Source organism: Zonotrichia leucophrys, chromosome 20, assembly GCF_028769735.1.
Source record: "Zonotrichia leucophrys gambelii isolate GWCS_2022_RI chromosome 20, RI_Zleu_2.0, whole genome shotgun sequence".
Lineage (NCBI taxonomy): Eukaryota > Metazoa > Chordata > Aves > Passeriformes > Passerellidae > Zonotrichia > Zonotrichia leucophrys.
In genome coordinates, this window is record NC_088189.1 from 6,321,774 (window position 1) to 6,392,910 (window position 71,137).

Here is a 71,137-nt window from a genome sequence, read left to right on the forward strand (position 1 = left end):
GGTCCTTTGGTTTTTTTAAATCAAGAGTCTCTTATATGATGCGGTAGAAATACAGAAAAATAAAGGTCAGGAGAAGCATGGTTGATTGGGAACATTCCTGCATAACAGACAAGATATATCCTTGTGCAAATTATTCCATGCAGCACTCACATATTTAATTGCTGCTTTTCCTCTTCCCGGGGAAGCAGAGTTGCTTTATTTACTCAAAGCAATATTTTCTCCCTCCTCCCTGGCAAAGAACAAGCTCCCATCTTGGCAAGGGCTCGCTGGTTTACTTAATGCTCATCACAGCCATGCTAAGGTGAGTGGAGCAGGTTAATTTATCACTTGTTACAATGATTAACTTGCCCAGCTGCCGGGTCCAAGAGCCCCAGAGTGCCTCAGGTTATACAGGATCACAGAAGGAAAAGCTCCATTGCATTAAGTTGCTGCCACACTGGCCCTCTCTGCCTGTCAAACACACTCAGCTGCTCTTGCACTGCCCTCTGAAAATCCCCCATAAAATACAAGTGAAAATCCCTTATCACCTATGAGAAAGCACAGCTGAGTTCTGCTCAGGGTATTTCAATCTCTGTGGGGTATTTGTGAGCTCCCCTTGCAAAGGCAGCATCTCAGGAAAACCAAAAGTTTCATTTCATGGACTCACCATACTCAGGACTCTTCCCCTAGATCAGTTTGCTCCAAGCCCCATCTAACCTGGCCTTGAACACTTCCAAGGGTGACACAACCACAGCTCCTCTGGAACCTGTTTTGCTCCTCCCAGATCTAAAATCATACCCCAACTTAGCAGCCTCAGACACAGATTTCTATTAAATATCTACATTTTTCTAGGGAAGAAATATGGCAAACCTTGTTTGCATCCAACTTTGCAAAATCAACACAAGCTCTTCAGAAATGGCTGCCGCCCACTTTTCTTATTTTTCCCCATTTGGTGGAACATTTTCATTCTGTTGTTGTTTGGAGCAATATTTTAATATATATGGCTAAGCTGCTTAAAATAGTACAGCATGATACTTGTGTGAGGGGTGGAAAACTGAGCTCTCTCACATCCAGTGTTTGTGTTGTTGGAAGTCTTCAATTCCACCTCTCTGGTGGGATGAAATAGGTGCTACTAATCCAACTTCTAAAGTATCATGCATCAAGCTGACACTATTTTAAGACTTAAAAAAACCCAGCCAATTTAAACAAACCTCTGCTCCTTTCCATTTTCTCTGTTCCACAGTTTATGACAGAAGACAGGAGAGAAAGATTGTTTTGGGAACAATGTTTTCAGCACTCTAAAAATACTATAAAAACTGCTCTGCCACACTCTCAGCTGTTACAGCCCCAAAAAGCACAGAGTGTCTTTGCTCACAGAGTCACAATTGTGGTGGGATTTCTACCTCACCAGAGGACAATCAATTTTTTGTTTTCTCCTGGAAATAACTACAGCACTTCTGGGTAGCAAGGCAAACATGAGCCTCTTTTAATGGCCCTTGAAACTGGAAATGTGAAATGAGGTACACAAAGCCAAAGGCCAGCTGAACCTGTGATCTCTGAATGTCTTCACAATCTTCCCAGGAAGATGAATGGCAATCACTGTTCTGCCAGGGAAACTGCATCTGCTGGGAATGGGGTGTAGAAAATGTGCTTTCTGCTCCTCAGAGCCAAAATTCCTACACATTTCTTGTAAGTCCCTCTTAGAAAAGGACCATGTTCAGCTGAGTGACAGTGAAGCAAAATAGCAATCCAGGAATAAATGTTCCTGCGCACAACATCCTCCATTCACATGGATACTTCCTCACTGGCACCCAGGAACAAGGGAGGAACCCAGATGCATCATTGTACATAAAGTCAGATGTGTTGAGGGATGAACAGATCTCACAGGGATATGGAAACCTCCCCTAAAAACCCAGTCCAGGGAGAGCCTGAGCTGTTTTGTGGTTCCAGGCATGAAGATGCTCAGGACCTTCCACAGATGCTCAGGATTGTGCCTGGATCTTGCTCTGGAAATGCCAGTGGCTCAGCTGAGAGCTGTGGGGATGATTTACACTGCACTGAGAGGGGCCACAGTCCTGCAAGGGTCTTTCATCAGGAGCAAACAGCAGCCTGGAGGGTGGGGAATGCTGCATCTGAACCACTGCTCATCCTTCACCTTAATGTGGAGCTGCCCCCAAAGTTGCCATGTATCACTTTTTATTTTTCTCCTGTTGGGTATATTTTGGAGCAGCTGTTTTATGTGGCTTTTTATGGTGATTCTGTGGGAAGCAGCCATTTGCCTGCTGTGATATCCTCACAACTAACACTAACTCCTTATTTCCTTTGGTTTTATTTGGGGTTTTTTATCTGTTTGATTGGTTTGCGTGGGTTTGTTTATTTGGGTTTTTGTCTGTTTTGGTTTGAACTTTTTATTTGCTTTTTTATAAATGATTGGTAAAGTTGGCATAGCCAAACTCAAGAAAATGTAAACCAGCTTGACTTTCCAGAAATTACTTTTGGCTGGGTTTAGCTGCACACCCAGGCTCAGGATCACCAGTATATTTGCAGGTCTTGCTCTGCATCATCAGCCTGCCCAGACTCTGCTTGGTGTTTCACAAATGGAGAAGACAGTGGACATTGTGCTAAGCTTCATTTCAAACAGAAAAACCATCAGCATGACAGAAAAGAAGAAAAAAAATAAAATTGACCAGTTAGAACAGAACAAGTGTCCCACCATCTTCCCCTCCACTGTTAATAATTTTGTATATTTAGAGGCAAATCTGGGTCTAAAGCTTCCATCTCTCAGTTCCTGATGCTATTTGCTACCCTTCAGCTTTGACATCCCCTGATCTGACTGACTGCTGTCCAAGTGGGGCTGGGGATGCTCAGCCTGGAAAGAGGAGACACTGGGAGGCCCCACCGTGGCTGTGCAGGACTGGGAGGGTCCCACAGGAAAGAAGGGGACAGAGTGTTCAACAGGGCCTGTGGTGACAGGACAAGGGGGATGGCTTTCAACTGCAGGAGGCTGACTGAAGCTGGATCTAAGGAAGCTGCTGTTTTACACTGAGGACAGCGAGGCACTGGCCCAGGCTGGGCACAGAGGCTGTGCATGCCCCATCCTTGGGAACAGGGCTCCCCCAAGGTCTGGGGGAAGATTGCTCAGCTTGGAACAAGATGATCTTCAGGGTCCGTTTCAAGCCCAGCCATTCAGGGTTCCCCAGTGACCACTTCTGTTGACCCTGGAATCTTGGGATCTGTTTGATGTCACATGCCACGTTCCAACTGGAACTGCCACCACCCCGCAAAGAGCACAACTCAACCACTGGCCCTTGTGTCAGCCTACTGTTCAGTCTGCTCCTGCTCGCCCTCGTGACCATTCTTGCCGCCCTTCTTGCCACCTGCCCGCTGCTACTCCCAGCAGTCCTGAGAGCTCCCTCGTGCCTGCATTTTGTCACCAATCACTTCAGGATGCTCGCGTTCATCCTTTGTCTAATTTGTCTGCTGAGGGAGGTATGGTGCCATTCCATGGAGGTGGACACCTCCAGCTGCCCGAGTGGGCTGCAGCTCTGTGGGGATGGTGTGGGACAGGGACCCCACTCTGAGGTTTTGCCACCTCTGCAGGCTGTCATGGACAGAGTGGAAGAGATGGAGGTGGATGTCCCGACTCCTACAGTGGAGGACGTGGAAATGGAGGAAGAGACTGGAGAAGAAGAGATGGAGGTGGATATAGATATGGATGAAGAGATGGAGGTGGATGTGGAAGAGGAAATAGAAGAGGAGGAGATGGAAGTAGAAGTGGAAGAACAGATTGAAGACATGGACGTCGATATAAAAGATGAGGAAGAGATTTTGGAATGAAGACCAATGCCAGCAGCAGGACAGGCACATGATCCCCACAGGCAGAGTGGGTCCCCTGCTGCCAGACTGGAGCTAGGCTGGTCCCTGCTCAGGGACATGGCACCTCGCAAACTGGAGTCTGGTGGCCACACACCGCCTGCCCTGTTACATCTTTGGGCCACTCAAGCTCCATTCCAGACCCAGCCAAGCTCAGGTCTGGTAGCAGAGTCCTGCTTTGCCCACATGTGCCAACCTGGGGACACATGGAAGAGCCCTCTGTGCCTGACTTCAGTGACCATGACACCTGCTTTTCTTCTACCACTGATGAACATTCCAGACAAGATGGCACCCTTTTGTACATAGTTCTACAGTTCTACATTGTTCTACAGTTTTTTGTCTTTAGAATAGGATTTAGGACTTAGGACTTTAAGAATTTTTTGTCTTCTACAAATAGATTTAATATATTTTAGCTAGATAGGTTCTTATGTATATATGTTCTATGGATTGTTGTTGTTGATGCAAATGTTCTTACATTCTAAAATTGTTCTGTATTGTTGTTGATAAACAATTTTGTAATAAACAATTTTTTTTTCACACCCCCGTTCTCTTACCATTTGCATTGGGCACAGGCAGCATTTGCAAAGTTGTGGTTTCCGCTTGCTCCAGGTTCTCAGGGCTGGAGGTCCCCGGGGGAGCTGGCACAGCCACCCCAAGAGTGGGGGCACCTGTGCACAGAGGTGTCCCACTGACAGAGGTCACCCCCTCCCTGCAGTTTCTCTGGACACACCTGGTAGCTGCAGGGGCAAATCCCAGCGTGCCCTGTCCCATGGGATCCCATGTTGGAGCAGGGCTGAGCCTGCCTGCTCCTGCAGAGCCTCAGCCATGGCTCTGCCCTTGGGAGCCCAGGGCTAGGGAGGGTGCACTGGGCTGTGGGAACCCCTGTTCCTGAGCACTGTGAGGGGCTGGACCAGCCTGGAGGGAGCCCCAGCCCTACATGGACCAAGATTTCCCTTGGAAAGCCCGTCTGTGCCCAGACTCTGGTACAAGCACAACAGGAATTGATCCTCCTAGTTAAAGGTGTTAATTGGCACAAATTTATCTCTTGGACTTTCTAGTACAGTAAATGTCAGCACTTGTAATCCCTGTTCTGCACTCCCTGGTCAGGCACCAAAACATCTGAACCTGACAGAACATCATTAATTAGCACCAACCTGCAGAGAGCTATGGGGGAGAACCTACCCTCAACACCCAGAGAAACACTTGGCATTGATAGTCTGGGGCAGAGCTGAAACTAAAGCATTTTAATGCCAAGAGAGAGGATTTTTTTATTGAACAATAATGAAAGCTTTTGGTCTCCTCACCTGCCACAGATGTGTATTGCCAAGGTTTGCTTCTGGGTTATGACTGATTTTTATTAATCTGACTGACTGCTGTCCAAGTGGGGCTGGGGATGCTCAGCCTGGAAAGAGGAGACACTGGGAGGCCCCACCGTGGCTGTGCAGGACTGGGAGGGTCCCACAGGAAAGAAGGGGACAGAGTGTTCAACAGGGCCTGTGGTGACAGGACAAGGGGGATGGCTTTCAACTGCAGGAGGCTGACTGAAGCTGGATCTAAGGAAGCTGCTGTTTTACACTGAGGACAGCGAGGCACTGGCCCAGGCTGGGCACAGAGGCTGTGCATGCCCCATCCTTGGGAACAGGGCTCCCCCAAGGTCTGGGGGAAGATTGCTCAGCTTGGAACAAGATGATCTTCAGGGTCCGTTTCAAGCCCAGCCATTCAGGGTTCCCCAGTGACCACTTCTGTTGACCCTGGAATCTTGGGATCTGTTTGATGTCACATGCCACGTTCCAACTGGAACTGCCACCACCCCGCAAAGAGCACAACTCAACCACTGGCCCTTGTGTCGCCTACTGTTCAGTCTGCTCCTGCTCGCCCTCGTGACCATTCTTGCCGCCCTTCTTGCCACCTGCCCGCTGCTACTCCCAGCAGTCCTGAGAGCTCCCTCGTGCCTGCATTTTGTCACCAATCACTTCAGGATGCTCGCGTTTATCCTTTGTCTAATTTGTCTGCTGAGCGAGGTATGGTGCCATTCCATGGAGGTGGACACCTCCAGCTGCCCGAGTGGGCTGCAGCTCTGTGGGGATGGTGTGGGACAGGGACCCCACTCTGAGGTTTTGCCACCTCTGCAGGCTGTCATGGACAGAGTGGAAGAGATGGAGGTGGATGTCCCGACTCCTACAGTGGAGGACGTGGAAATGGAGGAAGAGACTGGAGAAGAAGAGATGGAGGTGGATGTAGATATGGATGAAGAGATGGAGGTGGATGTGGAAGAGGAAATAGAAGAGGAGGAGATGGAAGTAGAAGTGGAAGAACAGATTGAAGACATGGACGTCGATATAAAAGATGAGGAAGAGATTTTGGAATGAAGACCAATGCCAGCAGCAGGACAGGCACATGATCCCCACAGGCAGAGTGGGTCCCCTGCTGCCAGACTGGAGCTAGGCTGGTCCCTGCTCAGGGACGTGGCACCTCGCAAACTGGAGTCTGGTGGCCACACACCGCCTGCCCTGTTACATCTTTGGGCCACTCAAGCTCCATTCCAGACCCAGCCAAGCTCAGGTCTGGTAGCAGAGTCCTGCTTTGCCCACATGTGCCAACCTGGGGACACATGGAAGAGCCCTCTGTGCCTGACTTCAGTGACCATGACACCTGCTTTTCTTCTACCACTGATGAACATTCCAGACAAGATGGCACCCTTTTGTACATAGTTCTACAGTTCTACATTGTTCTACAGTTTTTTGTCTTTAGAATAGGATTTAGGACTTAGGACTTTAAGAATTTTTTGTCTTCTACAAATAGATTTAATATATTTTAGCTAGATAGGTTCTTATGTATATATGTTCTATGGATTGTTGTTGTTGATGCAAATGTTCTTACATTCTAAAATTGTTCTGTATTGTTGTTGATAAACAATTTTGTAATAAACAATTTTTTTTTCACACCCCCGTTCTCTTACCATTTGCATTGGGCACAGGCAGCATTTGCAAAGTTGTGGTTTCCGCTTGCTCCAGGTTCTCAGGGCTGGAGGTCCCCGGGGGAGCTGGCACAGCCACCCCAAGAGTGGGGGCACCTGTGCACAGAGGTGTCCCACTGACAGAGGTCACCCCCTCCCTGCAGTTTCTCTGGACACACCTGGTAGCTGCAGGGGCAAATCCCAGCGTGCCCTGTCCCATGGGATCCCATGTTGGAGCAGGGCTGAGCCTGCCTGCTCCTGCAGAGCCTCAGCCATGGCTCTGCCCTTGGGAGCCCAGGGCTAGGGAGGGTGCACTGGGCTGTGGGGAACCCCTGTTCCTGAGCACTGTGAGGGGCTGGACCAGCCTGGAGGGAGCCCCAGCCCTACATGGACCAAGATTTCCCTTGGAAAGCCCGTCTGTGCCCAGACTCTGGTACAAGCACAACAGGAATTGATCCTCCTAGTTAAAGGTGTTAATTGGCACAAATTTATCTCTTGGACTTTCTAGTACAGTAAATGTCAGCACTTGTAATCCCTGTTCTGCACTCCCTGGTCAGGCACCAAAACATCTGAACCTGACAGAACATCATTAATTAGCACCAACCTGCAGAGAGCTATGGGGGAGAACCTACCCTCAACACCCAGAGAAACACTTGGCATTGATAGTCTGGGGCAGAGCTGAAACTAAAGCATTTTAATGCCAAGAGAGAGGATTTTTTTATTGAACAATAATGAAAGCTTTTGGTCTCCTCACCTGCCACAGATGTGTATTGCCAAGGTTTGCTTCTGGGTTATGACTGATTTTTATTAATCTGTTCAGAACTCTGCTGCTGTTCCTGGCTAAGGTGCAGAGATGATATTTCAGAGCCAGATGAGCTCAGCACAGCTTGTGCAGCACACAGTTTCCACACCCAGACATTCAGGCCATGCAAACTGATACTTTTTCATCTCTGTGCAAAGATGAGTGTTAGGACATCACTGACGTACCACACACTTCTCAGAGCTGTCCCTTCCATCCAGCTCTCCCAGTCACTTCACAGACTTCACTCCAAGCAGTTTATCTCTGATAGAGTTCAGTGGCACATGGGATTTAATCCTGGTTTTTCTTCATCTTCTCCTGAGCTGTCTCCAGACACAGTGTGTGGGCACTGTCTGACAGCAGCAGCATTAACGTGTCACCTCCCTGACACTGAGGTTCATGTCACAACTTTTCATCAAAAGCAGCAAATAAAAGATTCCCACTGTGTCCCACACAGCTCCATGGGGAGTTTGTGTGGCTGCAGTTCCAGCACCAGCCCTGGTGCACAGGAATTTCAGGAGGAGATACAAAAGGAATCAGCCATTCACAAAGAAAAATATCAGTTTGCACGGCCCAGACCCCCTCAACACTGCAGACTCTGGTAACCCAGAATCTGCATTTACACTTTGGCCTCTGTGCCTTCCTTTTCTTCTCACTAATCTCCTCCCAGTTTCCCTCTTGCTCAGGTTCCCAAGATAATTAAAAGCAGCATTAGGAGCAGAGATAGATGACGGGAACTGTCCCAAGGCTTGACAAAATTTCTCTTTTCAGAGAATTCCAGCCAAGGAGAGAGGAAAAGCCTGCGTGAAAGAGGTGTGAAATCAAAGCATATCAAATTTAGTATAATGCAGAAAACTAAAGGTTTCCAATGTTCAGAACAAGATTACAGCTCCAGTCACAGAGGGATGCAAATTTTCCCCACTGTAAACACACTGACTGTGATGCAAATCCTGCATCTCAAACCCTCCTTTCCAGCTCTGGAACCCATTCAGCTCCAAACTGAGTGCTGAATTTTTAAGCAGTGGAAACTGGTCAGAGATGTGGTTTGCAATAAAAACCACAGTACAGCTGGGAAGCACCAACCTGGAGCAGAGAGAGGTCTAGAGCCTGCCCTGGGTGCAGCACGCCTGAAACTCTAACAAATTAAGAATTACCACTTGGTTTTTCTCCCCCCAAGAGCTACAGAACTGCTTTATGGTATCCCTGCCTCCTTCACCTGCATCAGCCTGCAGGAGAGCCAGGAATTTGAAGATTACAAGCCCCTTCAGCTGCTGCTCCTCTCCTGACTCAAATCTCACCAAATCTGTCACCACTGGGCCTTTCCCAAACCCTCAATTCACTCGGGCAGTGATTTCATTCTGAGGGGGGGGCATGAGGAAGATAAGGCACTTGCAGACACCAAGAAGCAATGCGCCTGAAGTCTTTCACGCCCAGGTTAGTGCCTCTAAAACCATCAAAATCAGCCCCTTTGACAGCACCAAGCCAACAGCAGGACATGAGGGCCTGCACATGGTTGGAAATGCCATTTTTTAATATTCCTCTCCCCGTCTCTCATTTCATGGTGCCATTGCAGGAGTTAATCCCATCATTCAGCAGCAAGTCTTGGCAATCAGCTTCAGATGGATTTTTAGTGCTGAGCAAATAAGAGGCAATTTTACTTTGTCTGAATGAATGAAATTTCACCTAAATCAGACAAACTCTGTGTTCTGAGGCTGGCCAGGCACTAAGCACTGCCAGGTCCCCAACCTGGATGTCAAACTGCTCTAATATTTAAAGGTTAAATTTATTTGGCTTTGTGTATAAGATTATTCTCTCTCAAAAGAATTGGAATTCATATAATTGCATTTCCAAGCACTAAACTCAGACCAGCCACAAAGAGCATAAGAGACAAGAAAAGAAATAGAGATTTCTAAGGAGATGGAAATTGAATGCTGAGTTTTTTCCCATTATAGAAAGTTTCATAAATTATCACCTGCCAGCTCCTTGCCTTCACTTGTGTGGCCACCACTGAATACACTCACAGATAAGAAAATGTTTGTCCTACTGAAAAGTGGGACTAGAAGTAGAAAAAGGCTCAGATATCTGAATTAAAAGACAACATAATGAAAAGAGCTGCCTTATAATAGCCAGATATGATGGACAGCAGGAATGGCTGAAGCCAGCAGAGATAAGTCCACGAACTATTCATGCTACAAAGATTTCTGACAAAACCCCCAATAACCCAAATACAACGTTTTGTCTGGCAGAGCTGATAGGAACCCTGTGCATTTAATTCAGTCATTGGCAGCAAATAGAGATCAGCTTGAAGCTCCTTTGGTCCACTACTGCTTATTTTTTTTCACCCAAAAAATGTAATTACATCTACTCTTTGGGAAGAAATTACTGCTTTGAGTGGTTCAATGCAAAGAGTTTCTTCCCATACCCACTCATAATCAGTCACCAAGAAAAATATTTTCTAAAAAGATCTCTTCAAAATTTTGGAGTGACTTTCAACATAAATAACTGGGTTACTTTGCTCAAAATGATAAGGGAATTGAATTGGGCTCCCTCATCTTAAAAAGAAGTGTTTCTTCCTGGTTCTTCACAAAGAGGAACAAAACACTTTGTTGCAGCAGACTGAAGGGAGGAAGAGGTTTCTTTCCCCCTGAGCTGCACAACAGGAGACAATTTTGTTGCCAAGAGGTAACAAAACCCAGCCAATTTCCAGTTCTTTTAGTGTAAGGGAAAAGCTCTGAGGATCTCAGCTGTGGGAGACACAGAGTGGCAGAAGCAGGGGATCTGCTGGGGGGTTTGGGGTGGGGGACAGATTAAAGAAATATTCAGGCAAAACCCGTGAGAGCTCAAGACTCCATCCCTCAGAGGAGAAACCCAAATGCCATTCAAATCCAACAAACCTTGAGGCATTTCCCCAAGCTCTCTTGAGCCATCAGGTACAACCCAAATCACTCTGTGGGACCAGGGCAGCAGATCCCAGGCACGGGACGGGGATGCTCCCCTGGGAAGTCACCTCCATTGCCCATGGGACTCACAAGATCTGCTTCTAAAGACCCCAACATCCAAAAAACTCCACATTAAAAGCCTTTAATTTGGGGTTTCACTTCTCCCCCTGTCTGTTGTCACTAGGCAGCTGCTCTACTTCAACACCCCTCTGATGGGTACAGATTTTCTCCTGATTTCCAGCCTAAACAGGAAGTTATTTCCATTCTTTCTTCTGCAAGTACTGGGAGCTTGTACCTGCTTTGCTCTTCCTCTCCTGGTGTGCATTTATGCACATAAAATGCCAAAGCCAGGAGCATTTCCTTGTTTAAATCATGTCATTTGTCCTTATTATTTCTTTCCCATAAAATTGCATGGATTTGGTGCTGGCTCAACACTCAGAATGTTGACAGCATAAAGTCCAGTTCTCACACTGATCTCTCCAAGTTTTGGGCCAAGCCTGCAAAGAAGGAAATACAGCAAAGAAATTCCAAACAGGGGCCCTAATAAAGGTAATAAAATGCCACCTGTCTGTGTTTGCTGCAGGGAAGAATAGTGCTGCTTATTAAATCATTACAAACAATTAAAGCAGCAGAGGGGAGGAAGACAGCACTATCGTTTCCAGCTCCCCAGCCCTCTGCCCCTGGCAGGAATTTCATAAAGCACAAATCTCCCAGCAGAAATCCCTCAACAATTGATTTGCTGCTCGTGGAACACAGCAGGCACACACCCTGGCTTTCCTGGCCAGAAAAGGAGAATTTGCCTCGATGTTTTTCCCTCAATGTTTTGTGATGTCAAGTCCCCCCCGAAGTGACATGTTTCTGTATGGTGGCAACCCTCTTGAGAGGCACAGAGAGCTTTGTGTCAGTGTAAGGGATCCCCACAAGGGCAGATCCCTAATTCAGGCTCCATCTTTGTTCACAAGCAGTTCCTAGCAGAAAATTCATTGCATTTCCCCAGAACAGGTAATTTCAAGTGCATTTTTCTCTTGAGCTGTTCTGCCTTCCACAAAAGCAGCCTGCCAGGGATTTCTTTGGAGACCAGCATCAGGAAACATCGCAACACCTAACAGCCAAGACCATCCAAACCCACTTATCAGCTCACCCCCACATCTCCTGGACTCACTTGAATGCCCAGGAGAGTCTGAAGAGCCAAATGTTTTCTAAGAAATGATTGTGCAATCAAAAGGTAAATGACAGGGACAACCAGCCCCACACAGGTGCCCCAGGCAGGAGAAAGAGCAGGAGGGATCCAGCCCTTACTGACAGAGATGCAGCTCAAGTGATGCTCACTCACTGTTTGGGTTGTTTTTGTTACTTTTACGTTAAAAACACATCTCCACACCGCAACTGTTCTCCCTCCCTGCAGCCACATGGAAAAAATTCACTGGTCTCTCACCTTTTTCTTGCCTCTCTCTGCCTGAAATAATTTTTCCCTCATAAAACCAGCAGAACAGGGTTTATTTTCGTGCTGGAAATAAGTCCAGAAACTCTTTGACTGATTTAATATGGACAACATCACTACATCACCCATTCTCAGGTGCCCCAGGGCAGCAAGGGAGGGAAATTTGATAACAGAGGGGGGAACACCAGTCATGGGTAACAGCATCATATTCTGCCTCTCTCAAGGATGCTTTTCTTCCCAGTCCAGAAAATTCCCTGCCCTTTTTAGGGCTGTAGAATGCTGCTGTCTGCCCCATGAAATGAGGAGCAAACCAAGCAGGAATGCTGTACATCACTTCTGTTCCTATGACATTATTCTGCTGAACCCATAAATTTGCAGAAGAATGGGCACTGCCAACTCCTGATTGCAGAGGAGGGAGTTCGTCACATCCTCCCTGTAAATTAGGATTTATCAGAGATGAAGAATTGATTGCCAAGTAACCTGCAGAGACACAAAACTGCTCTGCAGTTTTCTAGGACTCACTGAGCAGTACAAAAAGGTTATTGATGCAGTTGGGGAGTGTTTCTGTACAGGATGTGCACCTCCTGACATCCCAGGAAGGGAAAAATTTACCTAACATTTGCAAGAAAGCAATTCTTCTTATTAAAAAAAAGAAAAAATAAATAGAAAATCAACTTAATGGCAAGGAGCCTCAGTAAGGGTTTGCAGAATTTGTTGAAAACACGTCATTTACAAGGAAATAATTTTCATCTGCCTTCAAGTGGAGCTGTGAAGCAGGTGGAGATGGAGATGTCTCAGATACTGAGTGTGCTACTTACTGACAAAATGACACTGATATTACCAAGTATTAGAAGTGAAAAACTTCAGTGATAACTCAGCCCTCCAACACAAAACACCTTCTCCCACGCAGTCAGCACTTGTCTGAAATCATTCCCCTTGGCAGGAGGCCCTGCATGGCCTGGGGAGTTCTGTATTTCTGAAAGTATTCCCTGTAGAAAACATAGAGATGTACCTTTATTTGTTTGCTTTTTCTGCTTCTCCTCCCCAAGAATCCAAAACTTTTTTTGGTGTGGTTATCTATAATTTGGATCCATATGATTTCTGACGGGGGCTTTATTTACCCAGCAGTGAAAGCCCCAAAGACCTCACAGCTTCAATTCCCAGGGAATTAAATTTGTGGCTTTGCTTTGGGGCTGAAATTAGATTTTAAAGAGAGGAGAGCCAGGTGTTCCTGACTGTCACTGCTCTTTTGGCTGCTTCTGGGGCCCACACTGAATGCAGTCCTTAACATCCCCACTATGGCCATGACCATGGGGTGCAGATAAGCAGAGAGCACCAGCCATAAACCCCATCTTGCAGTAATCCTTTCCCTTTTCCTTTTATCTTTTGCATTTAAATTATTTTTATGCATTTTATAGCACACCATTTCCTACTCAATTCATCTGAGTTATCCAAATTACGTTTTTCTCCATCACACTGACATAACCAACATGGCTCATGCTCTTAGCACTGAATTTTCATGACCACATACATGGCCACAAGAATTATGATGTTCTATTTAAGTAGGTCAGGCTGGCATTAATTGTAAAACAGAGCTATAATAAATTATTGCAGCCCAAAGCCAGAATCAAGTTTCACTAAGCTCAAACTTGCTTTTGCTTCTTTTCCTTCTTCTTTTCCCTCTTTTCCTTACAATAGTTGATGGTATTGTAAACTTTGTACTCCACAATGTCTGTTGCCCAAAAGAGTGTGGAGAAAGGAGCTGGCTCTGTGTAATTGCACTGGAAAACGTTGTTCCAGGAAACAGATTTCATCTGTTTTGTTGGTTTGGGGTTTTTACATTGAGCATTGTACAAAATATTAGACCATTTCTCCAAAACATGATATTAAGGTGAAGATGAGTCATTTCACTGTCATAACACACACAAAAGGGAGGGGAAACCAGAGTGAACAAAGCAGCAAATTCATTCAGCAGCAATTTGCACTCCATAACCCTCTGGTGATGAGGCTTTTAGGCCAGAGGAGCTCTGCTACTTAAGCAGACAAGGCAACACATTAAGCTGTTGCTTAGAGATATTGGAATATATTGCACAGAGCCTGCTCCCTGGTGAGATCCCTGAAGGGCTCCTGGCTGTTTTTCCAAGGATGCATTATAGCCCTGTTGCAGTGCTGATGTTTGTAAAGACTCACAGCTTTTCCAAGCAGGTCAAGCTATGACAAAAAGGGTGACTTTTCACAAGTGGAAGTTCATTAAAAAAGTCAAAGTGACAACTCCTCTCACTTGGACGGCAGATACCAAGGGCTCTTAGCAGCTGTGTTACAACCAGCTTAATGGCAACTAAATAATGTATATTCCTGCCAGGAATGCTGATGGATCACAGCCCTGCAGGACACCCTCATCTGCCAGCAGCACAGGAAGGACAGGGATCCAGGGAAGAGCGGATTCCTACCTGCTGACTCACCCTTTTATTTTGGTTTTGTTTTCTCATCCTTTCAAACTAGGATTCCTCCTTATGTTTTAATCTTCAGCTGATGTGCTGATGAACCCCCTTGCACACACTCTGTGCACATCTAATGAAGGCAACCAGCAGGAAACAGAGCCCTGTTAATAAATCCATGGCCAAGAGAACTCCAAAAGGAAGCAATCAGCTGTACCCCAGACTACTGCAGCACCAGGTCCCATCACATCCAAGGCTTTTTCCTCACAGATCCCACAGGCAAATTACACAAAAGCTGTCACTCACGTGGGCTGATGGAAGAACTCTGAGATAGGGAAGCACAAAAGCTGCAAGTCCAGAGGACTAATCAACCCATAGATTGATGCAGCAGATTAGCTTCTCCTGCTTCCAGAGTTCAGGAGGATGAGGCAGCAGCACCTCTGGCACAGTCGGAGCCATGGGACAGTTTTTGCCCACTCCTTATGGCAGCACTGACACAAGGGAAGCCCAGGCCACTGCCCTGAGCCCCTCACGCCCCACAAAAGGTGATGAGGAGCGCTGGGAAAGGGGAGAGTCCGCTTCCAGAAACCTCCCTCTTCCAAAGGGCTCTGCTTTCAGCACACTGAGCTGGCTCAGGGAAGCAAACCAACCAAAGCACACCCTCACTTCCAGTGTTGGAGAAAAGCAGGAATAAATGCCAGAGAATAAAAGCATCCAGGAATGGAAGCAGAATTAAATTTCTCTCTGGAGCAAGGCTGCTCGAACCCAGACCAGGGGGGAGTGGGAGAGGAAATGAGGGTGTTTAAAGCAGCATTCCCTCTGCACTCAAATTCTCACAGTTATGTATTAATTGCAGCAAGACTGGCACTGTGTCATTGCTCCCACTGTCACCAGTACTCTACCAGAGCTCCCTTCATTAACACACCTGCCAGCACAGATCCTGCTGTGGTAGAAGAGCCAGGGTCTCCAAGAAGTTCTGGGAATGAGGGTAACCCATTGCAGGAGCCTCCCAACCTCTTTCCTGGCTGGCAGGGAGCAAACAGCTCCAGCCAGCCACCCACCAGCTCCCAGGGCTACAGCTTTTTTTCCCCATCACAGCTGGTCTGAGGAAATTGCTGCACGGTTTGTGTGGATTGCTCCCCTGCAGAGCCAGACTGGGCAGTTATTGATATGTGCTTTCCCTGACAAAAACAGGCCGTTTATGGACTCCCATTTTCCTTAAATCACTTCCTGAACCCCTTTGCCTTCACTGCAGCTTTCAGGCAGGCAGGCAGGATGTGTCACTAGCCCCTGGATCTGTGACAATTATCACCGTTCAAAAGCACTTTATTTGCCACAATTCACCAGTTTACCGATGGGGACATTTGCCCTGCAGCTCTTGCCTGGTTCCCTGAGGTGTCCGACAAGGTGAGCACCATCACCTGCCCAAGCCAGCCTGGCTCAATAAGACTGGGAAGGTTATGGGGGAAGCAGAAGGACATCCCAGCTTTGTGGGTGAGTGTTATCCTACAAATAGCCTGACCAGGCATTCTTACCTTGAAGCAATTTCAGCCAATTTGATGTAATCAGTTCTGGACATTTCTCAGGACAGGAGGTCCTGTTGTGGTAGGACGAGGGGGAATGGCTTTAAACAGAAGGAGGGTGGATTTAAATTAGATATAAGAAAGAAGTTTCTTTACAATGAGGATGGTGAGGCACTACCAGAGGTTACCCAGAGAGGTGGTAGATGCCCCATCCCTGGGAGCATTCAAGGTCAGGTGGGATGGTTGACTTCTGAGCAATCTGATCTGGTTGATGATGTCCTTGCTCGTTGCAGGGGGGTTGGACTAGATGACCTTTAAAGGTCCCTTCCAACCCAAACTACTCCCTGATTCTATTATTAACCTGCAATGCTTTTAAAAGCCTGAACACTTCATACAAATAAATCACCTTAATAACCAGTGACTGCAAGACAGCCAGCCGAGAACATTTTGTTTTGGTAAACAGATTATTGATTGTATACCTGTGTCCTTGAGGTGAACTTGACTCCTTGACAGCAGCAGGAGCCCAACAAAACAGGTTCTCCATAACTCCAAAATGGTGGATGGCCTTTGTCTGGAGCCAGCAGCACATCAGCTTTAGGGAGGCAATAAAGCAGCACTGATTTAGCATTGGCAGGGATTTCCCCTTCCCTAAAACGCTGCCTTTTCTTTGTTTGCACAGCTGATCCAAGCTGCACAGTGTGAACATGGGCTTCAAGAGGCAAAGTCCATCTCTATGGCACGGATTTGCCAGGAATAAAATCTTTGTCCCTGCTGCCCTGTGCTGATGATGGAGCTGTTGGCACAAAAGTAGGTCCAGGCAGCTCTGCCCTTTGTAGCAGTATTTCCAAACCAGTGTTTGATTTCCAGGGCTTTATGCTGCTGTAATATTTATAATCAAGGGATGCCCAGCCAGAGAAGACAAGAAGAGTAAAACATTCTCTCCAAGCACTCTCCATCACACCAATATAAATAGATCTGTTTCCTCTGTGCACAACCTCTGGCCCTGTTTGGGCCCAGAAACACACAGAGGAAATATTTTTTCTGTTGTTGTAGAACAGTTCCTACTGCAAAGCAATTTCCTACATGAATTTAGATCTGTTGGCAATTGTCCTCCACAAAGCAAACAAGTTTTATTGGGGAACCAGGCAAGGAGCTCTGAAAGCAGGTGCCAGTAATTTGTTTGGGGCATTTAAGCAAAAGCCCCTCTACCCACACCAGGCAATGAGCTTTAATTAGTCTCCATCTCATCTCTGACAGGTTATTTTAATCAAGCACATCCTAACCAAGGCACGGAGAGCATGTTCACTACCGATAATGAGGAGTAAGGCACAAGACAGAGGGTAAAGCACAAGGGAGCATCATCAGCACCACCGCTCCTGCAGCTCCCTCAGCTCCCAGCCCCTCAAACACACAGCACCCAGGCACACAAAACCCGTGGCCATGGCAGCATGATGCCAATTCCAAGATAATATAGTTTGGGAAGAGAAAGAACAGCTTTTAAACTATCCCAGAGACCAGAGATATACTTTATGCAAAAAACCAGAAAGCCTCAAAGGATTGTGGATGAAAAATACTTTAAAACCCTTTTGTCCCAGGGAATAGTTACAGATCAGCAAATGTAACATCACATTCTCCTGAATTTTTCTGCCTTCTGTATGCTTTTCCCTGAAAAAAGACAACAGCAATTCCTGGAAACTGCATTCCCCCTGCAGACCTACCAAAGCCTTGCTTCATTTACAACTCCTTATAAACCACACCAGCTTTCCCAAAACAGGCAAGAAGAAAGCTCCAGGGGTGTTTCATCTGAAGAAGTATCATCCATATCATTCCTATGCAATATAATTGGACAATATAATTCCTGTTTAGTTTTCCTTAAGCCCAATGTCTGGTTAGATTTTGGTCAAGGAAATATCTTGAAGAGTTGTACATTAAAAAAAAAAAATCCCATCTGCTGAAGTCGGTTATAGCCATGTCTTTAAGAAGTGCAATGAAATGTTTTACTCCCACCCAGCTACTGGTGCACAATAATCTTGCCAGAAGAATATAAAACATCCAAAAAGAGAAGCAAAGTCAGACACACTTCTTGGCTACTGGCTCAGATCTATGAGCTGGCCCTCTTGGTTAAATGCACTCAGCCAGGCATGGCAGTGATGGATTCCTGTGTTTTCCCTTGCTTTGTCTCGAAACAAAGGTCAGGCAATACTTAAAAGACTAAAAGAGAATCAAAAGACTCTTGATTTCCTTTTTCTTTTTTTTTTCTTTAGGGACATGCTGGTAAAGTGATCCTACATTGTTGCTCTATAACCTGGGGTGCATTTCCAAGAAGCTTCACGGAACTCCTGCACCTCCTGATGCACATCTGAAGGATTTCACTGGATTTCCAAAGCCAGATCAGAGACCCAGCTGGAGGAACTCAGCCAAACTCCCCCAGAGCAGCCGAAACCAGCACAGATCTGGCAAGGTACATCTGTTTATTTGTTTATTTTGCACGTTGTAATGTAGCTCACCCGCCTCCTGCTCCCTTTGTTAAAACGAGCCACTGTTCCCTATTGAAGCAGTTTAACCCCCTGCTTCCCATCCTTTCATCCCTCACTCAGCCAGTCCTGGGTGCTGCCTGTGTCTCTCCACATCTCCCTCATTCCTGAAGGAAACATCCACTGTATTTACTATTTCAATAACCCTGAAGAGAGAAAACCCTTGTTTCCCCCCTTCCCCGATCCAAGCAAGTGCTAATTGGTCAGACACACAACACGCACACACAGAAGCATCGTGTTGATCTGATTGCAAATCCCGGTACGTCAGCAGCCCAGAGACCCTCCTCCAGCTCGGATCAGAGGGAAGAGGCTCACCAGTGAGAGCAGCAGGTGCTGGAGGAGGCAGAGGAGCCGCTTCCCAGGTAAGGGACACTTCACTCCCCATCCCCAGCGCCGGCAGTCCCTCTCACTTTATTGCCGTACGACAACAAAAGGCAGAAGAAGTGAGGCACTTCTCTCTGCAGAGCCTGGGACCGGTTGCCAAACCTTTGATCTTCACGGTGGGGGGGTAGGGGTCGGTTTCTTGTTCATTCCCTGTGGAGGAATTCTTGGAAGTATGGGTCAGGCAATAGTGATGGATGCGGTGACTGCTACAGGTGGGATGATTCCTGCTGTGTCTCTAAAGTGGATTCGCTTTCAGGGTACTTTTCTCTCTCTTCCCCGATTAATCCTGAACTTCTGAGATGTACAGGTTTGTCTATCTGTGCCAAATTTGGGGTGCTGCCAGTTGTTTGTAGTGGGGATGGTTTTCAGAGTGAGTTCATAACCCACCCTCGCTTAAAGGTGTACTTTGATTGCAGGGTAATCCTCTTTAACCGTTAATTTCAGAAATACTCCCTGAACTATTTTTCCCCCTCCTTCTTTTGCTAGGGGACCCTGGGAGTGGGGAGAAGCAGTGTCAGAAAGTTCTTCATTGTTTGTGAAATCGCTGTCCATGAAGAGCCTGAACTCCGACACAAAGGCAAGCGCTAATTAACCACAGGAACGCTTCTGCTCCAGCACGGAAAGCAAGAGCTGTGCCAGAGAAACTGCAGCCATCCCTCCGGTCCTCCAAGGGCTAAGAACAGCCAGCCAGGCACGAAATTCCCCCTTCTGCCTCCTTGTTCCTGTCAGCCCTAGAAGAACTCTCACTGTAGACAGCTGAACAGGAGCCGCTCAACTCCCCCAGCAAAGAAAAGCCAAAGCTCACCGGAATGCTCTCAGAAAGAAGAGTTCCTTGATTTATTTAGAAAGTCATTATTCTCTTGCTTTCTTGGTTCATGGAGACTTATGTCTTCCAAACATTTTTTTCTCCCATCATCACTTCAAAATCTAACTTCTCCAACAGGGGGGAGAGGTAAGTTAGGTGGTCCAAGAAGCCTCACAACTCACCTTTGAAAATAAGCTGCATCTAAATGAGGTAACAGCTGCTTCTCACAGGAGGGGGAAAATATCGCAACCAAACAAAAAGCCTCTCACTTCTGGGCTAGTGAGGCTTTCAGTGGTATCTGAGGGTGGTCTGTGATCAAAAGGCATGGGAAACCTCTCCTTTTGGGATGATCTAAACAGCTCCTGCAGCAACGCAGGCAACAGCTGCTACCTGGAAAACAGCATGAGGTTCAACTTCACCCTTCAAGAGCAGGCAGCTGATTTCTATGTTGTCCTGCCCGTGATCTACTCTGTGATCTGTGCTGTGGGGCTCACAGGCAACACTGCTGTCATCTATGTGATCCTCAAGGCCCCCAAGATGAAGACTGTGACCAACATGTTCATCCTGAACCTCGCTATCGCTGATGACTTGTTCACCCTTGTCTTGCCCATCAACATTGCAGAGCACCTCCTCCGCTACTGGCCCTTCGGAGAAATCCTCTGCAAGGTCATCTTGTCCATAGACCACTACAATATCTTCTCCAGCATTTATTTCCTGACAGTGATGAGCATAGACAGGTACCTGGTGGTACTGGCTACGGTCAGGTCCAAGAGGATGCCCCACCGCACGTACCGAGCAGCCAGGATTGTCAGCCTGTGCATCTGGATCCTGGTCACCATCATAGTCCTCCCTTTCATCATCTTTGCCAATGTCTACACCGACGACCTGGAGATCAAGAGCTGTGGTCTCAATTTCCCCAAGCCTGAGAGGTTTTGGTTCAAAGCCAGCAGAATCTACACCCTCATCCTTGGCTTTGCCATTCCAGTATCCACCATCTGCATCCTGTACACCATGATGCTCTACAAGCTGAGGAACATGCACCTGAACTCCAATGCCAGAGCCCTGGACAAAGCCAAGAAGAAAGTCACCATCATGGTCTTCATAGTCCTGGCTGTGTTCCTCTTCTGTTGGACCCCCTTCCACCTGGCCACCATCGTGGCTTTGACCACTGACTTACCCCAGACCTCCATGGTCATTGGGATATCCTACTTCATCACCAGCCTAAGCTATGCCAATTCATGCTTGAATCCTTTCTTGTACGCTTTCCTGGATGACAGTTTTCGGAAAAGTTTCCGGAAGCTGCTGGAATGCAGAACTTCTTGAACAGGGGGTTGGGGCTGGCAAGTCCCTGCCCTTCCAGGGTTTTTCAGGAGAAACTTTGCAGACTGGAGGAGTGGCCAATGAATGCACAACGTCCTTTCTTTGGTTTACATGTAACGTGCGGTCTGTTTGTAACCCTCGTCAGCAACAGAGTTTGTCCTGCCCACTTGCAACTCTTGTATTTCCCCTCTTTGCTCCCACCAACTTGCATTTTTAGACCCTGATTTTAATTTCACCCTCTGAATTATTAAGGACAGAATATTTCCTTTTCAGGGGTGTACTTCTGCCACAGAGTGGTCCTTTATTGCCATCTGCTGTACAGCATGGACAGGCTGGAGACCAATTTCCAGAGGAGTGCAAAGCTCAGTTCTTTATCACTGAGTTATTAGGGAGGATTGTTTAATGGAGCAGAGCTAATGAGCACTTTTAATGAAACGTCTGTAAGACAGAGGATGAGTATTTGGAAGAGAAAAGAAACTATTTTCAATGTTCATGTATGTTCCTGTGTGTTACAGCTTTCTTTTGATTTTGAAGGATTGTCCATCTTCCACCCCACCACAAATTTCCTCTTTTCTGACTCGTTAAATTTAGACCAAAAGGAAGATTTGAGTCTCAAAAATAGTGCCAAACAGCACACCATACAAATACTATAACAACTGTGAGAACTTGTGTTAGAAATCATTTTGAACTAGTTGTTCCTGTTAAGTGTCAAATACATATTTATTTAAGAGTGAGTAATGAAATAAACCTCATGGGGGAAAAAAAGAGACTGGTCCTTCTTTCACAAGAGAAAATTTATGCTACTTGTGCCATATCTTTGCTATATATATTGCATTTTTCCTATTATAAAATAAACACATCAGGTTTGTAACAAAATTAAGGTGGTTTGTAAGCCATAAGAAAAACTCTAGTGAGCACTGCAGATATAAAATTTCTTCCTTCACAGACAAAGAGTCAACGTACTTGAACAAAACCAGGACTTGACTGGGAGACTCTGGAGATCAGAAACTCCATATGGAAATCTTGGAAAACTCATTCTCGCACCCTTTAACCCTGTGAAGTTCATATGTTATTGCTTTTAGGGAGGCTGTCATAGCTAAAATATTTATTTCAAGCTTTTCCCCAACCCCAGGTACCAAGCTTGGCTCTTACCTGTCCAAATTCCCCCAGGAAAGTGCAGGACAAGGAACAGAAAAGGAAATGAGGCTGCAGTTCTCAGCTTAAATGGGTTCTCAGAGCCATGGGTGGGTGTGGGTGGAGACCCCAGATGAGACTGCTCAGGCAATTCAGTGCCCTGAGCACCCCAACATGCAAAATGACAGCCCTCAATTCCTCGGGATGGCAATTTCAGTTATGGAAAACTAAAAACAGATGTGTGGACACAAGATCGCTCTGTTGCCTTCTCCATATTAAAGGTGCTAGCTGTGGTAGGACAATGAAGGAGAACACATTCTTCCAGGCAAACCTTCCCCAGGAATTTTGCTTTGGCGTGGTTGCCACCTGCTGGTAATGGGTTTCCCAGGTGGAAAAACTCTCTGTGTGAGAAAACGGACTCAAATTATGTCACCTCTCACACAAGCTGCCCAATCAGCTGAAGCATCGCTGTTCATTGGCACTGGGGCTCTAGGAAAGGCAATATATTTTATTAAGTAGAAAACTACTGTATTTTTTTTCATGGAAAGGAGTTTTTCAATGTGAGTTACCCACTTCAGACATGACAATGATATTGCTGGAGCTTTTTCTGTTAAATCACAAGTCATGACAGCCACAGAATTACAGCATGACTCAAGCAGGGTTAAATTTCCCCGCACCGTGTTCACTCGGGTTTGAATGTCTCCAAGGATGGAGATGCCGCAGCTAGTGTGGACAACCTGTTCCTGTACTTCACCACCTGAACAGTGATTTTCCTTCCTATGATTTAATGGAATTTTCCATGTTTCAGTTCGTGTCTCCTGTCACTGGGCATCGCTGAGGAGAGTCTGGTTCCCTCCTCTCTGAACCCTCCTCCGGCACTTCCAGACGTTTCTTGCATCCCCTGCCCCTTCCCTTTCGGAGCAGGGACAGCCCCATCTCAGCATCTCCCTATGGCAGCATCCTGCTGCATCCGCGATTTTCTCCACGCCAAACACCCGATACGAGCCTTGGCGGCTCGTGCGGGTGCCAGGCTCCCGGGGTAGAAGGATTTGGGCTGTCCAGGTCCCCTCCCGAGCGCAGGGGAGGCTGCAGCTCCCGCGGAGCCCCGGTGCGGTTCAGCCCGGCGGCGCTAAGCGGCACTCGCTGCTTTCAGCTCAGCATCGCTGCATCCCCCCCCCATCGCAGCATCTTCAGCCTCACACACAGCCTGGCACTCTGCTCCTGCGGGGAAACAGCACATTCGGGGTTCCTGTGCCTGGGCAGACCCTCGGAGCGCAGCAGCAGAAGCCAGGCTGTCCTTCGGCTCCTTCTGGGAGAGCAGAAAACACCTCCAGGGAGATGCTTGCCCTCTCCCAGCACAACATTTCCCCAGGGAAACCCCGCACGCCAGCTTGTTCCTTTGAGTTTCCTCCCACTGCTGGGGCTGGCTTGTCACACCAGCCCACATCGGCTGCATCTTGAACACTGGAAGCAGGAAAACAAACCCCATTAGAGATTCACAAATAGATGCACAAATAGATGCACAAGTCCCCTCCTAAAGCAAGCATCCCGTCTGGGGTCTGCAGGGAGGCTGAATTAGGAACCCAGGGTTTCCTCCTCTTCCTAACCCCTTCCCAGCCATGCACAGAGTCAGCTCAGCCTCAAAGCTGGGTGGATTTCCTTCTGGAACAGTGTGTGCTGCATTAATGGGTGCAAAGGTGTGGGGCAGCCACCGAGAATTAGGGCTCATATCCCCATTTTTAGGAATTAGGGCTCATATTCCCACTTTTAGGAATTAGGGCTCATATTCCCACCACAGGCTTTCCATGCAGGCATCTGAGCCAGGGCAGGGGATCAGAAGCAGTTGTTGCTTTTTAAATCTTCATGCTGCAGCAATATTGGCTGTTTGGATCAATTGTCCTCATCCGAGCCGTGCTGCAGCTTGTTCTCCCGGGAAGCTCCAATCCCCTGGGTCTTACACAGTCTCACACTGCCTCCCCAAGGCTGGTCACGATTTTTGGGTGAGAAAAGAAATAATACCCCACTGAGAGTTGGAGGCCTGGCTTCTCAGATGCATCTTGATGTGAGAAAAATATGAAAATAAAAATTAAACATGGATAAGCAAAAAGTTGGGCTGTGAAAGATGAGAAGCAGAAGGGTATCCAGAAGATGGTGTTCAAATCAAGCCAAGAAAGAGAATTTGTCCCTTCCCTGTACAGCCTGACACCTGTAGCACTCACCTAGTTTCCTTGGGACTGCAGGGAGCCCCTGGGTGCTGATGAGCCACTGATGGTCCCACCATAAACCCAAGGAAATGGTGACCTACTGGCTCTACTGCCCAATTTTGGGAGAAACAAGCCCAGTTTGGCACCTTCAGAGGGTCTCAGCACATCAAGGTTTGACATTCCCACCTGCTGCTGGGACTTCCCAGGCTGGATTCCTCTCCCAGTGAGTCAGGAGCTCACCTGAGCATCCCCTGTGGGCTGTGGGACACAGCCCTGGCAGCTCCCTGTCCATGGCCAGAGCAGAGTGTGTGGGTCTTGTCCCATCCACACCACCACTGCAGCTGAGGTTGTGCCTGGAGGCAGTTTTGGGGTGATAAATTTGTTCTATAGCAGCTCTGAGGCCTCCAGAGGAGCTTCAGGCTTGTCATCATGGAGTGACAGGATGAGAGGAAATGGCCTCAAGTTGTGCCAGGGGAGGTTTGATTAGATATTAGAAATATTTTTTAGATTTTTTTTTTTTAGATTTTTTAGATATTTAGAGGTTTGATTAGATTATTAGAATTTTTTTTTCCCCAAAAGGGTGGTCAAGCCCTGGAAAAGGCTTCCCAGGGCAGTGGTGGGGTCACTATCCCTGGAAGTGTTCAAAAAACCTGTGTGTGTGACATTTCATTTAGTTTAGTGGTGAATGTGGTGGTGTGGTTGAGTTGATGGTTGGACTTGTTGAGCTTCTCTAAACTTAATTATTCTATGATATCAGGGATCCTCCAAAATAATCTTTCCAAAGAAACACCTGTTGAAAAGCCTCATTTCCCTCCCTCCTCCTGCTTTTAACTGGAAGAGAGGAAGAGGAGTTAATTTAAAGGCAAAGGCCAAAAATAGCGACTGTAAATATTGCCATGAGTCCTTGTTGGCATTTGTGTTTGGTAAGTGAAGATGCAGAGAGAAGGATCAAAGCTGCCTGAATGGCTTTTAATTACAAGCCTTGATTGTTCTATTTTCTCTCAGAAAAATACTGCAATTATCTAACAAAGCTCTTCAAGTGGAATTAGACACTAGCCCCAAGCTTCAAGGGCTGTTCAGTGGCTATTTTCTCTTTAAAAAAGAAAGTAAATTTGATGTGTAGATAAAACCCAGGCGCTCTATTGACTGCCTACAGTCAAATTTGGTGCTTCCTGAGTAAACAGAGGATGGGAAGCTTTCCCCAAGGGGAAGTCAACAGCCTGGGGTGCACCAAAGGCTGGTGTCACTCTGCTAAAGCCCCTCACCACAATGTTCCCTGGCCGCCTGGGATGGGTGCTTCCCATGTGGGAAAGGGGAGTTCCCTTTGGGGGTAAAATAAGCTGTAATTTGGCAGCAAGACCTTTGTCCTCATTTTCAGTTTACCTGAGATGTTTTCTTTCTCTTTCACTAGGACTTCTGCATATCTCCATCACCTCCCCTTGCTCCAATGCTTCTGCACAGCTCATGCCAGAAGTGTGGGAGTTTCCTCTTTGGGAGGAAACCTTGGGAGTTTCTAAGGTCCAAAACCATCCTCTGTACAAGACTCAATAAACCAGCTGGATAAGGAAATCAGAGAAATAAGGATTCTGTTTCATAAACTTAACCCTCAAATGATATCAGAGACTGGTAATTAACAAAGTCAGATTTCAACACAATGAAAAATCTCCCCTGAGACCCAGCCTGCTGCTGCTCAGCATTGATGGAAATCCTACAGATGTAATTAAATTTCCTTTATCCATGTGATGGGTTCAGCAGGATCCTTCATGCTGTGGCCACACCCAGCTGAGCTCCTTCATCCACGCTGACCAGGAGCTGGGGTGTGAGGCTGATGGACACCATTTCATGATGGATGGGGCAGGTCAGAGCCAACAGCTCACAGAATCACAGAATCATGGAATCATAGACTCACAGACTCACAGAATCATGGAATCACAGAATCACAGAGTCACAGAATCATGGAGTCATGGAATAACAGACTCACAGAATCATAGAATCACGGAATCACAGACTCAGACACTCACAGAATTACAGAATGGTTTGGGTTGGAAGGGACCTTAAAGATCATCCAGTTTCAACCTCCTGCCATGGGCAGGGACACCTTCCTCTAACCAGGGTACTCAGAGCCCCATCCAGCCTGATCTCCAGCTCATCCTCCCCAGTTCCTGGGGGACAGCCCCAGGCAGAAGGGCTCGGTGGCATCGCTGACACTCACCAGATGATGAAGCAGTTTTCCAGCCTAGCACATGCAAATAAAACCCCGGTACTGATGCCAAAGCAAAGCACAGGAAGAGTCCTGGTTGGCTTTCCATTGCCACCTCCCAGTCACCTCTGGGATGCAGGGACAAGGATAAACAACAGCACCAGGGGCTGGGCTCATTTTCTGCCCCTTTGTGCTGGGTCCCTGGAGGCAGGTGATTATCTCCAGAAATTTTAATGCCATGAAGGTTGGATAGATGACATTTAAGGTCCCTTCCAGCACAATCCATCCTGTGATTCCATGATTTCCCCTGGGGTTAAACAAAGCAAGAGCAGTGCAAGGCTGAGATCACAGAAACTCCAAAATATGTGAGCAAATGACCTGTGCATGTGGAGAAGTTGCTATTAATGACTAACATTGAGCAAACATTAAATAGCCAAATCGCAATATGGGGTTTGTTTCACACAGAGGAAATCAACCTGCAAAGCCATTAATCTTAATTTCATGTTGACTACAGAGCTTCTGTTTTTATTCCTCGTCACTGAATGAAATCAGCATGACATGAGCTGTTCTTGGAGCATTCACTGCACATGCCATGCTGGAAACACACAGAGAAACTGATGTTTATTGAATGGACAGAGCCAGCTCAGGCTCTGCCTGGGCTCCTCTCTGTGGCCAGGAAAATGGTGATCTAATGCAGCCAAAAGCAACCTACGGGAAGATGCTGATTCTTTCAGTGGTTTCCTTGGAAAAATCAAGTTTCCTGCCTGGTTTCTTGAAGGTTCATTCTTCATTTCACTACACTGAAAATGTGCTGTTTGGCAGTGCTGGTGCTGCTGCAGGCTCCAGCCCTTCCTGCCTGGCTTCAGGCCCAGAGGGGAGGGAAGCAGCCATGCTCTCCCTGACCACTGCGGGCAGCAGGACCCTCCATCAGCACCAGAGCTACATCCTCCCTCAGAAATAACACAGACTGCAGGAAAAACCCCTTTTGCTGCAAGAGTGGGCTGGTTGAACAGGATATGATTTCCTCTCAAAGGCCCTTGCAGCAGTTCAGCCACAGGAAGAGCAAATTTCCAAGAAACCTGATTATGCCAAGGGGTTGGAACTAAATGATCTTTGGAGTCCCTTTCAACCCAAACCATTCTAGGACTGTGAGATTCTGTGAATCTCAGCATGGGAGGTGTTGTACTGTGGGGTGAAGGTGATCCCAGCTGGGCAAGGATATTATTGTGAACTTTCTAACCCGAAGGCAGTTCAGGGGTTGCTGAAGCACAAAACTTGAGATGGGAGAAGGGGCTGTCTGTGTTCCCCTGCACTGTGGAGAGCTGGCATCACTCCTTCCCTGCAGCCAGACAGGATCTCTGCACTGAGGGAGAGAGAGCAAAGTCAGTTTGCATGGTTCAGCAGCATCATCGTTGCCAAGATACAAAACCATGTTGCTCTATTTATTGATTATTTCACTCTGTCATGCAATCTATCCAGGCTTCAGAGTACTGAAAGCAGGAACAAAGGGAGTTTGTGAGCCATGGGCCTCTTTGATTTAACAGCACCCAATCTAATAGCAATCCCTTTGCTTGGAAAAATCCTAAAACTCCCCCTTTCAAAAGGAGCTGTGACCTTGGTACTTCTGCTGCCACATTTTGAGCAAGGGTGTCACAAATCCCCAGTCTACACAGGCAACAGGGCAAGTACATGCAGCCACTGTGGGCCACTCAAAATAGGCAGGCAGGAGCTCAGACATGACAAGAAGGGATCCAAAAAAACCCTGTGCCAAACATCCATCAGCATCACACAGCACATGCTCTACTTTCTTTAGTCCATCTCTGTTCCTCAGCAGTGCCAGGTCTTTTGGCTTCAGGGCTGCTCTTCCCACCTTCCATTTCCTAGAACCACAGAATCATAGATTGGTTTGGCTGGGACAGAATCTTAAAGGATGTTTCATTCCAACCCCCTGCCATGGGCAGGAACACCTTCCACTAGACCAGGTTTTTTTCAATCTGGCCTTGAGCATTTCCAGGGATGGAGCAGCCGCAGCTTCTCTGAGCAACATGTGCCAGGGCCGCACCACCCTCACAGGGGAGAATTTCTTCCCAATATCCAATCCAACCTGACCTCTGGCAGGTTGAAGCCATTGCCCTTTGTCCTGTCACTCCAGATCCTTGTCCAAAGCCCCTCTCCAGCCCTCTGGAGCCCCTTTAGGCACTGGAAGGGGCTCTGAGGTCTCCCAGAGCCTTCTCCAGGCTGAACACCCACTGCTCTGTCAGCCTGTCTCTATAGCTGAGATGCTCCTTTTGTGAGTTTTTAGCCCTTTTTGTGATTTTTGTGGCCTCCTCTGGACTTGCTCCAACAGGTTCCCTTTGTCCCCTTCTCTCCCTTCAGCCTCCTCACAAGCAGTCCTCACTGCAGAGATGGGACAACTTTCCCTCCTACATCTGTTGCTGGAGGATTCTGCCCTCCATCCCTCCCTTCTAAGCCCCATGGTTCTCCTCAGCAGAGGAGAAGGCTGGTGGGCAAGATCTGGTCCTTCAGCATGCCCTGGGCAGGGGTTGGGGGGTGAAAATCAGGGGTGAGAATAACCAACAGGTTCTGCAAAGTCACAGCAGTGAGCTCTGCTGCCCCAGAGATGCACAGGCCATGACAGCACACTCAGGGCTGCAGCCTGGGATGTGTTCGAAGGAGATTTCTCCTGTTGAAGGAAGGAGAAATTTACTTTTGCATAAATAGCCACAAAAATAGCTGAGGGGAAGCACAGCAAAATGAGTGGGAAAGCAAGCTGGAGTTTTTTCCAGCAGAGCCTGCTTTGCTGCCAGTCTGAGTCTCTCTTTTGAGCGGATATCAAAGGCTGCACCCACACCAACTGCTGCTGGAGATCCTTTTCATTTAAAAAAAGGAGTTCTAACTATGGAGAGTGGCCACCTTCCCTATAAAGCATTGCAGGGTGAGAGGCATCCTTCTCTGGACATACATTGTTGTACCCTGCAATGATATTCCAGAGTATCCAGAGAGAGATTGGAGCCCAGTGACAGCTCTTTAAATAGTCAACAAACTCCCTGGAGCAAAAAAAAGAAAAAAAAAATTGAAAAGATAATTTTAAAAAAGAAAGACATAATTACAGTCTAACTTCTCAAGAAAAACTTGTGAAAACAGACATGGCAACTGCTCAGCCTCAGGCAGATTCTTCACCAGGGCAAGTCTGGAGCTTTGGAGCAGAGGCACCACAAGGCCCCCACACAGCTTTGTTCTTTCTGCACTTGGGGTTTCTCCCACCTGCTGAATTGCCCCCAGCCCTGGGAACAATTTGGAGCAGGGAAAGGCTTTGTGGCTGCTATAGCTGTGGGTTTGGGGAGAGGGATTTCAGCTGAATTCTCACCCAAAACAAACAATCCCCCCAACCTGCAGCTCAGTAAAGAGTAACTTAGCGTGTCCCCAGCTCAGCCCTTCCCAAGGCATAAAACCACAAACCACAGAACATCCAGAGCTGGAAGGGACCCACAGGGATCAGAGATGAGCTCCTGGCCTTGCAGAGAACAACATCAAGAACCCCACCATATGCCTGAGGGTGTTGTCCATCCAAACCTCAGTGAAAGTGCAAATTCTGCTCCTTATTTTTGATGTCAGAAGTTGTAATTGATGGAGGGGCGAGTGCTGTTGGCTGAGGGAGAGGAAGGGAGATCTGGTTCTTGCAAAGCCAGATCTCTGCCCAGATTTATCAAGAGCCAAGGAGCTGCTCATCCCCAGCTCATCCATTCCTCAGCCTTTCCCAGCACTTGGTTTCAGCCAACAGCAGCAGAGAGGATATTTGGTACATTCATAAATCCCATAATACTGAATAAAGCACTTTGGTTTATGGTTCTGATGTAAGAACTCACCCCTGGATACTTATAATTAACTGAACTAGGAAAAAATAAGGATTTCCATTTTTTTTCTCACCAATTTACTTTTTCTTTTTTAAGAAGAAAACCACCACTGCTAATAAAAAACCCTCTCCTGATATTTACCTGCTTGGGTAGGAATATTGATCTCTGCAGAGAGAAAGCACTTTCCTTATTGCACATCTCACTGTCTGATCCATCTTTCCTACAGAATATGGCCTTGGCTGTATTTTCAAAACAACTCTGCAATTTATTGTTCTCCCAGGTCACACCTAACCCCATAACTCCTGGGAATTGTGGGGAGAGGAGGTGGGAAGAGCTTTTTTCATCCTTCAGCAGACTTTACCTCTGACAGCAGGCAGCTGCCTGCACTGCTGCCCTGCTACACATCACAGGTGCCCTCTGCAAGAGCCAGAGACCCAATTTTCACATCTTCTGTGCCTGTGTTAACTACAGACCAAGCTGTCTGTGTGACAAAAGTTCCCACAGGGCTGAGACATTCCAAATCCACCCAGTGAACTCTTCCAGGTTATCATCCAAACCGCATGGGTTTTAATTTTCCTTTATTAAAGCACACAAGTAGCCACCTAAATGTCATTTACACTGCGGCAGTTGTAAAAATCACACCAGCACAACCAATTCCAGAGGGAATTACAGAGCCAGCACTAAAGCCATCCAGCTGACCATGAGCCTGTAACTCCAGAGGCACAGTACAATAAAGTTTTGCTTTCAGGCATTTGCTGCTCTTCTTATAACAAACTTCACTGAGCATTGAACAGAATGCCTAAACACATCCACTGCAAGGGCTGTGGAAATACCCAAAAGCTTGGTAAACACACATTTATTGAGTACTTGATTATGTAAGATCGTTGCAGCATAGTCATTATAACAAAATCCATATTTAAAAAATGCCAAACACTGGTAATATTTTCTTTCAGAGGACATAAATCTATTTAAAAACCCAGCCAAGAACGACAAAGGGAGTGTGGCTGTTCCTTGGCCAGCCACTAATGAATGTTCTCCTGCTCCCTAAAGGTGAGAACAGCCTGGCAGTCAGTTCCCACCTTCAGCCCCAGATCCCATCAGAGCATCCCACAGCTCAGGGCTGAGCAGACCCAAGGTCTCTCACTGCCCAGTGCTGTAACCACCACAAACATCCCACCCAACCCAGTTTTCCAAAGGCATGGATGCAGCTTGCCAGCAGCACAGTTCTCGAGGAGCTGTTCTTCACATGCCTGGGGTTTATATGGGATTTCCTGGCGAGGGCTCTGGGATTAACATCCACTACAAAGTGCTTAAAGTGCCCAGATTCCCTCCTCCCTCCAGACTGGTATGGGGAAGTGCTAATTGCAAAGTTTGCTCTGGTACACATCCAGATTCCCAATCAAATGTTAATCAGCATCAAAATCCTCCCAGCTTGAGCAGTTTACAAGGGATCTAGGTCCTTCACATGGGACATTGGAATTGCATCTATATTTTAAGCCCAACCATGAGAGAAACACTCTACATAGAAATATAACATCCAATTCCTTTGTACAGCATATAGAAAGAACATGACAGCATTAAAATATTGGCAAATCAATACATAAAAAATACAGAATCTCCTAGATCAGAGCACAAGAAATATATTCACATTGGAATCTGTACAGTCCAGGTGACACTGCTGGTTCTCATGTTGGAATTGACCTCCCATCTCCAGGTGGAGGTTGGTGCTTTGCTCCCCCATCAGCACCACTGGCCACCACTGCCCAGATTTCCTGGGGCTGTTGTGCTACAGGGACAAGCCCAGCCTGCTGCTCTCCCCAGCACAGAGGGCACTCAAGTGGTGAAACTCTTTGGGGAAGCTTTTGTTATCAAGTGAAATGACAGGACATTTCATTTTCCACAAAGCTCTGTCCTACTTTGGGAGAGGAAAATCAATCCATGGTTGGCAGGAGGGGTGGTACCCAGGCAGCATTTCCCACATGCTTTCAGCATTGTGGGTCTCATTTCAGTTAAAAACATAAAACAAGCCACAGAACCCCAGGTTTTGTATGGTTTGTACCCCACTTATCCCATGTGGAGTGGGTGGGACTCTTTTAGGCTGCCTCCTCCCACCAGGAATGTCCATGTCTTCTGGAAGAGCTGCCATTCTGACTTCTCCAAAATGGCTTTTCCTATACATAAATACATGTGTCTATAGGCCACTTCATTCCTTCCTCCTCTCACGAGGAAGATGCCCAAGGCATGCTTGGTAAGGTGAAATCCTACCATGTATCTGCACCTATTCCACTACAGACATGTATATACAGACACATTCTGTCCATTATTACACCAGAAATACAGAGTTAAAAAAAATAGTAGCAGCATGTAAATGAGAAATTGTGTTCATTTCCTCAGTCTTTTTTCTTCTTCCTCTTCAGAGCGACATCATCAGCTCTGACAGTCCCTTCTCCCCACCCTGCTCCCCTCTGAGAGGGGGGATTCACTGCAGATCCCATCTGCAGGAGCTGGCACTGTCCTTCCAAGGCAGTTTGAATTTCTCTTCCCGTCAGCTCCCTCCTCTCCCTCCCTGCATCCTTGCCTGCACGATGACTCATCCTGGAGATGATCTTGGGTTTTGTCTGATGGCTCCTGCCCACTTTGGCTGCAGTAACGTCTGATTTCAGAGCGATGGCACAGGAGGAAAACCCGCACACGAGTGCCTGGTGAGCCAGGCGAGCTGTTAACATCTCCAGCCAGGGAGGAAAAAAGCAATGCAAGAGTTCACATTCTGTCTGTCTCCCAGCAGCAGCAGCAGGAGTGTAAGCCCCAGGAGCGATGCCTATTTTAAACCCTTAATTCCCAAACTCTCAATAATGTTGCAAACCCCCAGGGTTTTGCAGGAATCAGCGGGCTGATTTCAAACACGGTCCTTAGTGCAGGATGCACTGGAAATTTAAAATGCATCAGATGGGCTGACTTTCTCTGCATGCTCTCGCAGCATCCGGTTTTCCCAACCCCCACAATTGTTTCCTTGGTTTCTCACCTCTCAGTTTTGAGGTCCTGCTAAAGGGCCGTTATCTGAGTCAGTTCTGACGTGGGGGTGGTCGGACTCTGCTGGGCGACAGCCGCCATGGGGATTTCCATGCCTAGTCAGGCCGGATTGTTAGTCCCCTCCGAGTTCTTGCAGGCGTAGGCCACATCCTTGGCGATGCTGCACATCCTGTTGGACATCTGCAGCTCGGTCCTGAAGGCGGTGGGGAAGCAGAACTTCTTGAAGCACGCCTTGAAGTTCTCATCCAGGAAGGCGTAGAGCACGGGGTTCAGGCTGCTGTTGGCGTAGCCCAGCGCGGTGCAGAAGCAAGAGATGGCCAGCTCCAGCTCGCTCTCTGCCTTGGCTCCCAAGCACTGCACCAGCACGAAGATCTGGATGGGAGTCCAGCAAACGATGAAGACTGCCACCACCACCAGCACCATGCGGGTGATGCGCCGCAGGTTGCGGTCCTTCTCCTTGGAGCCCGAGAGGACGCGGACGTTCTTGAGCCGCCGGATCATGAGGCTGTAGCAAATGGTGATGATCAACACAGGGATCATGAAGGAGAAGAGAAAGACGCAGATGCCAAACACTGGGTCCCAGTAGTCCACGGGAGAAGGGAGCTTAATTAGACAATCAATCTCTGCAAGAGTTAAAGAAACAAAAAGGGAAGGAAGATCAGCAAACGCAGAACAAGCAGAAAAGCATCTGCACATTCAGATTAGTTGGGTTAGTTAGGCTAATGGTTGGACTTGATGATCTTAGAGGGCTTTCCCAACCTAACATAACAATTCTACGTTTAATGTACAATTCCTCAAATAACAATTCCATGTTTAACACTAGAAAAGCAGCAGCAGTGATACAGAGAGGCAGGGGCAGAGTTAAGATGATTTTATAGCACAGACCTCACCCCACAGATGAAACTTCCCCCCTCTCCCTGGGCTCTCATGTCCCCCCCGCTGGGTGCAGTTTTACTGACCATTGTTCTCGTTCTCTGCAGATCCCATGACCATGGCTGGGATGCCAAAGACAGAAGCCAGTGCCCAGATGCAAACATTGACCACCTTGGCCTTGTGGGGCGTGCGGATGTCCAGGGCTTTGATGGGGTGGCAGATGGCGATGTAGCGGTCCACGCTCATCATGGTCAGCGTGAAGGTGCTGGTGAACATGTTGTAGTAGTCAATGGAGATGGCAATCTTGCACAGGACATTGCCAAAGGGCCAGAAGCCTAGGAATGTGTCTGTTCCCTGGAAGGGCAAGGTCATCAGGCACAGGGTGTCAGCCAGGGCAAGGTTAAAGATGTAAATGTTGGTGGCTGTCTTCATCTTTGTGAATCTGAAAGGCAGGAATGAGCAATGGTTAGAGCTCCCAGTGACCATGATGGGTCAGACACTGAACTTTACCAAAGCAGATTCTGCTGATTTCGAAAGGAGATGCTGTATTTTCTTGTGTAATGAGGTTGGCCATCCTCACCTTTCAACCTCCCACAGGTTTACCAACACACTGTTCAGGCCATCTCCTACAACACCACAAATGGTTCCTCCACAGTCAGTTCCATGGGCAGGAGAATCATTCCCTCAGACTGCTAGTGAGCACCATGAAACCCTGAGGCTATCAGATGGTGTTTCTTGAAAAATTACTTCAATAAGGCCAGCTTAGGGTTTCTTTACCTATGGCTTCATTGTTAGAAGTATTGGTGAGAGCTTTAGCCAGTAAATGAAAGGTGCAGGAGCAAGTTGATCAGCTATTTGACATGGGCTCATAGCCAGAGAGCATGGCTAATGTGAGCTGTCAAATCAGAGCAGGCAAAATGGCCAGCCCTGGCCAGCCAAAAAATGGTGAGGAGCTGGGTTTGAATCAGAAATCAGAATATCACAATGGATCTTTCTAGAGAAAGGAGTAAAGTCACAAGTCAAACACTAAAGATGTTTTTGTCATTTCAATATTACTTTTACCACACGAACTGCCTGCCCTGATGGAAGAGTCACCTTGCTCTAATGGCAATCATCTCCCTTTCACACTTGGGAAATGATGCAGAGCCAGCTGTGATCACCTATCTGGGGGGACGTGCAGTGTCTGCAGAAATGGAAGCTCAACAGTGACTCTGTGACTGGATCTAACATTTCAGCTCCAGGATATTCCCCTCATGGGCAGAATAAGAGCTCAAATAGGTATAATTTTAAAACTACAGCTCATCTATCATTTACTCTACTAATGGCCTTAGCAGAAACACAGTCAAAAATGGCAGACAATGGTGTTATTAACAGAGTGCAAGTTCATTTGAGGGTAACGCTTCTACCCATGAAATGCTGCACTATTTTCAGCCTGATACATGTTAAAATATCACAGGGTTGATTTTACTTAAAAAGCTCCTTTTGCCAATTTGATTCAGAACAGCAAACCCCCGACTTTCCTTCACTGTTCTGTGCCCTCCCCTGAGCTTCTTCAGCTCTTGATAAATGATTTGAATGCTTGGCAGAACATCAGCACTGGTGTGTTCTGGGCTCTGCTGGGACACATGGTGACCTGGCCAGGTTTGCCAGGGAAGCAGACAGGGGAACCACAATCCAGATTATAAAGTCTATATTTTTACCTGCCTTGGAGCTCTAAGCTGGGCTTGTATCAGAAGTCCGAAAGCAGCTTCAGAAAGCAAAACCAAATTATCCTATTTTTGACCCTGAAAGCCAAGGGAATCTTTTGGAGGCGAGCACTGCTGGAAACATTGTTGGAAATACCTTGAGGTCCCCACACAAGCCTGAGTGAGGCTTTTCCTGGCCCAGAAATCAATCGCAAGTTCTTAGAAAGCCAGCTCAGACAAACTTACATAACCAAAAGCAGCAGAAGGAAAATACTGGTGCCTTTCCTTTTGTGATGGGATGAATGAGCAAAAGCACTTTGCTTTTGCATAATAAATCCAACATAACCAGGCAGCTGCTGGTTTAAGCTCTGGGATTTCCTAAGGAGAATTACAGCAGCCTCCAGTGCCCTGAACTCCAGAGGAGCATCCCAGGGTGGCCAAGTTTTCCTCTCCTGAATTCTTGCACTTGGCCTAAACGTGGCAATGCACAGGGGGATGAGGTGGGTCTGTGAGTGGATCCACTTTCCCCTCCAGGTCAGCAGAGGGGGTTAAAATGAAGTGAAATCACTTTTTTATCAGCTCTCACAAAAATAAGCATTGGCAGCTCAGGCTTTAGGAAATGATGCAGGCACCCAAAATTGTGGTGGCAAAGGTCTCCTGGGAGCTGCAGCTTCCCCTGAGCCCCACAGACCTGGCTGGGGTGGCTCAAGCTTCCCAAAGGTCAGGTTTGTGGCAGTCCAGCCTTCCAGGAGGGCTGGAGCCAGAGGCAATTCATCATCATGCCTCTAACCCTTTTTACTGGCACTATAACTCAAGGGAATATCAATTTTGAGCAATGATGAGCAACTACTGCAAAACAGTAAAAATCAAAGGCTGTTCCTGTTTTATTTTGTGTCATTGACCAGTGGGAGAAACAAGCAACAATTCACCCACCTCCAAGCTCCATCCATCATCCATGGGGGACAAGATGCCTCCCTGCACACTCCTGGGTCCTCAGCACTGAACTCAGGGTGTGCAGAGAAAATCCTCAGCTCCTTCCCACACCCCTCCAGCCCCACTGGCCCCACTTCTCCCAGCATGAATTCAGAGTCCAGGTACAATTGCTCTGCCTGCAAATCCTGCTCTGCAAATCCCTCAGTGCACAGATCCCTGTCCTCTGCCTCCTTCCTCATCTCCTCTGGAGGTGATGGCAGAGCCACCTTCCCCTCTCACACTGAGGTGGCTGCCCCAGCACTTCCTTCAACCCATCTTCCAACAGAATATAAAGCTGATTTTGCACTCTAAAACGGGGTGAAATTAATTTGCACCCAATTAATTACTTCTAGACCACTTTCTCTACATGCTGAGAGCCAACAGCCATTGTCCCAACCAAGCAAAGTTCCCAAACATTTCCAGAATGTTCGGTACACACAAAAATCAATCAATCACTTCTCTGTGGATTAATCTCTCTTTCTTTTCCTCCAGAGCTGAGAGTGTTCTTTCTCTTAATCTGCTCCAAAAAAGGGGAAAAAATAAACTCTGAGGCTTCAGGAGGCACCTCAGTCTCCTCCTCCACAGCACAAATCTGCTGCAGATAAACCTGTGGATTCCATGGAGGACATTAGCTCCCTGCTGGGCCACTTTCTTGCACTCTGCCACAGAGGTAATTTCCTAATGGAGCATCTCCCACAGGGCGGTGCTCAGCTCTGCATCCAGCTCCTCCTTTGTCACAACAGTAATTGCTCTGCTCTGCTCTCCAGTTCCCTGGGATGCCTAAAAACACCTGGATATCAGCTCAGCACTTCTCTTCCCTCTCCTTTGTGCTACCTGGACCCTCTGGCAAGGGGAATGCACGGGCTGGGAGAGGAGATAAGGCCGGGTCATTAAGGGTGGGCAGATGCACCCTCGGGGCTTTAAGGACCTGCTCCTCACAAGAACAGATTCTGAGCCTCGGGGTGAGCTGCAGACCTCTTGTTTCTGCATCTTTCCCTTTTCCACCCAGCCACAGCAAGGCTGCAGGGCAAGGGCTGGGGCTCAGCATCAGCTGGCTGCAGCAAACCCACAACCCAAGAGGGAGCTGCAGACACCAGGGGCAGAGGGACCAGAGCAAAGCCTGCAGCCCTGAGAAACCCTGAGCATTGTTTCCAGGAGCCCTCTGCCTCTTGGAGCCTCCTGATTTTGATGTGTGTAGCTGCAGCTGATTAGGATGCAGACAGTGATGTTCACCTTGAGCAGCTCCCTCCATCCCCACTCACACCCTGGCAGCAGTGCCACCCTTTGCCCCCATGCCTGGACATGCTCCAGGAAACAAAACAGAGCAGAAAAGGCTCAAAGAGGATTTGTACTGAGCTGCTCCCACCCTGTGATGGTGGAAATCAGCCTCAGTTCTCTCCCATCTCTGCTCCCAGCCCTCAGGTTGTGTGGAGCTGATATTTGATCTGTCATGATTTGTGTCCCCTCAGTGTCCACCCATCCCTGCTTCTCTGCTCACCCTCCCAGAGCAGCCTGCAGCTTCTGACCAGGGCAAGATGATTTATTCTTAATGCTTCAACAGGCCCTGAAAAAACCGCACCGAGTTGGAGAAGGACAAATTGAAATTAGTCTGGACTCTGGGGCCAGACACTACAGCAAAGGCAGCCACCAGCACAGCACCTAAAAGCCCATAAATTACCCAGCAAGACAGGGGCTGACTAGCAGGGGCTAGTAAGGGAATCTGCAGCCAGCCGGGACAAGCACACACCCTGGGACAGATGATCTCCCTGTCCTTGAGTCTCACCTCTGTGTCTGGGGGACAGCTCTGAAAAACCAGCCCTGCCCTGCCCTGCCCTGCCCTGCAGGTGCTCTCTGGGAACCACTGTGGATGTGCTGCCATGCCAAGGGAGGAGCCTCTGTGGCTGCTGCTGCTGCTGCAAAGGCTTCAGCAGCTCAGCCAGGGGCTCTCAGGGATGATCCCACGTCCCTGAGCAGGTGCTTGGCCACCAGGAATGGTGCTCTGGTCTAAGGAGGGCATTCATCACCATCCACCCTGCAGCAGGATGCTCTTATCCCTGCTCATGGGCCAGATCTGCCTCTGCTGGCACCCAGAATGCTTCTGGGAATTGCCCAATCTCTGAAAAACACTGGGAACCAAGTTCCATGTTAAACATCACAGATTTACTGCTGCACATGTGCAACTCCCTTGCACCCATGCCACCCCAGCCTGGTGAAACAAAGAGCCCTTCAGCACACACTGGAGCTATAGGACCTGTGTTAGCAGGTACCAGGTGTGGCTATTGTGGGTCATGGAGCTGAGCCCAGCTCCCCTGGGCTCATGGGGACCCAGACAGAAATCAGGGAGCTGCAGACCTGTCCTTTGCAGCCATTATCCCAGCAGAATCCCCTGCTGTGCTGCTCACCTCACCTCACTGTCCTCACCCAGCTCCACTCACTCTCCAGGGCAAAGAGCCCTTGGTTTGGGTTTCATTTCACCATGAATTGCAATAATTGATGTCTATTTATTCTGTTTTTCAAGGAAAAACCAAGAGGCAGATCTGGAGACAGCAAAGGCCTCAGATGGCCCCACTCGTGTCTGCTGGGTTCCCCCTGCATGAAGCACTCACTTCATTTCAGCTCTGAGACACACAGCTGGTCCAGGCTTTTCCCTGAGAAAGCTTTCTATTAAAAATCAGCATCTCTGAAATGTCATAATTAAGTTAATATTCCCTGTCTCATCACAGCCAGCTGCCCTCTCCCCTGTTCTCAGGGACTGAGGCAGTTTTCAAGCAGAACAACATCTGGCACAGCATCCCCAGGCAGGCTCATGGTGCAGGCACCTCCCCATCCCATTTTTCCTTCTAAAGCTTCACCTGGAGGCAGCAGATGAAAATGTAGGGGCCTGACAGCCCTAAACTACCCAAAACATTGCTTAAAGTGCTCTGAAAGGTGTTCTGCCATAGAGAGAGCTGAGCATCCCCAGCATTTTGCCAGGCTCACAACAGGGAGCTGCTATAGCAATGAGAAGTGCCCCAGAAATGAGGCAGCACTCCCAGAGAGGGTTGAACTGGAGGAATGAAATGCTCCAGATCCCCACTGGATCTGAGCATCACAGCAGCATGCTGGAGTAGGGACAATGAGCTGCACCTTGTCCCTTTTCTGGGTCACCAATGGCTGACAGAGATTTGGGGCCTCTGTCACACCTGGGTCAGCCCCACCCCAGGGCCAAAAATACAAAAATACACCCTCCTCCTTCCCCTTTGCTTCCCTTCCTAAATACAAAGATCTTTGGCAAGCAGCCTTGCAGACTTCAGTTAATAGCTAGGAGGGATCTCAGCAGCCTGGCTTTCCCCAAACCCTCTGTTCAAGCTCCTTGTTTCATGTTCATTAAGAAGCAGAACAGGAAATATATGCAGAAGAGAGCAAACAGCAGAAGGAGGAGGGAGGGAGGCCTCGTCTGTGCTGGCAATTCCAGGATGAGCCAGCAGAACAAAGGCACAGACAAGGCAGGTTCCCACAACAGCCCTTCACTGCCCAGCAAATCCTGCTCCTCACAAGAGCCCTTCTCCATCTCACCCAGCTAGTGCTACTCAGCACTGGAAGGGACTGGCAGCCACATGGTGACTGTCTCTATAAATTAATAGCTCCAAATGTTAAATCATTCCAAATGCAATAGAGATGTAGGCTGGCTTCTACATCAGAGGGGGAAACCTTGAATTTGTGCTTCTGTGTGAAATACTGGGAGATTTAAAACTTTTCCCTTGGTGCTGCAGAAAACTCATTCAGGAGGAACAAAAAAATGAGTTTTCCTGATGTCTTCAATTTCCTTGAGTGCTGGTATTAGAGTCTTTTTATTTCCCAGCTCTCTCAAAAATGGGAAACAATTACTGTCTATAACACTACCAGTCTTTTTCTGGAAGGTAGCACACCATTTTCCTATGGGCTGTGTAATATGTTGAAGTCTTGTTATCACTGCCAAAGCACAGAAAGAAAAAAAGCTTATTGGGGTGCATATTACCTACAGTGATAAGGGTGCAGCACAGAGGATTTTTTCCATTAATTTATCATTATGACAAAATTTTCCATTAATTTATCATTAAGAGCCCTTAAACCCTGTGTTGGCTTACCAGCAACCAACTTCCAACCTACTGAAAACCTGCATGAAGCATCAAAGCTCCAATCTGAGGAGAAAAGCAAACTGTGTTTGAGAAGCTCCTCAGCATCCTCCTTGTACAGCCACAATTTGGCAGCTCTTCTCCAATCTGTGCACGTGGCCAGGGTCAAGAGTTTGATTTTGAGTCCAATTCATCCTCACAGCTGCTGCTGACCTGGACAGACAGGGCAAGGAGAGAGGAATCCTGGGCAGAGATCATCAGAAGTTTTTACTCATAAACTCAAGTTGCCTTGGCTCTAACTCAGTGCTGGTCTCAGGTCAGTGCTGGGCTCCCAGGGGACATGGGTGGGGAACAGCAGCTCCTACACGTGCTCTAGCTCAGTTATAACCTCCCCAGCAAACACCTTCCATTTCTGAATAAAGGGAAACAGAGAAATGGAAAAACCTGAGGGAGGTTGGGTTGGCACCTGTCCTCAGTTTTCAGTTGCTTAAAAACTGTAAAATGAGAGGACACACAAAAAGAGTTACATTTCCCTTGGAAATTGTAGTGCTAAACCCCCGAGTGCCATTTATCCAACTGGAAGGTAACAAAGTCAAAAAGGAGTGGAGCAGAAGCCAGTATTTTCATGGTTAGCCATGGCACAGGACCCCAGTTTGGGACACTCTTGTTACTGGTGATGCTCCAGCCCTGGGCAGGGCCAGCAGGATCCTGCTGTGCACATCCCACCAGGGCTTTGCAGACAGGGAGGAGATTTCTGCCAAGGCTTCTCCTCACACACACCAAGGCTCATGCCCAGGGTAGAGACTCTCTTCCTCTGCTGCCCAGGGGCTGCAATTCCCATGCAGCCACATCACCATCATCAGCCAAGGGCCTCCAGCTCCAGAGCCTCACTACTGACACACTCACACCCACAAACTACTCCAACAATTGCTACTACACTGAGCAGGAACATGAGCTGTCCAGACATGGCACCAGTGTGCTGCAAACCTCCTCTGTGCACCTGCAGGCTCCCTGGGGCTAATGGGATCCCCTCTCTGTGCCATAAACTCCTCAGCTAAAGAGCACAGACAGGCAGCCTGATGAACATCAGTCACATCATTCTGCCCTTGGAGCAGAGATCCAACCACTCCTCAGCAACCTCTGGTACCAAAGACCTGATTTCACAGCATCTCCCCCTGCCAAGTTGTGGTTTTTCAGGGGAAAGATGCTTTGGGAGCAGTTGGGCTCCTGGCAGGAACAAGACAATCCCATCCATGTCTGAATACCTGCTAAACGCTTTCCTCTTCTGCTGGAGGATTCAGCCTGTCTTTTCTGTGCTGGCAGCATCCACCTGCACCAGGAATCTGCTCCAAGATGTGGATAAAATGGAAGCTCCCTCCTTAAGGTGCAGGATGCAGAGATCAGAGGGGGAATGCTGGGTTTAGCATAATCACAGCCCTAAAAGCTGCACAAACTTATCCTGTACTTACAGGGTGAACAAGGTTCCTGATTCCCAGAACCAGAAGGGTTTGAACCATGGCAGAAGCAGACAGGGACACTCAAACTGCCAACAATGGGCAGGGAGGATGGAGTGGTGCATGCTCTGTGCTGTTCCTCTGCAAAGGTCCCCCCCATCCTCCTCACTTCAGCACAAGGAGCAAATTAGTTGCCCTCAACTCTGCAGCATCGTCTCACAACTTATTTAAGTCTGCAGGCTCCAAAGGGTTGGAACACTTACATTTGTGATTTTTTTTTTTCCTGTAAAAGTAAAAGGAAGCTTCCCAGCAGGCTCTTTCCTTTGCAACAAGGTTCAGCTTTGGAAGGAGCCAGCTCCCAGATGGAGCAGCACCTGCAAACACAGCTGGGGTGCCGGACACTGCACAGCAAGGAGAGGTCCCATTAAGGCGCCAGCACACCCTGGCAGTGGAATGCTCCCAGCACATTGCCCTCCCCAGGGACATACAGATCCCTAAAATAAAAAAAATAAAAAAAAAAATAGAAAAAGGAAAAAAAGACCCATTTTTTGAGCAGCTCTGCTCACTCCGTTCCATTCTCTGGGTTAAACTTTAGGAGGCACCAGAGGGCAGCTGAAAACTGGCAGAAACCTTCATCACAGCCTAGGAAGGGGGGTGAAAAAACAAACAAATAAAACCAAAACAATAAAACAAACGCCACATCATTACCTCCAAAGCACGTCTGTAACCCCAGGGAAGCTCCTGGCTGCTTCACCCGCAGCAGGGATGGAGGGAGGGAAGGTCTGCCCCGCTCCCAGTTCCCCGGGAGCCTCCGCGTGTCCTACCTGACGATCACATACATGACGGAGCAGTTGCCCACCAGCCCCACGATGCACACGATGGAGTAGACGACCACGATGGTGATCTTGATGCTGAGCGGCAGGAAACCGTCCCCGGTGCTGTTGTTGAACCAGTTGCTGGGCAGAAAGCTCAGGTTGAGCATGGAGGAGTCGTTCAGCAGCTTCCTCAGGTCGGGGTCTTCAAAAATGCGGGCAGGGAAGAGCGGGTCCATCCTGAAGCAGCGCCAAGGACCTGGGGCAGCGAGAGGCAGCTCTAAATCTGCTGATCTAACGGGGGGCAGGGGATTGTAGAGAGACAAGTGCACGAGAAACGCTGGGCAAGGGTGATTTATTACCAGGAGAAGGATGATTTACTGCCACGGAACTCAGCCCCCCCTCCCCGGAGCGCTTTAATGGGATGCAGCCCCGCGAGCCTGGCGCATCCCGAGCTGGCAGGGATCACGCATTTCTGCACACCGCCGGCGCAGGGCAGTGCGGGCTGCTCGCATCATTCATCCCTCCTGCTCCCAGGGCGGCGTGTCCCCACCTGCCTCTGCCATCCTGCGGGTCGGTGAGTCCCCAATATCAGCTTTGTGCCCCCAGATCTTCCACTGCCGCCCCAGAGCCAGCGGGGCTCCGGCACGACCCCAGGCGGTTCATACACCCCAAAACAGCGAGGAAAAGCCCGAAGTTGGCAATAAAGCCCTGCTGGCTGCTCACCTGCGGCAGGTCCCCTCTAGCGCAGCTCCCGAGCTGGCTCCGCTGCCCGCGGCCGCATCCAGCGCCCCGGGCCGGGGGATGGACAGACGGACAGACGGACAGAGCCGGCGGCTCCGCAGGTGGAGGAGGGGAAAGGGCTGCTCTCCAGGCAGGGCTGCCGCCAGCGCAGGGGGCTGCACCCCGGAGCCCACGTTTTTAAGGAAAAGGGAGGGATGAAGGAGAGGGAGGGAGGGAGCGAGGACGGAGGGCGGCTGGGCAGAGCCAGGCTGCCGGGCTGCTCCCACTGCGTAAGAGAAAAGCGGGAGGGGGAAGGAGGAGAAGAGGGAGGGGGGAATGATAAATAACCGAACGCGGCAAAGCGAAGGAGAGCCCACACCTGCGAGAGACACGGGCAGCGTCCTCCCCCCGCCCCGGGGAGATGCGGTGGCCTCCCCATCCCACCCCCAGCATCCCCAAAGCCCCCCTAAAGACCCCCTGGCACAGACCCCCGACCCCCAGCCTACCTGGGGGGGGGCTCCCGGCAGGAGATGCTGGGGAGAAGGGAAGGATCGGGCAAGGCTGCTGGGGAGCTCGGGATTCGGGAAGCAGATTCCTCCCTCCTCTGCAATTGTGCAACCTGAGCGCTGTTCTAGCGCAGGAGCGGCAGAATGGGGAATCTGACCTAGAAACTGGCAAAAAAAATACAAGGAGGAACAGAACTACGAGGAGAAAATTGTTATTGTTTAGTATTCTTCCAGCAGCGTTAACTAAAGGTGATTTTGGTAACCCAAACCATCCTGCACTTCCCATCTGAGTTGGGTATTTCAGGAGGTGCAGTGGTAAATTCCTCACCTCCAGGTGGGGTGATCCACACAGAGCCCGCAGGTACCTGCAGGTACCGCCTGGCTGTGGGACACTGACCGCGATAAACTCATTTCCCAGGAGCTGCAGAGCCCCCCAGGTGTGCCGGGGTGCACAGAGGGCTCTGGGACCCACTCCCAAAGTGCTTTGACTGCTGAGTACCAGAGCCCCCTGCTCTGGTGCCTCTGGCCATCTGCAGTGTTTCCCCAATGGAGCCATTTCCCAGCATTTTGGGGAAATTTCTCAGTGTTGGGGACACAAGCAGAGACACACACAGATCAGAGCAAATTCAGGGCACTCTTTCCCAAGAGTGAAGAAAAAGAACAGGAGCTCTTGGGCACCAAATGTTTTTTCTCTTCCCAACCCACAGCCAGCCCAACACAGAGCCCCTGGGCCCCAGCAGGCAGCCAGGGCTTCCCCTTTGTGCTCCAGCTCTCCTTTAATGCATATTTGGGGATATTCAGCACAAAAGCTGCACCTTCTTCACCAGGAACACAGTGCTAAGGTGTGGTGCTGCATGGCAATTTTATTGAAAGCTTCAACAAGAGATCTCAGCTTTAACAGGGACAAGGGAAAAAAGCATGACCCAGAGTTCCAGCCCTCCTGCAGAACAGAACAGTCTCACTGCTTCACAAAGTGGGGTTTTGTCAGCCCATTAACGAGAGTGTGAAATAAATATTAGACCAGACATTACCTTAATTGTCAGTGGATTGATTTCCAAAGGCTGAAGCAAGGACAGCAGTAAATCAGTGCAAGAGCTCCCAGCTGGACAGCCCAGGAGCTGACGGGAAGAGTGTTTGCAAATTCAGAATTCAGCTCTGCTCCTCTCTGCTGGCTCCCACCCCAAAAAGTGCTCTCAGCCCTTCCCACTCTCCTTTATGTTCATGCAGAGCAGCAAATACAGCAGGTTCACCTATTTATCTTGTGGGTTTCTTTCTGGCCTGAGAGATGTGTTTCAAAAAGGCTGCTGGAAAAGGGATTTTGAACTACTGACAGCCAAGATATGTGTCTGGGGCAAGCATCCTTCCAAAAATTCCCCTCATCCAGCCCTCTTGTTGTTCCTCAGTGTTCATCCCTGCCCTCTTTGCATGGGGAAAAAAGCCTAGGATGGTCATGCTGCACCTCCAGTCCTAATCTTGCTGCTTCACATGATTTCACTCCAATTACAATTCAGTAATGGTGAGATCTGTCCTTCCAGAATATCTCATGGGATCCTAACACATGCTCTGCTCAGGATCCCTGGGGTGACAGGAGGACAATCATCTCGAGAGCCTGATTGTAAGATTTCTTCTTCATCAGAAGCCTCCTGTGCATTGGGGTCTATGCACCAAGTCTGGGAAGGAAGACCCAGGCTTGGTGCATAGACCCAAATGGACAGGAGGCTTAGACAACCTAAATTTTGCAAACATTACCCAAAAAGGATTTTATCCCAGCTATTTCTTTGAAAAACTGATCAGCTCCTCAGTTTGAAGGTTTCTCAGCAGGCAGCAAGGTAAGAAAAGGCAAGAAAAGAACAACACAAAAAGCCACCCTTCTTCCAGGGGATGCCCAGGGAGCTTTTGGGGAGGCAGCAGCTCTTGCACACCATCAGGAGATGCTGAATCTACAACAGAGAGTCCAGGGCATCAACATGGAATGAAAACACCTTCCAGCAGAGCAGATTGCTCCAAACCCCCTCCAATCTGGCACTGAACACTTCCAGGGATGGGGCAGCCACACACACCTTTATCATTTCTGCCTCCAAACTCCTGGAGCATCAGCACAGTCTGCATCAGTTGTGGATGAAAAATCCTTAATTTTTTCAAGATAATCCAGTTCAAGTGTCAGTAATTGCATCTTCTGCCATTTTAACCAGTTTAACTTTACAGACATTGTTCCCAAATGTGGAGAACCTTTGCTGATTCTGCAGAAAACACCTCTCAGCCACCTGCATCTCATAATAGCAACAGCCCACAGGGATTTATTTTTTCTTTGCCTTTCCTTTCAGGGGGTGAAGATGTCTGCATGTCAGAGCTGTTTTGTCACCTTTAGCACGGTTTGTCAATCTGTTTAATCAAGGCCATCAGGAGCAGAGAATTAATTTTTCAAGATGTAAAATCATTTTTTCATGCAGGGAATGAGCACCTGGGCTGGAGAGGAGCAGGAGAAAGGCTGGGGGAGTGTGGAGTGTGCTGGAAAGCAAAGGTTCAAAAATGCAACTGTCACTCCTGCGATGATGGGCACCTGATTAATGGCTTGCCAAAGGCTAATTAGCTAAATTTGGACCACAGCCACTGGTAATGGGTGATATTAGAACATTAATGATGACAAAAATGTAGCAATGATATATCCCTTCCTAAGGCAGGGGAGTTAGAACTGGATGATCTTTATGGATTTATGGTCAGCAGAGCATCAGGGAAACAAGAAAAAAAAATAAATCAAAAGAGATAAAAATATGAAAATATCTTTTCTTGAATTCTAAAACCCACTTTTCCAGAGCAGCCTTTACAAGGGGATTCAGTGGTACTTCACGGAGACAGTGGTGATAAATTCTCTTCCTTGCATGGTGCTATAAATCATGAAACAACACAAGACAAGAAAGATTCCACAACTGGATTATCTGCCCTCCATGGCCAGCAGACTCATTCAAAGAATGAGAAATAACATCTATTAAAAAGAAGAGGACATTGGCTTCTTCAATATTTCCAGTGATACATATTCATTGTAGCTTTTGTACTTCCTCAAGTCAGACTCATTTCAGAGATGACAGAAACCTCTGCAGACTCTTCTGCGCATTGCTGAGCATCAGAGTGAAAGGAAAAGCAGAAAAACTGTTCCCAAGGAGCAGGGATGGGGCTGGGGACAAACACACTGTTTGAAAGCAACCCACTGACTGCAGTGTGTGTTGGGGTGCTGCCTGAATCCCAGTGCCAGCAAGGGGAATGGGTCAGTGGGATGTCCCAGCCTTGTCCTGCCTTGGTCACAGTCCCCATCTCCCTTCCATGATCATTGAACTCCTCAGGAGGAGCAGATCTGGGAGAAGATCTCAGGATGCAATGGCAGGGTGATGGTCCAGCCCCATCAGAGGTGCTGATCCCAGTGCATCCCATAAACTCCCAGACCCAGTCACAAACACAGGCTGGGGCATTCACACACTGAGTTTAGGTCCGGCCCAGCAGAGAACGGCAGCTGAGCTCATCCATCCCCACATTCCTGAGGGACAGCCTCTCCTGCCCAGGGGTGACACTGCTGTACCCTGACAGCCCACCTGAATGCTGGCTGGGCACCTCCCTGCCAATCCCTGAGCCTGCAAGGAGCTGATTTATAGGAACACATTATACAATAAAACAATTTCCTGAAGGATCAGCTAGTTCCCAGGGCCACCAGCCTCACAAAGCTGGAGTCAATGGGCTGCTTTTTCTAAAACAGCAGGACAGCAGAACAAGTGTAATTCATGCCCATTTCATGCACAAATACTGAGGAAATATCTCCATTTCTCTTCTACCCATCCACAGGGTCCAAGGTAAGGAGAATAACCAGGATTAGTGCCAGCAGCCCCCTGCATTTTAAGAAAACTCTGTGTGCTGCTAGGCCTGATCCTCATTACTTACAACTAATTAGAGCAGACCTTGCTTTCACCAAAAATTAATTTAGAGCAAAATCCCCCAAGATCCAGCAGGAGAAAGAACACACAGTGGTACCTACTTCACTGATATTTTATTGTCTGCCATCAATATTTGCAATTTTCAAGGGACTGATCATTTCAGGTGACTGCAGATGAGGCCATAAATCCTCACTGCAGCATTAAATTGTGTTTTACTGTCTTCCTCCTCTTTGCATCTCAAACTCATGAACCTGGAAACAGGCAAGTCCCTCTACTCTTACAAGACACAAGTTCTCCTCACTCCCATTATTCCTTGCCCAGTACATTGATTTTTTTCACCATTCTGGGAATGGGAACCCACAATCCAAGGCTCACTGTTTGGGTGTCCTAGGGGCTGAGAGAGTAAGGGTCTCTGATTTCAAGAAAGGCAGTGATGGTTGCAGGATTTACACAGGTACTGAGTAAGAAACAGCAGCAGATTATTAATTTAGATCCTCTGAACACCATCCCAGCATTTTAACCTCTTATCCCTTAGGGAGGAAAACATCTCTGTGCTCAGATGGTGAATTTCACAGGAGCCTTTCAAAGTAAAGATCTGCTTATCACCTTTGTGCTGCAGTCCTTTTATACAGCCAACAGCTTGGAGAGCAACAAAATCACTGCAAAAAAAAAAGTCTGACACCAAGATACCCAGAAACCATTTGCTGTTTGCTTCCTCCTGAACTTGCTCTCCCCAAAGAGATGTCTCTCAAGTTCTCACTGTTGTGTGGATCAATAGCAGCTGATGCCTGATAAACCACCCCAAAGCAAGATGTTTTCACAGCTTTAACCCACCTGAACTCAGCCCCAGAAGCCTACCCTCATTCCATTCTCCAGCAAGAGGAAACAATGGATGTTTACTGAAAATTTCAAGCAACTGTAGAGGGAAATGTATTCCCACCAAAGGCTTGAAAAGGCTGCAGCCTTTCACAAATCTGTAACTGGGGAGAACCACCAGTGAGGTAGAGGAGATGTATGTAAATAAGATGCAGCAAGCAGCAGATATGTGCTGTCTCCTCACATATGCTATTTATGTGGCTGTCATGCTCTGGAGATGGCACGCAGAGAGCCGTGGCAGCAGCACCATGCACACACTCCAAATCCCCATCATTTTGGGTGGGACTGGGAGTCAACAGCCTTGCTGGGACAAGCTGGTTCCAGCAAAGCTGTGCTGACTCACAGAAGCCAAAAAACTGGGTCTGAGTGTTTGACAGGATAAAAGAACACTTTTAATGTGTGTCACAGATGTCAGTGGCTGCACCCAGCCCTGCCTGCCACAAGCACTGGTGCCCATGAGAGGCTATCCAGCACCCTGGGCTGCTCAGAGCTCACTCCCAGCTGAGGAAAGTGTATTATTCCCCTACAAAGAGACATTTAACCTTCATCAGAAGCCTTTCCATCCTTGCCTAAAGCCACAGCCTTACCTAAGAACTTGCCTCATCCCACCAGCTGATCCATTTCCACATATCCCTCACCCTCCACACAATCAAACCCCTTCCCCACCCTCCCATAGAGCCCTTCTGTCCCTATCCCAGCCAGCCCACATTCACTGACTGTGAATTGTGTTACCTCAGGCTGCTCCTTTCCATTGGCTGGGCCCCAGCAGAGCCTGTGCCACAAATGCTGCAGTGGCACCTTGGGAACTGGAAGAGCTTTTCAAACCCAGTTCAGGAAAGCCACTGATGCTGAGAGTGAGTGTTTGTGATTGAGCCAGGCTTTTGAATGTAAAAAACCTTGTGAAAAGAACCTGAGCAACATATATCCTCTTACAATTTCCTCATCTGGATGTGAAGAATTGCGTGAGAGGTCTTTAGGAAATAGATAGCCCACCACAACTTTCAGGAATACCAAGGGAACACATTTGGGGCTGTTATTTCAGTGTTTTCCAGGCAGGAGCACAAAGCAGGGCACAGCTGCACTTTGGCATCCTCTCCTTCAGACATGGGGACCTGCTCCTCCAAGCCTGACTCCAGCTCTGTCCCAGTTTCTCCATCTTTATGTGTGACTGGAGCTTTCTAGTTCTCAACAATAAAAATCTGCAGTGGCCAAGGAAAATCCTGGAAATGGATCTTCCTCCCTGCCCTGAGCCCCTCTGCCTCATGACCTCTGGATCAGATGTTTCCACAAGTTCTTCCCAAGGTTTCCCTGTGGTTGAAGTTTGGTGCAGGTGAATTAGATCCTCATTCTGCACTGAGGGTCAATCCAGGTGAGAAAACAGAACCCAGAGCAAAAAGTCCTCAAAAACTGTTCTTGAAACAAGAATTTTTAAATTGCAAAAATTATAAACCTCCCTTGAGATTTTAGCTGTGTTTGAGGTCACTCTCCAAGCTGGGGCATCATCTCATGCTATCCATTGGTCTCAAGGTAACACCTGCATGAGGACTGAAGAAAAGGAAGAAGAAGGAAAATGGCATTTTTAATAATTCTGAGGGGAAATTGTATTTTTGGAGGTTTAATTTGTGCTTTCCTGCAGGCTTTGATCTTTCAGACAAGGTGAATTAGATTTTGCAATATGCTTGGAGTTGCTTTCTACTAACTTTGAAGTAGAAATTAAAGCAGTTCAGGGCCACAGTCACCAAGGGTGGTTGGTAAATTTTGCCCAAGGATGCCTTTTATTGTCTCCTCATTGTGAAGCTCAGAACATGACAGTAAAATTTAATGATTTAACAAGCTGCTTTCTTACTGCCCTCTCTGCCCTTGTTCTCTTCACTGAAGATTTCAGGTTGTGAACCATTCCAGAGAAACACCCAAGCATCCCAAATCTTCAAATCCCAAAGCAAAATAGGCTGGTTGGCACCTCCTGCCCAACACTTCCCCAGCTCTTCCACGAGTTTGTAAATTCCCATTGGAACCAGCAGGTGATGCTGAAGCAGAAAACATGGAGTTCATTCTGCCTTCTATTAGGTTTTTATTTTCCTCCCATATAAAATTCACAAGTGAGGAAAAAAATCCTGTGATCCTGGTGGGGTGTTTAGAAACATAAGATAGAAATGCTGGCATGCAGCATGTGGCTTTGTTCTCACTGTCTGCTCAGCTCTTGCATCCCAGGGAAAACACTCTGGGCTTTTCCACACCTGGGACAGAGAGAGGACACCTGAATTTCTGTAGTGGAAAGTTGGTGGGGTCTGAGCTCTCCTTGAGTGGGTCTTCCCACAGCACCTGCAAGCCCCAGAGCTGCTCTCCAGTGCCCTCCCTGTGATATTCCCAGTCTGTGACAGACACCACGTGCTCCCTTGCAGGTCTGCAGGTGTTGGAGTGAGCATTGAGGGAGCAGCTGTGGTGGGAGAGGAGATTTGTGCTCAGCATCCTGCTGAATCCTGCTGCGCTCCTCTGCAGACGTGGTCAGTGACCCTGCCCAGAGCAAGGACATGGCAGGGGGACACCTTCACCATCAGCAGGTTCTGGGAGTCACACTGAGCTGTGAGTCTTCCTGGTCAATCATCCTGATGGGCTTCCCTTGAAGCTGGAACATTGCAAGGGTTAGCAGTGCCACAGATGTGCCTCTCTGGGCTGGTTTTTTTGCTTTTAGTCCTTGACTTAATTCTGCATCTTAATGTTTTGGCTGAGACATCTGCCTGTGGGAGAGATGGCATTTATTAGATAAAAGGAAGAAGGAGAAATGGGGATGTCATCAGTAAATACCAGCAGAAAAAGGATCCCTTTTTGGTGCCAGTGTTCCCTGAGAGATTAAAACTCCCACCAGCCTCCTCCAGCAGAAGCATGGCAGGAGGGCCTCAGTGCCTGTCCCTGTCACCTCCCCTCTCCCCCAGCCATGGCACAGGGGGTCAGTCCCAGCCCCACCCAGCAGTGCAGCCACCACCCCATCATTCCCTTTCCACAGCTGGGGAGCTGATGCTCCCCAGCTGCCACCAAGGGCAGGGACAGCCCAGCTGTTGAAGATTGCAATGCAAGTTGTTTTCCATTCCCATCTGTATGGCAGATTACCTTTGTCAAGTGGGCAGTTTGCCTTATCTCTCTCTTTGAGTGACCACAATCACACCTCCCTCGAGAGGGGACCTTGCTGATAACAGCTATTGACTGTCACTGCATGGCATAAGAACTATAACATCCCATTGGGAGATGCTCCGCCCAGAGGGAGGAGCCAAGCATTCCTACCCAGATATAATCCAGAGGGAGGAGCCAAACATTGCTGCCCAGATATAACCCAGAGGGAGGAGCCAAGCATTCCTACCCAGATATAATCCAGAGGGAGGAGCCAAACATTGCTGCCCAGATATAACCCAGAGGGAGGAGCCAAGAATTCCTACCCAGATATAATCCAGAGGTTTTTGAGACACCAGCACGGCTTTCTCCACTGGATTCCCCAGAGGAACAGCAGCTGCCTCTTCTTCCCCTGGATCTTCGGAGGAAGAATACATCCTTCTCTACAGACTCCCCCTGCTCCAACAGAACCACCCCTGACACTGCAGGAGGGCTGCAGCCACAATTCCAATGGGACTGCTGCCAACATCCTGACCCACAGGGTGTCAGTTTGGGTTCTGACTCTTGTCAGTGTTGTTCTAGTGTACTGCATTGATTATTTTATCCTTTTGTTCTTTTCCCTATTAAAGGACTGTTGTTTCCTGCTCCCATATTTTTGCCTGAGAGCCCCTTAATTTAAAATTTATAGCAATTCGGAGGGGTGGGGAGGGTTTACATTCTCCATTTCAGGGGAGGCTCCTGCCTTCCTTAGCAGACTCATGTCTTTCCAAACCAAGACACCAGCCCAGGCAGTGACACCGTCACCCTGCAAACATTCACTCCTAACTGGGGCAGAACCCATCCCAACGTCCTGCTCATCATCACTCCTGTCACTGTCATCTCTGGATGTGCAGAGAAGGATCACATGGGCTTTCACCATCTGGGCTTTGTCTGCTGCTGTAGCCCCAGGAGTGATAACTTCCTTCATTCCCCTGACCATTCCTTGGCTTTTCCCTTCACTGGCAGCTCCAATGTGTGATAAGTGCTAATTCTGCTCAGACAAAATCTAAAAATCAAATTAGTAGCTTTACCAGAAACATTAAACTGTGATGAAGAGACACTTGATAGGCAGCCTCCACTCCAGGGGATGGGAAATGCAAAAGATCTTCCTGACAGGCACTGACAAGTGCAAGTCATGCCAAATTTTCAGGGGAAGACAATCTTCAATGTGTCAAGGGAAGAGTTTGATACCTTCAGCCCTTCCCCACTCACCACGGGGACCAGGACCCAAATATTCTCTTTGGATGCTTGGAGCTGCTGAAAAGAGTCCAGAGGAAGCCCAAGGATGCTCAGAGTGCTGGAGCCCCCCTGCTCTGAGGCAGAATGAGAGCTGGGGGTGTCCAGCCTGGGGAAGAGAAGGCTCTGGGGAGATTCAGAGCCCCTTCCAGAGCCTAAAGTGGCTCCAGGAGAGCTGGAGAGGGATTTGGGACAGGGACATGGAGTGACAGACATAGGGAATGGCTTCACACTGCCAGGGGCAGGGTTAGATGGATATTGGGAAGGAATTCTCCCCTGTGAGCATGGGGAGGCTCTGGCACAGCTTTTGCCTGCACAAATCCTTCGCATATTTTCTAAGGAGCTTCACCACTGTACCCAGGTGCTTTCCACATAAAGCTGCAGTAAACCTTGGTGGTTTGGGGGTCTGTAGGAGGCATTTATTTCCAAGATGGAAATGTACTAGGCTTAGAAGTTTTGCTTGATGAATATTTTTTTGCAAAAAGCTTTTAGTTTCTTTTCCTTTCCTTCCCCAGAGGATTCAGTTCAGTTATGTGCACTGATTTCCCTGAAGGCACACACAGCACAAGGATCCAAAGAGAACAAACAAAGATCACAAGTTCAGAGCAAACTTTCATATCCCTTTTTAATTCCTAGCTCAATCCTAGATGAATTTCATCCAAATTTTCAGGCAGTTTTAGTTGACTTTGTACAGCATTTTTCCCAATAAGTAAAGATGCAGCTAACATTTTCTTGAAAGCCCCAGCTAAAGTCAGAGCCAAACCCTGGCTAAGAGACACGGTGACCTTGATGGGAAATAAACAGAAGAAACCTGAAACAGAAACACTCAGAGTCCTCCAAAGCCTCCTGCCATGACATCAGGCACCTCAGCTGCAGAAAATGTCACCTCTGGCAACCAGATGATGTGGAGGAAAATTTCTAGGAAAAAGGAAGAAAGAAAGAAAGGAAAAAGATTTGCTTTTATTCTAAGAAACATCATGTGCAGCTGCCATCCTCAAGGAGAAGATTGAAAAATCATTTCCTGGTTAGCCAGGGGCTGTTGGGTTTTTTGTTCTTTAACAAGGAGATGTGGCCAGACCTAATGAAGGAGGATGAAGCACGTGCAGCCCCTGAAGCTGGAGGGAAGTGCTGTTCCTTCAATCCCATGGATGCCTGCACTTGGAGCACATCTCTGCCCATGCCCTGCACAGGGCTCTGAGATGTTTATGGCAGCATCAGAATCCAGCAGTGAATTCGTGCTCCCATAAATGTGAGCCCTGCTGGCTCTGCCATGAACATCCACAGCAGAGAATTGCAATTTCTTACCCTTGCCAGACTTCTCCAAGCCTGCTTTGGACAGGAGCATTCTCCACTCCTCTGTGCAGGTCTGCCAGCACCATCCTCTTCCTCCCAGCCCAGGAATGACACAGGGACCTTCTCCACCCCCAGAAATCACTTTGCCCCTGCTGAGCTTACACAGTGGGTACATTAAAGCACCAGCCTCATCACAGCCTCAGATGATGGGGTATGTCTTAAAAGCATGGGAAAGCTTTTAGGAAGTCATTTAGGAAATGCTATTTATCAGTTCTCAGGTCATCCCTCAGGCTGTGGCTCAGTGCCAGGAGCAGGGGCTGTTCCTCCCCAGCTCTGAGCAGCATCTTCAGAAGGTGCAGATGCCAAAAGGAGCCTGTTCCCTGCTACTGGGGTGAGACTGGACCAAATAAACAAACCTGCAGGAGCAGGAAAAGCCTCAGGGACTCCCTCCCAACCCAAACCCTTCTGGGATTGTCTCAGATGCAGTTTGGGAGCCCAGAATGACCCCACTGGTGGCTCTGGCCCACCCCTGAGGACTGTCCTGGTGCCCACCTGCACCTGGAGAAGAGCAGAGCTGTGGCACTGATTCACCTGGGACTCCACCAAGGGGCTCAGACAGGGGTGAAGATTTCCAAAATCATTTCTCCAGGGACCACATGTCACTCTGAGCCCTGCTGAGGACATGGCTGGGCTTTCCCCAATGCAGAGCAGTGGCTGCTCCTGCTCCATTTGCCATCCATCTCCTCAAGGGCACCATGCACTGGAAATTTGCTCATGGGTTTTTTCCTGGCTAACCCCTGGTTTTGTCCTTTCTGTGTAAATGAATCTCACCCAGCCCTGGATCACAGACTCAAGCTCCCCTTCCCAAATCCCTGTCTCTCAACACTCCTGTCTTAAGGTTGCACTTCAGATCCTGGATTTATGTGGCTTTGGGCTGAATATTTAAATGAGTTGTTTGGTGATTTCATCCTTGGATGATGAGCTCCTAAATTTTCTTCTTTTTTAATATGAAAACATTAATGTCTGAGGACAGTTGCTGTCCAAGGACTGACCCATTTTGAGAGTACAGCTGTATTTTTCTGGCCCATCTTCTTTTTGCTTCCTTGTGCAGCATTTTTTTCCTGAGAGAAAACAACAGATCAATTTTGCTTCATTATGTTCACGGCACATTTTTAGAGATTCCTTATAAAATCCTCTGTACTGTTCCACCTTGTTTATCTGAAAGGTTGCAGGGACTTGAAGCATCATTAGATCCTTGGCAGAAATTATTTCTGCCTACAATTTACCATCCCTGCTTGGAGAAAAACCTCAAATCAAAAGCAGGAGAGCTGCCCTGGAGCTCATTAGCTGTGTGAGGCTATGCTCTCTGTGCAGATCACACCAGCAGCTCAGCCAGGGCTTCCAAAACTTCCTGATGTTTTGTGGAAGAAATCCTGACCCCCAAACAGGAATTTGCTTCCTATGTCATGCTCCCAGACCACAATCCCCAGCTCTCCTGCAGCATTTTTCAACACCAAAACCCTAGTGGAAAAAAAGTCCTCCACCTCCTAATCTGTGTTTACTCCAAATTTTACATAAAAGCTTCCCAAACCCAATGGGATAAGATCATTTTCAATAGCACTGATGAAATGAATGGCTGACACCTCAATCCTCATACTCTCCCACTCCTCTCCCTTTAACACAAGCTTTGAGGCATGTCCTGATGACCAGTTTGTGCCTGTGGAGGATTTCCATGGTCTGGGAATGGGCTTCTGGATGCTGCTGCTGTGAAAGTGCTGGGAGCTGTGTCCTCACACTTTGGTTGCAACCACTTCACTCCTGCAATGCCAAAAATGAGGGGGAACAGCTTGAAAACACAACGATTTAAAATATTTTCCGCTTGGCCAGAGAAATTCACTAAACCAAGTTTCCTTTTACTTTGCAATATGTTCTTGAGAGAGAGCACTGAGGCATTAAAAACATTGGCTACTGTGGATTAAAATATCCCTTGTTTGTCCTCCTGGAAGAGGTGACTTTAAAGCACTTGTGCATCAATTCACCCCTAATATCACCAGGCCACTGCAAAAACAGCTTTTAACCTGAAATCACATCTCACATGTGAAACCAGGGGGAAGATAAGCCAAACAACAATTTTGTGTCAGCCTAGAACTGTCTTTAACTTAAAAAATTAAACAAAAATACTGGAAATCCACATAAATGTCACAAGCATTTGTTTGCACACCCGGACGTGTCAAAGCCTTCATCCCAGTCCTGGTGAGACCTTCCTCACAGTATCTTGCTCTACCCATCTCTACACTTGGGATCCCTCTAGGGACAGCCAAAAATAACCCAGACAAGGTCTGTGACTGCCACCAGAGCACATTGGACAGCAGGCACACCTTTATTGCCCCTGTACCATGGGATGTTGGATGCTCCCTGTGGACAAGCACAGCCCAGTCCCAGTTTGCTCTGGGGGCTGAGTGTCACTGTCCTGTTTCCTGAAAAATCCCTTCACCAGCATTTCTTCTCCTGAGAAGCTGAGAAGCCTTAGAGGAAAATGAAAACAACAATTATCTGATTGCTTCTCCCTGTTTTGCTGCTTTGGAATGTGGCTGGAAATTGTTTATCCAACAGGTGGTTGTTTGATTGGTTTCATGTGAATTGTTTTTGATAATGACCGATCACCATCAGCTGTGTCAGGACTCCAGAAGAGAGAGTCACAAGTTTTAATTCGTATCTTGTTAAGCCTTTTGTATCCTTTCTCTATTCTTTAGTATAGCAATATAATGTAATGTCATGTAATGCAATGTAATAATATAATATAATATAATATAATATAATATAATATAATATAATATAATATAATATAATATAATATAATATAATATAATATAATATAATATAATATAATATAATATAATATAATATAATATAATATAATATAATATAATATATAATATGTAACGTAACGTAACCAGAAACATGAGAAGAAAGGACTGCTTGGGGCCTGTTTGGGGGTGAACTTGTGGGATTTCATGGCTTGCTTTGGGATCATGGTTAACATGTAGGAAGAGCCAGGTTTGGGCAGCATCACTCCCTGCTTCCAGTCACCCACAACTGGGAGCAGTCCCTAAGGAGGGGAATGGCATAGGGAGGCACGGCTCAAAACTGGGATCCCCTTGTTCCTGTGGAGCCCTCAGCATCCTGGGGAGGACAAAAAGATCCTGTTCCTTGGCTTTGGAAGACACTGTTGCTGTAAGCACTCTAAAGGAAGTCCCCCTGGACACAGCCCCTGTGACATCTGGGCTAAGTCAAATGCTGAGAATTTATCCAAGTCCCTTCTTGGATGGAGCACAGCTACTTGGGTAGATTCTATCCTTATCTTCAAATGATCTTTTTTTCATTTAAAAAATGCTCTTTTCCATTGGATTGCATCCTCACCTGTAATTATTACATTGCAATGGAAAAAAAAAAGCTTGTTTCTCTAACAAACAGCACAGCAAGAGGTTTTCTGTCCTGAAGAGCCCAGTACTGGAGCTGATGGAGGCTGAGCCAGCAAAGCTCGCACTGCGGGGTGAGGATCCCCCATCCCTGCAGCTCCCTGCTCCCACCACTGTCTCTCTGTGCCCCCTCGGGTGGATTAATCCAAATTCCATGTGAAACAATGTCAAACCCTTTGCAAAACCCCAGGAATATTAGAGCTACCTAATAACCATGACTAAGCTAATGAATTCAGATGTCTGTGGATCTGTGTTTCATAAATCCATTAGGTTTATCCCCAGCCTTTAATTCTTCCTCATTTCAATTCCCTTTCACCTATATTATTATTTAGCCCAGGATTACTGGCATGTAGTTATCTGGGACACGAGGACAGCCTTTTGAAAATATAAACCAGCTCTTGCCCAACTTTTCTGGTGTTGATTAAAAACAAACATCTGCTGCCCTCAATCTTCTGAGCCACTCAGACATGAGTGATATGGACACTGATTTCTAAGTGTACCCCCTGACAAGGCAGATATCATTTACTACACTGTTGATTAGAGATGGAACAGGAACGATTTGATCTCCCATTACAGAGATAAAGCACATCATTCTGTCTTTCCAAATGCCACAAAGAAATACTGACCAGATCTCACTGTGCTGACTGAACTGTGTCACCCAGTGATGAACACACCAGCTGGCACTATTTTTTTCTCTGTTTAATGATATTTAAAATTTTTGTCCTTACTCTTGATAGCCACAGATTTAAGCTCTTGGCCCTCATCAGCAGGCTGAGTTTCATCATTCCTGATACAGATCATTGGCTAATCAGATTCTTTTACAAATTACTCCTTTCTGGAGTTTTTTTTTAATATCTTCTCTGACCTGGCTCCTGGATCTGGAAGTCCCTTCAAGGCAAAGCTAATATCTCTTTATAACAAATTCCAGGGGCTTGTCCACATGGTGATCTCTACCTAAAAATTTCCAAACCCTTTCTGTTTATATTTTAGCTTTCCAGCAATTCCAAGCTGGAGAGGCAGCCTTATGGAAGCTGCTGTAGGACTGTATGGCTGTAAATAATGATGATATTGATGAAAATGCCCTTTGTCAGCCCATATTGGACATAACCAAGCGTTGGTCACCAGTTCCTAAGCAACCACAAAACTCCTGTCCATCAAACCAAGTCCAGAACAGGCTCCAGGTTTCCTTTGGTCAAAATATCTTCCATGTTAGAAAATTATTAGCTCATTATGAGAAAGCCTTGCAGTGTTTTAATTACTGGCTGCACAAGACTTCCTGCACAAGTCACCCTTGGGAATGATAGCAGTTTTCTTCTTGCAGGTTGTCATTGGGAGGAGGATCCCCCTCCCTCATCCCCAGGGTTCAATAACAAACACATCCACACACATTTTCACTCCTCCAGTGTGAAGCAAGAGGTCTTACAGAGCTACAGATAAAAGCTCTCCCTGCTCCTGAAGATGGATATCTCCCTTCCCAGTCAGGTGATTTCCAGATTTTCAGCTTCCCAGCATTTCTGATCACATTTCTGAGTAAGGAGTTATTTGCTGGAGCAGAATCTCTCCAGGTTTCCGCTCCTATCTGCTTGTATTAAGCCACTTCAAATTTCCCTCTGGGCAGAAATTAAATCTGAATCAGGAAAATCTTGATGGAAAATAACATTCTCTCTCCAAAGGATATATTATTTTTTCTTCAGTTAATTAAAAAGTGAATTAGGCTCATCCTTTTCCAAAGTTTCTTGAGTGTCAGGAGGTTGTGGGCAACCAAGAAGCAGCAAAGACAACTCAAAAGAGCATGAAACAGCCCTTTGCAGCAGGAGATGAAAGAGTCAGCAAAGAAAAATCCAAATTCTTGGCCCCCTTCAAAGGACCTGAGTGTCAGCAGGAGGGCAGGGCTGAAACAGAGATCACAGGGAGGTTTGGTCACCTGGACCTGCTCTCACATCTTAGCAAGGCCCTGGGAGAAGGATGTCCCAAAATGTCCAAAATTAGAAAAGCCACAGACACTGGGCAAAGGAAAAAACTGCAGAGAGCCACAGTGCCAGGTGTCCTGCACATCCTCTCCAGAGGGCGCGTGGCCACTGCAGTGCAGGCACCACCAGGCAGGGTCTGCAGCGCCAAACCGAACCAGACCAGACCAGACCAAACCAAACCAGAACAAACCAAACCAAACCAAACCAGAGCAAACCAAACCAAACCAAACCAAACCAACCCAACTCAAACCAGACCAGACCAGACCAAACCAAACCAAACCAGACTAAACCAAACCAACCTCCCTTCCCTCCATCCTCGAGTTCTTCCAGGCTCAGCCATCCCCTGAGCTCCCTCCTGACCTTCAGTGCCTCTAAAGGTCTCCCCAGATCTCCCTGCCCTTCCTCCCATCCCTCCCCTCATGTATCAGGCATTTCCCAGAGCTGCTGGAGTTTGAGCATCATTCCTGGTGAGCAGCATGTTGGAAAGCTCAGCTCACATTTGCCTCTCTCTTGTCTTCATTCTGTGGACAAGGAGAACTGTCCTACAGGAACTTTCATACCATGGTGATACCTCTGCTTTCAGAGCAGCTGAGCTGTGCTTTGAGCTCTGTGAAACCCCAAGACTCTCTCTGTCCAGTGAATCTGAGAACACATATTTCCTTCAGAAAAGGGTTTTTCCCCTTTTTTTCCTTTTTTCCCAGCAGGCAAAAAAACCCAAGACAAAGTATCTCTGTTAAAACTGAATCAAAACTCAGCTTTTTCTGTTGTGTTGCAGGTAGGTGACAATTCCTGGAGTTACTCTCATCCAAAACACCCAGTAGCTTTGCCTAGATATTAAAGGATCCAGCTTCAAAAGTGTGGATTTAAAGATTTCTCTGCAACACTTCTGAGCTCTTCCCACCTGTCAGAGCCATGCTTCCCCAGAGCTGTGCCTCTGGCAGGCAAAAGCCAGGATGCAATTCCCTGAATTCAGCAGAACATTATTTATCTGAGCAGGGAGCAACAATAGCCCAGCAGAGATTTCATTTCCTTTCAGCACATCAGAAACCCAGCGAGCCAAGGTGAGATTCAATAATACAGCAGGCACAAAGAGAGCAAGGCAAGGCAAGGGTTTCAAGTGCTTTTCCTCTGCAAGGAGGAATGAAAACCTTACAGGAGGCTTCACATCTGCATCTCCCTGGTTATCCTAACAAAGATAAAATACTCCCCACACTCCTCACCACAAGCTTTCCTGGGTGGCTGCAGAAGGACCCAGCTTCACAGCTAACAGAGTTTTATATGGACTGGCTTGGGCTTTGCCACTCAAACCATTGATCCAGCTCCTTATTTTATCACAGTTTTCTCTCATAGGGAAAAGGCGCTGCTTGGTTCTGGAGGACAATGAGCAGTACAAAGGAACCTAAATTCCTGATACTTTTTGTCAGGCACACTGGCAGGAGCTTTGCAGACACAGCACTGAGCCCTGGGGCCACTTGGATAAGTGTTGAAGCCCATCCTCACCCAGGAATTAAAAGATTTAAAATTAAAAAATTAGGAATTATATATATATATATTGGAGATTTAAGCATGTGCTTAAGCAAGTACAGGCAAACTCTGACAGGAAGGGTGGGCAGCTGAGCCCACCCAGAGCTGACAAACTGTGAAGCAAGTGATGCTCACACGAGTGGAAGGAATACATGAGCAAGATGCACAGAAGGAGGAGTGACATCTTGGCACTCCATTGTAATCAGAAACCCAGGTTTTGGCAGTGCCTCTCGGCTTTACTTTCAGCCAATACAACAGAAAATGTTGTGCCTCCTGTGCAAGTGGCTGCAAGAATTCATCAGTCTCATTTGAAGCCAGAATAATCCTTTATCACCAAAGACTTCTCGAGATCTGACTGCGAGCCAAGGACTGCAATGAAATGTAGGACTTAATTATGTTTGACAAAAGCAAGTCAATTAAAGGCAGTTTCACATCTGTGCCATTTGACTGGGGCTTCTGCTTTATCATCTCTTCTCTGGTCCCTTGCAGAAATTTAATATTTATGGCCAGGAATTAGGTCAAAGCCCGGGAATGAATAAATGTTTGCAGCTCTTTGCAGGAGATGGGGAAAATTTCAGATTGCTAAACATGAAGCAAACCCCACTTTAATGACCCAAATGGACAGACAAAGTAAAAAAGAGTTTCACCTGAGCTTGTGTCACAGCTGGGCAACCTGAGCTGCACTGGAGCTGTTCAGGGTAAAGCTGTTCAACCCACAGAGCCATTGCCCATCTCTGTGTGTGTTAGTTCTCTGACATCCCTTAGATTTACTTTTAAAACTGATGGTAGAAATTTCCCTTACAGGAGAACTCAGGAACTCCACAGTTCACTGGCTTTTAAGTGCCTGGCTTGAGATTTCAGGGATCTGAGCCTCAGGTGCTTCTTTGGGAAGTGATGTTCCTGCAGCGAAGCTCTTCCCAAATCTGGGGCTGGCATGCAACAAACTCCCCTGATCCCACCCCTCCCCTGAAACCTTCTTCTTCCACTTCAGGATCTCTGACCCCCATTAGCTGCTCAAAGGTACAGGTCACTGCACAATTTAACTTTTTTACGTGCTCCAAAGCAACCAGGCTGAGTTTGAATGTACAGGGAGGGGAAATTTGTGTGTTTGGTGCAGCAGCACAGCCCCAAACCCACCTGCCTCTCCCTTGTGTTCAGCAGCCAGCAAAGCAAACTGGACAAAAGCAAATCCCAAGTTACTTCTGAAAACTCAGGAGCAAAAAGGGGAAAAAAACACATTTTCTTTATGCTGACTGGTAGCAATTATTTCCTCATATACCTAAATGTAAGGTCTGAATTAAATTTGGCAGGATCCTTGTAAGTGAATTTATTGAAATGTGATGTTTACCTATTCCTCCTTACACCATTCAGGGATTGTTTTTCTTATATACTTGCCCCTGACAGTTTAATATTTACACCTATATTAAACTACTCACACTGCTTTCAACACATTGTCTGACATCATTCAATCTTTAATAACTTGCCTGCAACAAAATTGTTTCCAATATACTTTTAAACCCTGCAGCAAGACTTTTGGTGCCAGGTACTAAAAGCTGACACTGATGGTAGAAGGTCTGGACCCAGAAATCCAGCAGAAAGGTTTATCATGCTCCTGGAGATGGAAATCTCCCTTCCCAGTCAGGTGATTCCCAGATTTTCAGCTTCCCAGCATTTCTGATCACATTTCTGAGTATTTCTCCATAACTTGGAGATACAACATAAATATGGAGCAAAAATCCCAAATCCCATTCTGTCTTCTGGCTTTTACATTCTGTGAGAAGATGATGACACAAAACCTGTAGGTTGTGTTGCTGCCAAAGGATCCTGTGAGTGCAGGGCTTGGCTTTCCAGCCTTTTGGAGGAAAAGGTGTTGAACCAGCTCAGGAATGCTGGTGGTTACCCCAAAGGGGTGGAGAGCAGAGTCCTGCAAAGCCCCACCCAGCGCAGGAACTGAGAAAGAGCAGGTTTAGATTGGGTATTAGGGAGAAATTCTTCCCTGTGAGGGTGGTCAGGCCCTGGCACAGGGTGCCCAGAGGAGCTGAAGCTGCTCCAGCCTTGGAAGTGCTCAGGGTTGCATTGGATGGGGCTTGGAGCAACCTGATCCTGTGGAAGTTGTGCCTGCCCATGGCAGGTTGGAATGAGTGGAGCTTGCCTTTCCAACCCAAACCGTTTCAGGGTTCTTTGATCTGTCCATTAAACTCCACCTCAAGAAAATAAGTGTTGCAATAAAACAACATTCTCCCAGCAAGTGTCCCAAACACCCTGACAAAATCAGATGTACATCTCTGCATCGACAGGTTTATAATGGACACAAGGCTGCGGCTTTTTGAAGCCATCACCTTGCTGACATTACTCTTTCATATTACACCAGGAAAAAAAACCAACCTAAACTTAACAAAAAATATCTTTGTAAATTAAGCCCAAATTAAATTAGTACTTGATTCTCCTGGAGCCACCCACAAAGGCAGAAAAACAATCTATCATCCACCTGGCTTTAATTCCAACTTCTCTGGAGAGCTGAGGTCACCCTCTATTAATCACAAGGGTACTACACAACGGGCAAAGAGGTAAAAGCTTTGTTGCCTGGTATTTATTCTGTCTTCCTTTTGAAATAACAAACCCAAGATAAACAGAAACCTTTTTCCCTGCTCCAGCAGTAACCACAGCCTGTCCTGAGGAGCTGGGAGCCGGCAGGGCTCTGCACCAGAGGGAAATGTGCTGCAGGCACTCAGGGAAGGGCACTTCAGAGCTCACATTTGCCCCCAGCCGCTTTAAAGCACATCCATCCTGCTGTATTTTTAAACATCACATCTATTTTCTTTGTAAACAGCTCATCTCACTGCAAAAGGAAAAAGCAAAGTGTTGGGGGGTTAAATAAAATGCCCTTGGTGCTGGAGGCACTGGGGTGAAGCAGAGCTGATGGATGGTGACTGATGGACAGACTGCTGGGGATAGCTTTTAATTTTTCAGTGTTTTAAGGACTTTTATTTCCTGCCTGGCTCTTCATTCCTGATGCCTCTGGAGGAAAGGGTCCCTGTGAGACAGATCACCCCTGTGCTTCCCATCTCCACTGAGGTTCTGCTGCCCCAAGAGGGGTCACCAGCCCCCAGGGACAGCTTGTGATGGAGAGGCTGGAAATGGCAAGGCAAAAGCCCCAACTGTGCCATTCCTGCAGGAATGAATAGTAAGGAGCCTTTTTGCCCTGCTTTTTCTTTCCATGCATGGAAAAGAGCAGCAAAGCCTTTTCAGACCTGCATCATGAACAGTGGCACAGTCAGGCTGGATTTGAAGCACGGTTTAACTCACATTCCAGGTAACTGAGCAGAAAAACAGGGCATTGAGAGACAGGGCACATTCATGAATATTTGATGTTCCTAAGACCAGATTAGATGTCTTACAAAACAAATACCCTGTGTCTACAAAAGCAAGGGAACTTTTCTTTTAGTGATGTCCAAGCTTCATCCTCTCCCTTCTAATGCTTTTTCCTTCCCCAAACCATAACTCAGGGTTGTCACAAGCCTGGGGATAATCTCACCTGGAACTGGAGCAGGAAAGGCTTCAGAGGACCAAATGCTGCCTCCACCCCACAGCATCCCAAACCTGGGATATTTCTGCTGCAGAAAGTCCTCATGCATCCTTCTTTCCAGCTGGGCTTCCATCAGAGGCTGCTCTTGGGCCAAAAGGCACTGGAATAGTTCAGACATCACTTCAAAGCTCATCCCTTCAGTGTTTTGAGGCTCATTAATACAATGGGCTGTCCCTCACCTTCACAATCTTGGGCCTCCCCCTCTCCCCACAGTCTCTGCCTCAGGGGAATTTCAGCCTTGCAGAAGCCATCATCCTGCTGGAATAATTATATCTGTGCTAATTCCTCTCCTAAAGGGCCTGGCAGGCATTAAGCAAAGCAACCCAGCTCTGTCCCCTCAGTGCTTTGGGAGGGTTCCCACTGACACAAACCAGGGCTGGCAGCCTCACTCCCTGCTTCACAGGTGTTTTCTGCTTCCTTTCTGTCTCACAGTGCCAAGTGGAGCGGGGTTTTATTGCAGGCAGGAGCAATTCTGATCCCTGCCAGGCAGAGAGAGCCAGGCTGGAGCTGGGGAGGCACAGAGGGAGCAGGGGCTCATTGCCAGCCCCAGGTACAAAGGCATTCCCTGGCCCAGCCATGGGGGCAGAGGCGTCTCCCCAGTCTGGCCCCAAGAACCAGGGCACCTCACAAATGGAGCATGTGAAAAACACCAGTCAATTGGTTTTAAAATTGTAAAAGTTTAACTAATAAAATGGTTATAAAAATAGTCATATAATTAGAGTAGTAAAAATTTGAACAATTGAGATTAGGACAATATGAGACAATAAAAACAAAGAGTTACAGGCAGTCTGGGTACCTTTTCTGGGCAAAATAAGCCTGGAAAAGGACCCGGGTTAACAGAGGATAACCCTCAATAACAACAGCCTGTAGCATATTCATACATGATGCATAAATTCCATTCAAACACAGGATTCTGTCTGGTCAGTGTCAGCTTCTTCTTCTTAATCCTGACCCTGTCTTCATGGCTGAGTGAGGCAGGAAGAAGTTCATTTCTCCTGATAATGGTGCAATAAATTCTCTTTCTCTGAAAGATTCAGGTGTCCTGTGGCTGCTATCTGGTATGAATTCTTTCTTTTAAAAAAAGTATCTTACATAGCATAGTTTCTATTTTAACCTTATGTTATAACCTAAAACTATATTTAACACACTACTTAACAAAATTAATACAGCATTACTTTCTAACATGGCACGTATAATATTCATTTTAATATTTGCAAAAAGCCAATCATAAAATACACGTTTTTCACAAGCCCCTGCTAAAATCCACCTTCAGATGGGAGCTCTGGCCTGTATCAAACAGGGGAAATGCTGCAAACACCCCCGACATGGCAGGAAAAGCTGGGAGTGCCTGGCAGGTCCCAGCTCCATGGCAGGTGATGTCCCCTGTGCACTGACAGCCCTGTTTTACCAGGTCCATCCTGGTTCTCCTTGAGGCTTCCCGTGAATAACCTACAGGAAGGGCAGCACTGGCTGATTAATGAGCTGATCCCACACTCAGGAAAAACACCTACACCAGGAAGGACCTGGAAATATGAAAATAAAGGCTTTCCTTTATTTTTTCCTCCTTTCTCACATGTTTATAAATTATGAGTGATGGCAACTTCGTGTCAACAGCCATAAAACCCTCAAAAATACAGGATGCTTGGTCCTCTTCTACCTCAAAACTAAGTCTCTTTTGTACCAAGAAATATTTCAAGGGAAGAAAACAGCTTTTCCCTCTATTCATCTCTTTATTGTGGCCTTTTCCACCCTCTGTAATTCACAGCTTTCTCCATCCCAGCGGGGTTGAAAATTAGCTCTGCCACCCTGGCCATCCAAAAGCACTGTACAGCTGGCAGCACCACCAATTGCCCAATTTTCTGCAGCAGATAACTCCTCTGCCAAGAAGAACAGAATTATTTACAGCCATGCTGCCCATGTATTTCCTTGCTTCATGTGATTTTCTGTCCTTGTCTTAGGCTGCCCCAAACAAATAATGCTAAATGAGAGCTGGTCCCCACCAGTGGTGCTGCCTCCTGCAAGAAGTGCCCCACAGCCCTGCCATGACACTGGGGAAAAGCATGGAAAGGAAATATCCTCTCAGGAGAGGGAAACACGGTGATGTTAAGGCTGAAAAAATCCTCTAAGATGAACAGGATCCACTCCTCAAGGGCCATGTGGGAGACCCCAGGATGAGCTGGGATTGTTCACCTGTCGCAGGCAACTTTTATGGAAAATCCTTTCCTTGGGATTTTTCCTCCTCAGGAACAAAATGTAAAAATTTATTATCTGCTGCTGTGGAATGCAACAGGTGCATTTGTGATTGGTCTCATGTGGTTGTTTCTAATTAACGTCCAATCACAGTCAGCTGGCTCAGACAGAGTCCAAGACACAAGCCTTTGTTATCATTCTTTTCTTTTTCTATTCTTAGCTAGCCTTCTGATGAAATCCTTTCTTCTAATCTGTTAGTATAGTTTTAATATAATATATATAATAAAATAATAAATCAAGCCTGCTGAAACAGGGAGTCAGATCCTCATTTCTTCCCTCATCCTCAGACCCCTGTGAACACGGTCACATTCACCCCACAGTGAGATATTGCCCAGGTGGACTCAGATAAGCTCTGGTGCCACATTGATTCTATCTGGGGCTCCTCCTGCCCCCCCAGCACCAGAGCCCCCCTGGAGCAGAGGCACTGCACCCACAGGGCTGTCATCAGCTCACACACAGCAAAGCCATTCCAGATAATGAATCCCCTCCAGAGCCTGAATTAGCATCTCTCAGTAACAGCAAATCACTCCTGATTTCTGATTGCTGGTAAATAACCTCCCAGTGACCTCAGGAGCTTTCAGACAAGGCTCAGGAGCCCTGGTGTGCTGCTGATTTCCCCTTCAGCCCTTGGGACTCGCTGCTCCCTGGACACCACCCAGCCAGGCTGGATTCTCAGCTCCATTGGTGTTTTTGCAAGAGCAAAACAGCTCCCAAAACCAGGACCTTTTTAATGCCCAAGAGGCTGGTGGGAGTATTTATGGCACTACCTAATAATTAAATTCTGTATTTTTTATCCCAGCTTCCTCTTCCATGCAGATGACAGCTCTTCACAGGCTGACAAGTTAAATGGATGTAACAGATCCAGTGCTCTGCTGCATTTACATCTTCTGGGCACCTTCTGGCTGGGCAGCAAAGGGCAAAGAGCATCATCCAGGACTGGCCTCCCACACAACTTCCTCCCTCTTCACAGATAATTAGCCTTCTTGTCAAAACCTTTTAATTTCTCTGTCCTGTTCCTTGACTTAATTCCCTCATTTAACTCTAAAAACCTGCTTTTGGAAATCTTTGTATTTAAAAAGTGAAGTTAAATTCTCTTCTGTTCAGTGACATGTTCCCCAATGCAAAAATAATTCATCCTCTTATATTTAGAGGGACTGAGGGGCACTGCCTCAAGAGAGGCTGGGAGGTGACAAGGGTGTCATCTCCAGGAACTCATTTTTAATGCTTGTATTTAGTATCCTTGGCACTGCAACACAATCTGTCACCTAAAGGTAGGGAATTGTTTCATCAATGTGCATTAATGAGGATGTGGACCCCCAATTTCTACATCATAACACAGGGCAGGGCTTCACTGGGACCTCTCTGCTTACCCAATATCACCAGTGGGGTTTTTTTAGTAAACCAGTCTCTGCAAATGGATTCCTTTTGTTTTATAAAAGGCAGTAAACAGTACCACAAAATCTCACTCTATAATTACGGGAACACTCAACTGTTAATCACGGCTTAATTGTTTTGTACCTTTTGTCAAGTCCTGAACTACTCAGACTGTGATAATTCTTGTCATTAGTGTCTGAACCTCGGGGCAATCTTACTCTAACATCTTAACATTTGCACTCTGTCACCAGAGAACAGCATCAAATATGCAGAACAGGAGCCAGGGTGGAAATGAAAGGCCTCGTTGGAATTGCAAGTGCTCTAATCAGAGTTAACGACCTCCTCCCACCGCAGTGGAGGACTCCAGAGCTGGGGCTGGCATCACTTTGCACAGGAGGGTTTGTCAGAGCAGCATCTGGGCTTTTTCTCCCCCAAAATATTGTATTCTCCATCCACCAGCACCAGCCCATGCACAGGAGGGTTTGGTGTTTGTGAGGGTCCCCAGGATGAGGTGAGAGATGAGAATCTGGCTCCATGCTCTCGGAAGGCTGATTCATTATTCTATTCTATTCTATTCTATTCTATTCTATTCTATTCTATTCTATTCTATTCTATTCTGTTATACTAAAACTATACTAAAGAAAGAGAAGGATACATACAGGAGGCTTAACAAGAATGAATAATAAAAACTCGTGACTGACTCAGAGTCTGACACAGCTGGCTGTGATTGATCATTAAGTAAAAACAATCCACATGAAACCAATCAAACCTACACCTGTTGGTAAACAATGTCCAGACCACATTCCAAAGCAGCCAAACACAGGAGAAGCAAATCAGATAATTATTGTTTTCATTTTTCTCTGAGGCTTCTCAACTTCCCAGGAGAAGAGATCCTGAAAAAGGGATTTTTCAGAAAATATCAGGGTGATAGGAGGGTGAAAAGGGGCACCCCACACTCAGCTGCAGCCCTGAGGGAGAAGCAGCACCCCAAAATAACAAAATTCCAGTTGTGCTGACCCAGGACGCATCCAGACCAAGGTACAGCACTGGATGAGCAGTGAGTGAGGTGGTACCCAGGACACACAGGTGTCTCTTGGTGGCTCATTTCAAGAGCCACAGAGTCAAATGCCAAGCAATTCCAGCTCCCTAGGAAGGCCTGTTATCTCTCTGATTCCACTTCTTTTGATGTAGTGTCTTTCATACGTTGTTGATCAGAACAATTTACAGCCAGAGAGGAAAATAACAACTTCAGGCTTGGGTGAATTGCATCCAGCAGCCCTCTGGAAGAGCTGCAGAGCTTTTCATCCAGCCCTTGTAACATTTTTGCCATAGCTGGGAAATGCATCTCAGCCATCACTCCATCCATAGAGCCCAGCTCCCAGATGAGACAGGATTTCTCCCTGTTAAAAATGCAGATGGTAACACACAGGAACTAAAGCTGGCAGCAGCTTGTTTCAAGTGCATGGGCTAAACACCCAGCTCTGGCTGACAAGGGCTCTGCATCTGGTTAGAAAACTGCTGTCAGTGCTCACATCCACAGAGCCCAGAGATGCAGGGATGGCATCTTTGCACAGGCACTGAGCAGCACCCGTCACACAGCCTGGGAGCTGAGCTCCAAGCTTGATTCCAGCCTGGGAGCTGAGCTCCAAGCTTGATTCCAGCCTGGAGCTGAGCTCCAAGCTTGATTCCAGCCTGGGAGCTGAGCTCCAAGCTTGTCTCCTGCCCCTCAGTGCTCCAGCACCTCCTTCCAGGGCAGGACAGCATCGAGTAGTAACTTATTCATAACCATCACCTTGGGCTGGGCATGTTCAAGGAGGAAAGAGAAGCTGCCAGAGAGGTGGGAATGGGACAGCTCTGCAGATTCCTTCCTCCCAGGCCACAGCATCACACCTTCTCTCCTCTTAGGATGACAAAAGGAAATATTCAGGTGAGAGTCAGGCACTCTGCCCCCCC

At 47.4% G+C, this 71,137-nt stretch overlaps 2 protein-coding genes across 3 annotated transcripts; one reads left to right on the top strand and one right to left on the bottom strand.

Annotated features, from left to right (window-relative positions):
* The first annotated feature begins 18,276 nt into the window (after positions 1–18,276).
* Positions 18,277–21,858, top strand: NPBWR2 (neuropeptides B and W receptor 2). The gene is made up of 3 exons (XM_064730277.1): positions 18,277–18,409; positions 18,754–18,844; positions 19,353–21,858. Exon 3 carries the CDS (start codon positions 19,996–19,998, stop codon positions 20,992–20,994), a length of 999 nt encoding a protein of 332 aa, XP_064586347.1. The 5' UTR covers positions 18,277–18,409; positions 18,754–18,844; positions 19,353–19,995; the 3' UTR covers positions 20,995–21,858.
* Positions 21,859–30,944: 9,086 nt separating this feature from the next.
* Positions 30,945–44,661, bottom strand: OPRL1 (opioid related nociceptin receptor 1). Of its 2 annotated transcripts, XM_064729729.1 has the most exons (5): positions 44,533–44,661; positions 44,030–44,312; positions 43,316–43,562; positions 34,373–34,728; positions 30,945–34,036 (listed from the first exon to the last, which is right to left on the bottom strand). In XM_064729729.1, the coding sequence occupies exons 3-5, from the start codon at positions 43,540–43,542 to the stop codon at positions 33,513–33,515; spliced, it is 1,107 nt and encodes a 368-aa protein (XP_064585799.1). In that variant the 5' UTR covers positions 43,543–43,562; positions 44,030–44,312; positions 44,533–44,661; the 3' UTR covers positions 30,945–33,512. The 2 variants fall into 2 exon arrangements, with proteins under 2 accessions (XP_064585799.1, XP_064585800.1); XM_064729730.1 differs by lacking the exons at positions 44,030–44,312; positions 44,533–44,661 and having other exon boundaries at positions 43,200–43,320.
* Between the last annotated feature and the right edge of the window lie 26,476 nt (positions 44,662–71,137).

Excerpts from the sequence above, each read along its gene's own strand:
- NPBWR2 (XM_064730277.1), top strand. The coding sequence starts at position 19,996 with ATGGGAAACCTCTCCTTTTGGGATGATCTAAACAGCTCCTGCAGCAAC.
- OPRL1 (XM_064729729.1), bottom strand. The coding sequence starts at position 43,542 with ATGGACCCGCTCTTCCCTGCCCGCATTTTTGAAGACCCCGACCTGAGG. Across the intron at positions 34,729-43,315 it reads GTCATGTATGTGATCGTCAG|ATTCACAAAGATGAAGACAG; the intron begins GTAGGACACGCG and ends CCTGCCTTTCAG. Across the intron at positions 34,037-34,372 it reads TGCAGAGAACGAGAACAATG|AGATTGATTGTCTAATTAAG; the intron begins GTCAGTAAAACT and ends TAACTCTTGCAG.